The 72,089-nt window shown below is 36.9% G+C and overlaps 1 long non-coding RNA gene across 1 annotated transcript; it reads left to right on the top strand.

Annotated features, from left to right (window-relative positions):
• The first annotated feature begins 39,244 nt into the window (after window positions 1–39,244).
• On the top strand, window positions 39,245–59,990 carry LOC141553212 (uncharacterized). The gene is made up of 3 exons (XR_012485319.1): window positions 39,245–39,557; window positions 39,867–40,083; window positions 59,846–59,990. It is a non-coding gene; the product is annotated as an uncharacterized LOC141553212 (long non-coding RNA).
• Window positions 59,991–72,089: the final 12,099 nt, after the last annotated feature.

Below are 72,089 nucleotides of genomic sequence, written 5' to 3'. Positions count from 1 at the left end.
CTTGAACAACAAAAAAAGAAAAGAAAGAAGAGAGGAATGAAGGGAGAAGAGAAAGAGAGAGAAAGGAGGGAAGGAAGGAAGGAGGAAGGAAAGAGAGAAGGAAGGAAGGAAGGAAGGAAGGAAGGAAGGAAGGAAGGAAGGAAGGAAGGAAGGAAGGAAGGAAGGAAGGAAGGAAGGAAGGAAGGAAGGAAGGAAGGAAGGAAGGAAGGAAAGAGAGAAGGAAGGAAGGAAGGAAGGAAGGAAAGAGAGAAGGAAGGAAGGAAGGAAGGAAGGAAGGAAGGAAGGAAGGAAGGAAGGAAGGAAGGAAGGAAGGAAGGAAGGAAGGAAGGAAGGAAGGAAGGAAGGAAGGAAGGAAGGAAATGGTATGATTCAGTCTGTATTCAGATACTATCAGTTCTTTCTCTGGAAGTGGATAAGCATTTTTCATCATGAGTCCTTTAGGATTGTCTTAGATCATTGTATTGCTAAGATTATCCTAGTTATTCACAATTCTTCATCATGCAATATTGCTGTTATTGTGTACAAAGTTCTGTTGTTTCTGCTCAATTCACTTTGTTCATATATACTTTTCCAGGATTTTCTGAAATCATTCTGTTCATCATGTCTTATAGCACAATAATATTCAATTATATCATATACCACAACTTATTCAGCTGTTCCTCAATTGATGGGCATCCCCTCAATTACCAATTCTTAACTATTACAAAAAGAGCTACTATAAATATTTTTGTATAACAAGATCCTTTCCACCCTTTTTTGAAATTTCTTTGTAGTGAAGACCTAGCAGTGATATTGATGAGTCATGTAGCTTTATAGCCCTTTGGGTATAGATCCAAATTGTTCTCCAGAATGATTGGATCAGTTCAGTACTCTACCAGCAATGCATTAATGTCCTAGTTTTTCCACATTCCCAATAACATTTATCATTGTTCTTTTCTGTAACATTAGCCAGTCTGAGAGGTAATACCTCAAAAATATTTTAATTTGCTTCTGTCTAATCAATAGTGATTTAGGACATTTTTATATGACTATAAATAGTTTTGATTTTTTTATCTGAAATTATCTGTTCATATACTTTATCAATTGAGAAATGATTTGCATTCTTGTAAATCTAAATTATATATTTGAGAAATAATGCTTTCATCAGAGATACTCTGAATTTTTCCAATTTTTTTGTTTTTCCTCTATTTTCATTGTATTGATTTTGTTTATGCAAAATCTTTAATATTTTATATAATTAAATTTTTACATTTCATAATGCTCTCTATATCATGATAGTTTGGTCCTAAATGTTTTCCTTATTCACATAATTGACAAATTCTGTGAATTGATTAAAGAATAGATAAAATATCCTATGCAGTCCTAATTTACTTATGGTATCACCCTTTATGTGCAAATCGTGTACTCATTTTGACTTTATCTTAGTATGTGGTATGAAATTTTAGTCTATATTTGATTTCTGCCATATTGTTTTCCAATTTTCCCAACAATTTTTGTCAAATAATGAGCTCTTTTCCCCCCCCAAAAGCTTGGATTTTAGGGTTTAATAAAATATTGGATTAATATGGTCATTTTTGTTTATTTAAATGATTCCACTGATTCACCACTCTATTTCTTTGACAAACAAATTTCTTAGTTTTGATAATTACCACTTTATAATATAGTTTAAGATGCAGTACAAAAATAATAAATTCTTATAAAATAATTTTAAGGAAAATGTAAATAAAAATAAAGTTATTCCCATAATGTATGGGACAGTGAATCCAAATTAAAATCAGAGACTTTTAGAGTAAGAAAAAGTAAAAAAGGAGTTTATTATGATGTCTTGAGAAAGGGCATCTTCCAGTGGCAGAGTATCAGTTAAAGGAGTACAAAGCAAAAACTGCTAAACACAAGAGTAAATAGTTCCCTGAAACAGAGGTGCCCCACTCTTTTCTGCCATTATTTGGGGGAGTCTGGGCTTATAGTCTAAAAGTGGAAATCTATCCCAGAAACAAAATAATAAATTGCTTTTAAAAGAAGTACTTAAATGCTAATTAAGAGTTGGGGGAAACAGAGAGGAATGTTCATTCAAGACAATCCAACACCTGCAGCTTTTTAGCTATAGCTCAACTTATCGCTAAAGTCTCAAGTCATAATTAGGGCATAAGTTAAGGCCATATTCCCATGAAATGGTTTTTCCTTAATTCATCCCATACACATAATAAGGAAGGTGTGTTTTATACATTGCATAAGTTCACTTTAATAGTATCATCACCAAGCCAAGACAGAGGAGTAAAGGCAGAGACTCACCCAAGCTCTCTCCCAAACCTTTCTAAATTCCTTTAAATAATGACCCTAAACAAATTCTAAAGCATCAGAACCCACAAAAGATGGCATGCAACTATTTTCCAGAATATTTTCTAGAATAACTTAAGACTCAGCAGGAAAAATCTGTTCCATCAGGGTGAGAATAGAGCACAGTCTGGCATAGACCTCAACAATGAAGCCCCCCAAACTAGTAAAAATCCTTGGGGTCTCTGAATCCAGACCTCTCAGCCCACAATCACCAAAGACAACTTAGAAGATTAGAAGAAAAGATTTGTTGCCCTAAATTGAGGGTGGAGCACAGTCCAGCACAGACCATACCAACACAACCCCAGCCCCAGCACATCAGAAATAACCCTGGGAGCCTCTGAATCAGCAGGGGCTGCTTCCAGAGATCTTCCCATACAGATGGTAAGGAGTTCAAACAGCTGGTCAGAAGGACTTTTTGCTAGCACTGAGGCAGTTTTCTATTAATTAGCCCATACTCAGATCCAGGATACAGTCCTGGCTCATAGTCTGCAAGGAGGAACACTAGTACACTAGAACTTATAGCCACAGTGAAGTGGGAACCCTCCTCACAATTCCAGGGTAGAAAAGAGTATACGTGGTTACTCATAGACCAGAGCACAAGCCAAGAGAATAGTAAAAAAAAAATCCTCTTTTTAGATCATACCCCTTTGGAAAAACTAAAAACCTACAAGTCCCTAGAAGGATCTTTGAAAACAGTTGCATAAAATTCCTAAAGCCTGGGACATTGCATCCTTCACCCTGGAAACAGAGCCCTACTTTAACAAAGACTTAGTTAGTCTAAATAATAGGCTGAAAAAATGAGTAAATAACAGAAAACTATTCTGACCATAGAGAGTTACTATGATGACAAATAACACACTTAGAAGAAGATAACAAAGTCAAAATCCCTATATCTGAAGCCTCCAAGAAAAATAAGAATTGGTCTCAGACCATGGAAGAGCTCAGGAGGAAATTTGAACATCAAATAAGATAGAGGAAAAACTGGGGGAAAAAATGAGAATGATGCAAAAGGAAATGCCAAAAGCCAATGAGAAGAAGAATGGCCTAAAAAGAAAAATTGACCAAATGGAAAAGGAAATTGACCAAATATAAAAGCTCACCAAAGAATATAATCCTTAAAAATTAGAATTAAGCAAATAGAAGTTAATGACTTTATGAGAAATCAAGAAACAATAAAACAAACCCTCCAAAATTAAAACATAGAAAACAATGTGAAATATTTCATTGGAAAAACAATTGACCTGGAAAAGAGAGATCCAGGAGATATAATTTTAAAATTATTGGACTACCTGAAGGCCATGATCAAAAAAAGAGTTAGACATCATTTTTCAAGAAATTATCAAGGAAAACTGTCCTAATATTCTAAAATCAGATGGCATAATAGAAATTGAAAGAATTCACTGATCACCTCCTGAAAGAGATCCCCAAATGAATATTCCCAGGAATATTATAGCCAAATTCCAGATCTCCCACATATTGCAGAAGATATTGCAAGTATTTAGAAAGAAACAATCGGAGTAGAGTGGAGCCACAGTCAGAATAACACAGTAAATCTTGTGTTATTGTAGCTTCTTGTATGAGTATTTATGTAGCTTGTAGCTTCTGTATTAAAGGATCAGAGTGCTAGGTATATGATATTCTGGAGAGCAAAAAAGCTAGAATTACAACTAAGAATCACTTACTCAGAAAAACTAGTATAATCCTTCAGGGGAAAGTGGATATTCAATGAAATAGAGGAGTGTCAAGTATTCATGGTGAAAATACCAAAGCTGAATAGAAAATTTGACTTTCAAATACAAGACATAAGAGAAGCATAAAAAGGTATCTAGGAGAGGGACATTATAAGAGACTTAATAAGGATAATCTGTTTACAATTCTACATGGGAAGATGATACTTGTGAGTCATAAGAACTTTCTCATTTTTAGGGCAATTAGAAGGATTATACATGGACAGAAGGCACAGGTGTGAGTTGAATATGAAGGGATAATATATAAAAATTAAGGTTGAGAGAAGACTGTAGTGGGAAAAAGGAAAAGGAAAAGTAGAATGCCATAAATTATCTGCCATTAAAAAAAAAAAAAAAACTTTTACAAAGGAAGGGAAGAGGAGAAAGGGAGAGGAAGTGAATTAACCTTATTCTCATCAGAATTGGTTCAATGAATAACATATTAAATTGGATATAGAAATCTCTTACCCTGGGGCAAGTCACTTAACCGCAGCCTCAGGAAAAAAAGAATAAAATTAAATTTAAAAAAAAAAACCCACAAAATCTCTTACCCTAGTAGCTCTTTTTATGGTGTCAAAGAATTGGAAAATGAGTAGATGCCCATCAATTGAAGCATGGCTGAATAAGTTATAGTACATGTATGTAATGGAATATTATTGTTCTATAAAAAATGATGAACAAGCTGATTTTAGAAAGGCCTGGAAAGATTTACAGGAACTGATGCTAAGTGAAACAAATAGAACCAGGAAAACAGTGAACACAGTAATAGCAAGATTGTACAATAATCAACTATGAAAGACTTAGTACTTCTCAGCAGCTCAGTGATCCAAGGAAATCCAAATAAACTTTGGATAGAAAATGCCATCTGCATCCAGAGAGAGCACTATACAGAATGAATGTAAATCAATACATGCCATTTCACTTTTCTTTTCTTTTGCTTCTGTTTTTCCCCCTCATGGTTTTTCCCTTTGTTTCTGATTTTTTTTCTCCCAATATGATTCATAAATAAATGTGTATTTTTAAAAATTAATGCACATATATAACCAGAAAAAATTTTTTTAAAAAATCTCTTATCCTTCAGGAAAGTAGAAGGAGGTGAGAAGCACTGGGGAAACAAAGAAATAAAAATACAGTCCTTATTCTCAAAGATTTCACAATCTAATAGGAGTGACAACACACAAATAATCATGAATATGCAGCATAAATACAAGGTAATTTCAGAAGGAATGCAAGTTGTATATTGCACATATTTACAGACTTTTTAAATGTATCAGTTACACTAATTTTATTCTTTTTGAATTAAAATACTTTTAAAAATATGAGATAGTTCTCTGGGAAGGTTTAGGGGAGGAACATGGCAGGGAAGAGTTATGATAACATAAGAAAAAATTAAAAACATCAATAAGACATAAAATTTAAGTTACATTATATTTATGCAGGAGTTCAGAAAAGCTAACTTAAAAATTAATGTTTGAAAAAGTGTTGAGCCATACAGTTTCATACTGTTGTAACAGAAAATAGTATGAAGCTGCATAGCTCAATGCATTTTTAAATTTTTTTTTCTCAATTACATATAAAAATAATTTTTAACATTCATTTTTTTTTTTAAATTTTGAGTTTCAAATTCTCTCTCCTCCTACAATTCCTTCATGGAATTTCTCTTTGTATCTCTTGCTGCTGGACTTAATTGGTGATGTATAAAAATGCTGATGATTTATGTGGATTTATTTTGTATCCTGCAACTTTGCTAAAGTTGTGAATTGTTTCTAGTAATTTTTTATTTGATTCTGTAGGGTTCTTTAAGTACACCATCATATCCTCTGTGAAGAGTGATAATTTGGTTTACTCATTACATACTCTAATTCCTTTAATCTCTTTTTGCTTGATGTTGGTTTTAAATAACTGCTACTGATCATTTTACTGACCATTTATTCCTAAACTTTCTAGTGTTTTTAATAATAATGGGTGTTAGATTTTGTCAAATACTTTTTCTGCATCTATTAAGATAATCATATGATTTTTGTTAGTTTGGTTATTAATATAGTCAATTATGCTTGGAGTTTTCCTAATATTGAACCAGCCTTGAATTCCTGGTATAAATCCTACTTGGTCATGGTGTATTATCCTGGGGATGACTTGCTGTAATTTATTTGCTAATAATTTATTTAAGATTTTTGCACCAAGATTCATTAAGGAAATTGGTCCATATTTTCTTTCTCTTTTTTGACCCTACCTGGTTTTGGTACAGCACTATATCTGTGTCATAAAAGGAATTTTGTAGGATTCCTTCACTCTGTACTTTTTCAAATAGTTTGCATAATATTAAAATTAATCATTCTTTAAATGTTTGGTAGAATTCACATATAAATCCATCTGGCCCTGAAATTTTTTTCTTAGGGAGCTAATTAATAGCTTGTTCAATTTCTTTTTTTAAAAGTAATTTATTTATATAAGTAATTTATTTCCTCTTCTGTTAATCTGGGCAATACTTGCTCCATTTCACTTAGATTATCAAATTTATTGACATATAGTTGGGCAAAATAATTCCTAATTATTGCTATAATTTCCTCTTCATTGGTTGAAATTCTCCCTTTTCATTTTCTTCTTTCATTTTTTAAATCAAATTAACTAAAGTTTTATCTGTTTTGTTGGCTTTTTCATAAAAACCAATTCTTAGTTTTGTTTATTAATTCAATAGTTTTCTTACTTTCATTTACTTGTCATTTTCTTGAATGAAATTATTGATTGTGTTTATTATTTGTTGTTTCACCCATTCATTCTTTAGGATTCATTCTTTAGTTTCCAATTAATTTTTGGTCTATTTTCCCCTGGTCTTTTATTGCATCATGATCTGGAAAAAATGCATTTACAATTTCTGCCTTTCTGCATTTGATTTTGAGGTTTTTATGTCCTAATACATGGTCAGTTTTTGTATAGGTTCCAGATCATGATGCACTAAGAAATTAAGGGATTTTTCCAGGATAATCTAGTCCATATGGGTTAGATTTTGGCTTGAATCCATGATTTCCTGAACTGAGCTTTCTAGTCAACAAGCTACATTGGCTCTCCATTCTATGTGCCCATATGTGCCTCCACAGTGATTGACACAAGTATGGGGGAAGGGCTTGGAAGTCTAGCAGACAGATTTTTCTCAACTCTATTCTTCACACACCTTCATTAAAGTAGGTATTCAATACATGGTAAAATAGGCATGGGAGCCTATAGTTACTTGTAACATGCTGTTGTCTCCAGAAGCTGCCAATCGCTCTCTGGGAGGAGATCTGCTGTGTCAACTCAAATCTCTCGGACAGTTTCTTCTTCCTGTAGAGATCCGACTTCCCTTCTTGCAGAGAGCAGCCTCAAGTCTTGTCCAGACAAAACTCTCTCTTTCCTCCAGAGCTGCCCTCTTTTATCCTCCCAGAGAATGGGCGTGGGATAATGCAAGGGCTTCTGGGAAAAATTACTTCAACCAATGAACTTGCTCCTCCTAAGCATGCAAGCTCCTCCCCAGGAATTCACAAGTCAAACTCCCAGTAAAGGCCGGAACTCAGAAAATTGTTAAGTACCGACTTAGCACTTAGTAAGAACCTAATGTCTCATTATCTCATTAGCACTTAGTAAGAACCTAACACTTTTCTAGAATTCTATTTACCTCCTTAACTTCTTTCTTATTTATTTTGTGGTTTGATTTATCTAGTTCTGAGAGAGCAAGGTTGAGATTCCCCCACTAGTATAGTTTTGCTGTCTAATTCTTCTTGAGGCTCTCTTAATTTCTCCTCTAGGAATTTGGATACTATATCACTTGGTACATATATGTTTAGTATTGATACTATCTCATCATCTATGGTACCTTTTAGTAGGATGTAGTTTTCTTCCTTATCTCTTTTAATTAGATCTATTTTTGCTTTTGTTTGATTTTAGATCAGGATCACTACCCCTGCTTTTTTTTTTTTTTTTTTACTTTAGTTAAGGCGTAATAGATTCTGCTCCAATCTTTTACTTTTACTCTGAATGTATCACTCTGCTTTAAATGTGTTTCTTGTAAACAACAAATTTTAGGATTCTGGTTTTTAATTCAGTCTGCTATCTGCTTCTGTTTTATGGGAGAGTTCATCCCATTCACATTCACACCTAAAATTACTAAGTCTGTATTTCCTGACATCTTGTTTTCCCCCAGTAAATTTTTCTTTCCTTTCCCCCTTTCCCTCCTCTTCTTCCAGTAGAATCATTTTTCCTTCTCTAGTTTTTTTTATATCACCATAATAAAATCAAACTATACCTGTACTCTTTAAGTATACACATAACAGAGATACAGATCTCAAGAGTTAAACATATCTTCCCATATAGGGATATCAGCTTTTTAACTTTTAAAAGAAAGGTTTTTTTCCCCTTTTTACCATTTTATGGTTCTCTTGAGTACTGTATTTGAAGATCTTTTTTTTTTTTTTTTTTAATTTACCTCTGGTCTTTTTATCAGAAATAAATTAAATTTATCTATTTCATTGAATGTCTATCTTTTTCCCTGAAAGATAATGCTCAGTTTTGCTGGATAGTTAATTCTTGGATGCAATTCAAGTTCCTTTGCCTTTTGGAATATCAGATTTCATGCCCTTCAATCCTTTAAAGTGGAAGCTGCTAGGCCCTGGGTAATCCTGATTGTGACTTCTCAATATTTGAATTGTTTCCTTCTGGCTGCTTGTAATATTTTCTCCTTGATTTGATAATTCTGAAATTTAGCTACAATGTTTCTTGGAGTTTTCATTTTGGGGTTTCTTTCAGGAGGTAATCAGTGAATTCTTTCAATAGCTATTTTACTTTCTGATTCTAGACATTAGAGAAGTTTTCCTTGATTTTCTGAAAGATGATGTCTAGGCTCTTTTTTTATCTGATTTCAGGAAGTCCAAGAATTCTTGTATCTATTCTTTTCCAGGTCAATTATTTTTCTAATGAGGCAGTTTATATTTTCTTCCATTTGGGGAGGGTGATTTTGTTTGATTGATTCTTAAAGTCTCATTGAGTCACTTACTTCCATTTGTTCAATTATAATTTTTAGTGAAGTATTTTCTTCAATTAGCTTTTTTATCTCCTTTTGTATTGGGCCAATTGAACTTTTAAATGAGGCCTTTTGTTTATTGCATTTTTTTCCATTTCACAAATTCTGTTTTTCAATTAATTGGTTTCTTTTTCATATCTATTTTGTAAAGAGTTTTTTTTTCCATTTTATCAAATCTATTTTTATGGAGATTTCTTCAGATAATTTCTGTGTTTCCTTTTCTAAATTCTCTTGCAAAGTTCTCATTCCCCCCATTTTTCTTCTAACTTTCTTTTAAGATCCTTTTTGAATTCTTCCAAGAGAGCTTTGTGAGATGGAGGAAGCAACTCATATCACCCTTTGAGACTTCATCAGGAGATGATTTGCCTTTAGGATCCTCAAGGTTTGAGATATGTTCTTCTCTTTCTCCATAAAAGCTATCTATGGTTACAGTTCTTTTTGCTTTTTTGCTTATTTTTTTAAAGGCTGAGGTCTGCTCTTTGGGCAAAGGGGAGGTTATCCCAAGTTTCCTCTACAGGCAACAGCCTCTTTAGGTCTTGGGGCCAGTGCTGCTGACTGACTTCTGGAGCTGGATAGGCTTGGCCAGGTCCCACGTTTTTCTGGGGTTCAGAGGCTCACTCTTACATTTTTCTGTCTCCTTCTAGAGACAAAGATCCTGTACTACAGCTCCAAAGACTTACGGTTACTCATAAAATGTATGAACAAGAGAGAAAAAAACAATTCAGTAAGCCCAATATGGTGATTATAACAAATCACATCTAATAGTACATGCTATAGTTCCTACCAGCCTTTGTATACCTCACACCATCTCTTCCTCCTCTTCTCCATACTCTTTAATCTAGTGACACTCACCTCCTTGCTGTTACTCACATAAGATACTCCCTCTTTAAACTTTAGGCATCTCTGCCTGTCCACATTGCCTGAAATTCTCTGCCTCCTCTAGTCCCAACTAAAATTTAACTTTTTACAGGGAGTCTCTTCCAATCTTCCTTTATCCTAGACTTCCCTTCTATAGGCTGTCTCTAGTTTATCCTCTTTATAGCTTATTTGTACATAGTTGTCTCCCCCATTAGAATGAGTTCCTTGAGAGTAGGAATTATCTTTTGCCTTTCTTTGTATCACCAGTGCTTAATACCATGCCAAGCACATAGTAAGCACTTACTAAATGTTTGTCAATTGGCTAACTGGCACACCAACTGACATCTTATTCAGGTAGAGAATGTATGGAGGTTGAAATGATTTTTCTAAAACAGGAGAGTCCAACTCAGGGAAGTCAAAGAACTGGTCAAACTTGAGTTCCTGAACTGATGAGTTAGAATTCTCCCTTTCCTCCTGCCCATGAATATTCAATATATTCAATATCTCTCTTCATGAGTTACCCATTCCAACACTGATAATATTATCTCCTAAGGTTACCCCAGGAAAATATGTTCTCTTCTTGCTGAAGCATCAAGAATGATATCTCTTCAAGTATTTTTTAAAAGCCATCAAAACTTTGTTGGATGATTGACCTCTGGTGGACCAAAGCACAGCCCCCACCAGCTCTTCTTTCACTGAAAAGAGGTGTGATTTGTGTGGTGGTGGGAGGGAAAGGGCTTATGAGGAAGGTAGTCAAAGGGAGAGGAATGAACAATGGGAGAGGGAAGAGTAACCAAAGTGGTGTGTTAACACAGAGGAAAATGACTAATAGAGGAGAGGCTGTTTGCAACAGAAGTGCTCTGTTAGAAGGGTGATCAGTGCATGCAAAGGGAGAGTCCCATGGACAGTGACTAATAGAAGTCATCCATGAGAAAAGAATGAATGAAGACAGGAGGAGGCCTTTGATGGATTTTCTAGATCCCCAAGGCCCTCTACTCTTCTGGTACCTCCCAGCTTGTGCCTAAGAGAGAAATAAGGGATAGAGGAAGAGTGACCCCTTTCTCAGAAAAGAAAGATGTATGGTCAGGACATTCTGGATAGAAGTGAAACCTCTTTACATTGAATGTAGGCTGTGGAACAGGAGAATAGAAATAAAACTGGAGGTCAGGAAATCCCCCAGTGGCCCAGAAGGGAGTCTGGGATTGAAACATCTCCATTCTTCAAAGTTCAACTTTCCTTTCTGAGTGTATGAATTTTTTATTCTAAACTTAACAGACATAAAATAATAGAACCGTTTCCTATATGTAGAAGAATAGAAAAAGAGCATTATACATGAAACTGTGAATATCTATTAGGTAAAGTTTGTTTTTCATTTAAAGTAAACAATAAATAAATGCATGCATAAATATAGCTATGCTTAACTGTAGCCTGCTTGAGGAATATGGAAGGAGGAGAGAAAAAGGAAAAAAAGAATAAAGTAAAAAGCGCATAGCAGAGAGCAAAAGAAAACTCACAAAGAAGCAAAGAAAAGATGGGCAATTATGAATACAATATTTTTATTATTATATGTGCTTTCCTGAAATGAAAATTTATTGTTACATGTTTTGAATCCTCTGATATTCTGCTGAGCATATGACAAGTTTTTTTTTCTATTTTGTATTTGTTTTAAATAAGTAAATACATTAAAAATAAAGTATACAATGAATTCAACATGTAATAAACTTTTAAAGATGTTCTGCTTGTTTATGATTCCTTCTGTTGTCTTATTTACATTAAAAAAAGTTTTCAATGGTTCTTTTTTCTTTCTTTTCTTCTACTTTTCTTAGCGCATGCTTTGGAGTTACTCTCCCAACCACTCCCTTTACTAGCAGAGTGGATCCCCACAGTATATCTCCCCTCCTGGTTCTAGAGGTACTCTAGTAGAGTGACTTTTCTAGTGCAGTAGCTCACAAGCCCTTATTCAGATGCTTTTGCCCCAACAATTACCTATTGATATTTAAACAACTTTTAGAAAGATATATTTACTAGTATAATAAGAACATTTGATATAAAACATCTCTCAGCAGGGTGTTGGAGCCTTTTTTTTTTTTTTAACGTATGGAAAAGTATCATTCTTGAGCAACAATAGATCATACTCTCCTGGGCAAACCTTAAGCAGACTCAGATATGGAGTGAGCAATGCGGAGTGGATGATTTATGAGTGGTTGTTTTAGATGGTTTCTGAGGTTCCTGCCAACTTAAACCCAAACCCAGGTCTTCTGATTCCAAATTCAATATTTTTTCTAGGATAACACAAAATCTCTAATAAATCCTTACTCTAAAGTTATTGGAAATGGTGACTCCTTCTTCCCTGACCCCTATAATTCTTGCCTGGACCACGATTCCACTAGTTTAAGTAGAAACACTCCCTTCTTCTTTTCCCTTTCCCACCTATATCTATGTTCTGTGTCTGGGGAAACATCTTATCTACCCCCTCTCCTCCATCCCCATCATGGCTAGCATTCTCTCACAGACTTTCTTTAATGAAATGCTGCCTAAGCTCTTTGCTTCCCATTACCCAATTTTGCCAAAAAGACTTTAAGGGCTTCTGCTGACAAAATATCCAGGGCTTTCCTTCTTGGGCCTTGTTGCTCAGGCTCTCTCATGTTTCCTGCCTCCCAAGGGGTGACCTAGCACGTAGGTTCTATATTAGCTACTGGATATGTCCAAACAAGTTGCTCACAGTCTAGTTTAGGAATTTGGACACATAAGCATGAAAAGGCAAATAACAATTCAAGGAGATATAAAGGAGAAACTGGTTTAGATCCTGGAACTTCTACTTGTTACCTCTGTGTCCTTGGCAAAAATAATATTTTTCTCCGGGATTTCAGTTTTCTTATTTTCTGAGATCCAATGGCCCAGATAAAGAGGGAAATATAACTCACTCAAACACCATATAGAATTGTTAAGGGGGGGGGGAATTAGAGTCTCTGGTGTGAAGGCTGCCAAGCTCTTTGCAGAGCTATTCATTCACCTTTGGTGTCCACCCAATTCTCACCTGTGGTTTTAAGAAGCAGTATCTATACCCTGATAAAATCATCTCAGCAGATGGACTAAAACAGGAAAAGTGCCTGAATCTCCCCACATTTCTATAGTGCAGTTTATAGAGATAGAGGTAGAGATATATAGTTAAGCTATACTAGCAATTAAAAATGTTATTGTTCTCTTTCTATATTTACATCACCTAAATTTCTCTTTGTATCTCTATTCCCCCCATCCCTAATCCTGTCCCCAGCCATCCCATATAACAAATATAATAGATGAATTCCTCCCTGGACACTTCATTTGAGAAAATGCCCATGGCTCCCAAGTTCACTCCTCTCTCTGTTCAGCTCTGGATTTCTGCACACTCTCCCAACTCTCCTCTGCTCCCTTTTAAGTGTTATTTTCCTCTTTAGAAAATAAGTTCTTTGAGTGCAGCGACTTTCTGCTTTTCATACATTCACTTGCATATTATGGTATCACTTCCCTGATGTCATGGTCCTCTTCCAGAAAAAAAGAACAAACAACAAAAACAACATCATTTGTATTTGTATTACCAGCCCTAAGCACAGTACCTGGCACAAAGTAAGTGCTTAATACATATGCTCTCCTTTCTCTCTGCCTCTCTCTGTCTCTCTCCTCCCTCTTTCAGTCTCTGTCTCTTTCTCTCTATCTCTTTCTCTTTCTGTGTGCTCTCTCTGTGCATGTTTCTCTCTCCTCCTTCTATCCTTTCCCTCTCTCTGTCTCTCTCCTCCCTCTGTCTTTCAGTCTGTCTATCTTTTTCACCCTCCTTTCCTCTCTTCCTCTCTTCCTCTCTCTGTCTCTGATTGTTTCTGTGTGTGTGTCTTTATCTCTCTCTTCCTCTCTTCCTCTCCCTCTCTCCTCCCTCTGTGTCTTTCTCATGCTCTCTTAGAATCTTCTTTCTTTCTGTCTGTCTCTCCTCCTCTTCCTCTATTCTCTCTCTCTCTCTCTCTCTCTCTCTCTCTCTCTCTCTCTCTCTCTCTCTCTCTCTCTCTCATCTCTGTGTTTCTCCCATTCTCCCTTTTTCTCTCAGGCATCTCTCTCTCATTCTCCTTTGTCTCTGTTTTCCCTCCCCACTTCTTCTTTCTTTCCAAGCAAATGCCCTCCAAAGCCTAAACAATTATGTTTAAAAGTTCAAATTACAAAAAATGGGCTTTGAAACATAATTCTTTCCTAAATTGGGTATTGTTGCAAATAAGTAAGGACTCAGCAGGAAGAATACAGACAAAATTAATCAACAAAAGAGGAACAGATTTTTGGAAGAAAGACAATAAGTCGTCCTGACCCAAACTCAAGGCTGAGCTGACCTTAGCAAAGCAATAAAAGCAAATAAATAGCAAAGCAATAAAAGATGATCTGGATGAAAGAGTCCGAAAAAACAGCTAAAGGTCTTAGTCAATTGCCCAAAGCAGGTCTGAAAATATCCTGCTACAGTTCCTGGAAAGAACCTTGGATGAAAAATTGGGTGAACCTGAGTTCAGATCCTAGATTGTCCCTTTTCAGCTGTGTGACACTGAACATGTCATCACACTCCTTATAATTCAATTTCTTCATCTGTAAAATGAGGATACTGATTCTTGCCTTGTCATAATTACTTCATAATGTTCTTGTGAGGAACAAACAAGATACTGTATTTAAAGTTCTCTATAAATCTTAAAGCACAAAGTAAATGCCAGATGTAATTATTGTTTATCCCTTTATTAATTTATTCAATACATAGTTATTAGGCACTGGGGATATTAAAAAAAATCCCACAAAAGTCACAAAAATTTTGATATATGGGAAAATGAGATAATTGCAAAGGAGAGGTCCAATAAAGTGTTAGGAAAAATTTAAGGGGGGAAAGATGGTTTTTTGCTGGAGAATAAGGGCAGGAGTGGTGGCCTGATACTAGGGATCAGGAAGAGCTAAGTAGGCAAGTTCATTTGAGGTGAAGAGACATAGTCCTATGAGAATGGAGAGAGCATGTAGAAAGGACAGACAGAGACAGACAGAGCAGACAATTGGACAAGGAAGCTCCATTAGAAGATGGGGAGAAGTGGTGGCCATTACCAAAAGAGTCTCACTGAGATGGTTGTATCCCACAATTCCAGAGACCCTGAGGTGAGGTGCAAGGATAATTGTCATCTTAGAGAGAAAATGGGGTCACCTACATACCAACCTTCTAAGTCAAAGTGCCTCCTGACTCAGGCTAATTATTGTTCTGGGGTAAAAGAAGACTTCATGGAAGAATTGGCACCTCAGTGGGATCTTGGGGAAATTCAAGATGGAGTTGAACAGCAGTTCATGCCAAGCAAGGGGAGTTATGGGAGCAAAGACATCAACACTGAGAGAACAGGAAGAAAGGGGGTGAGGAGGGAATTGTGCTAATAAAATGGTATACAGATGGAGAGAGCCATCTGCACTCAGAGACTGAATTGTGGGACTGAGTGTGGATCATAACAGAGTATTTTTACCTTTTTGTTGTTTTCTTCTTTTTTTCTTTCTCATTTTTTCCTTTTTGATCTGATTTTCTTGAGCAGCATGATAATTATAGAAATAAGTATGGAAGAATTGCACATGTTTAACATATATTGGATTGCTGAAGGGGGTGAGGGGAAGGGAGAGAGAAAAATTTGGAACACAAGATTTTGCAAGAGAGGATGTTGAAAATTATCTTTGCGTGTATCTTGAAAATCAAAAGCTATTATTAAAAAAAATAAAATGGCATATAGTGTCATGGAGAATAATACAAGGGAGGGATGAAGGTAAGTTCCTCGGAAGGCATGCAATATCATAACAATCTATGATTTCATCCACGTATTGAGCTCCTGGTAAGAAAATTCTTTTAGTGCAATTGAAACTTGCTGAGGCAGAAAGCTGAAGATGCATTCATCTCTATCTACAATCTCTTCCCATTACTTGCTAGTTTACTGACGGACTGCTCTGATTAATAAGTTCATGACTCCTTTCCTTTCCCCAGTGTTAAGTGTCTGAGGTCACATTTGAACTCAGGTTCTTCAGACTTCAAGGCTAGTGCTCCATCCACTGTGCCACCTAGTTGCCTAAAACTTTGAGAGATGATGTGACTTACCTGGGGTCAGATAGCCAGTATATATCAGAGGAGGGATTCTTGACTTTGAAGTCAGTTCTTTACCCAAGATAACAGAGTTGCCTCTCAGTACAATTATCCTTTTTATAAATGAGAGAATAAAGGGGGAGGGGGAGAGCAGTTCAGCAAAAATAATTGACAAATCAACTGAATCTGTTGGTATATGCAATGTTGCACCACCATAGTCCTCAGCACAAGTGCTGTGATTCTATGGCTCCTGAATAAATGAAAAAGGAAGATATATTTTCATTTTTATTCTACAGCATTCAATTGAAGATCTTTTTTGGTTATTATTGTTATTTTTTCCATTTTCGTTGTTGTAAGTATTGTATATATAATTTTCCTGGTATTGTTTACTTCACCTTGAATCAGTTCATTTAAGTCTTCCCAGGCTTTTCTGTAATTTTTCTTATTCCTCCTTTCTTAGAGTGAAAAAAATATTTTATGAATTATTTCATTCATTCAGAGAATCCTGAAGTCACTTGTAGCTTGTATAGTAATGGCTACCTGAGGGCCAGCAGAATATTTGACCTTTCTTAGGAAGAACATCAGGAATTAGAATCTGAGAAAGGAATCCCTTTGGGTGATTTCTCCATCCTATTCAGATGAGATGATTCTTATCTAACTAAATTCCTCCTAGGGCCTGGAATAATAGTCACAAAGAAAAGGTCATAAACCTTCAGGTGGTACAAGGAATGATCAGCCATATCTTTGAAAATTGATATATATGATTGAAAAAATAGATATTTTTTACTTGCCTTCAAAAACCTGGGTTTAAGTCCTGACTGACACTGACCAGCTGCTTGTTCTCAGGGGAGTTATTTCTCCTCTCTATCCTTCATCTATAAAAAAGGAATGATGCTCCTAGTGCTCTCTGTTCACAGAGGGTTCTTGTGAAGAAAACTCTTTGACAGCCTTAAAGCAAGACATAAAAATGTGAGTTGTCCTTATTGTCCTGTGGCAGGCAGCCAGCTGCTGTGTTTATTCATCCAGTGCCTTAGTTTGTAAATCACATTCTTAAGAGAGCAGCCAACAGTCAGATATTGTCCATCTCTTTGCCAGCAGAAGTTTAGGGAGTGGGAAGAGAAATAGCAGTGAGAGCAGAGGGGAAAGGCTTTGAGTCTAAAACAAATGGGAAGGGAGTAGACAACTCCAAGATGAATACTAGCAGCTCACATTGATATTATGCTTCAGAGTTTCCAAAGCAATGATCCAGGGAAAGGAGATAGTTGAGATTCAAAGTCCAGCAAGAGGAAGGGAAGAGGAGATTCAGAGAGCTGGAGAGAAGAAGATATTTGCTCAAATAGCTAGATGTAAGCCCAAATGGGCAGGAGAAGGAAAGGAGGCATATTCTTGCCCTTTCATGCCTTATGGTCTAGGGAAATCTATTGTTAGCAATGGTTTAGGTTTGAAGGATAGTACTAAGAGTACGAATTTGTTTCTTCTTCTGTTTGTTGAAGGCTGTTGAAGGTGATTTCTTCCCATTTTATAGAGGGAGATGTTGGAGACCAAAGAGATAATTCAAAGTCACATAGTTTGTAGCAGAACTAAGATTCTTACCTCCTAATGAGTTCTTTCCCATTGCCTACACTATAGACCCACATCGTGCTTGACCTTACACAAATAGGGTTGTCTCCAGTCTCAGAACCCAAATGGGATCCTAATGAGAAGGCAGGAGGATGGGTGGGACCATATACAGGTAGAATAATCTGACATTATTCCTCCAGTCTTCCTACTTGATCTAGTCTCTTATACCTGTATCCAAGACCCATCCAGATTCCAGAAAAGAGCAAGCATTTAGGACAGAAAGCTGATTCTGTGCATCTAGAATTCCCATTCTCCTCCATTGTCATGAGTCTGTCCAACTATGCCATTCTTAAACCCTTTAGAAGCACCAGCCAAAGAAAGCCTAGAGAAGAGAGCTCAGATGCCTAGCCATGGCCAGGGCTCATGGGCAGCTACCCTTTTCTGAAGAACCAGAGTCAGTCTGAGTGCTAAGAGTTGCTGCAGCAGCAGAGAGATGACCAAGAGGCTGAAGATCTGGCAAAGAAACCAGCAAGTGGAAAAGGGAACAATGACCACAGGAACCAGCCTCAAGAAGCTTGTTTTCATCAGAATTCTTGGCCAGCAGGCCTTGTGCATGACCCAAATGAGTGTATGAAGCAGGATGGTGACATCCAGTAGCGCCTCAGCCACACTGATAATCAACCATTGTTCTGGGACTTTTTTATCTGTGTGAGGCATTGGAGGCTGCCATACTGATCTACAAAAGAAAGGAAGACGGGTAAAAAGGAGACCCAACCCTTCAGGATCTACATGGTTCCCAGTATTCCGTGCCCATGTCCTGGCCCCACCATTTTGTCCATTTTCTAGCTAGCTAATGTTGAGGGAATCAAGGTCTCAGAGTATCCAAAATGCAGCAGATGCTGCAAGTGATGAAGGAATACTCTCATGGTAAGGCAGATCAGATGGGAAGGACCTGGCAAAGAAGCACCCTAAGTGCCCAGCATAGGAAGCCATCCTTGTTCAAGCAAGTCTAGATTATTAGCACAGCCATGTGCAGAAAGGGACAGATAAGAAATGAATGAGTTAAATTCAATATACCTTATTAAGTACCTACCTGTGTGCCAGGCTCTGTGCTGAGTGATGAGAATACAAAAAAAGGAAAAAGGTTGTTTCTGCTCTCAAGGAGCTCACAGCTAATTAATGGGGGAGACAATATGTAAAAGCTGTGAACAAATAAGGTATATGTTTATATATGGATATGGATAAGTTCATATATATATATATAGGATAGAAAGAAGGTAAGGTTGAGTAATGTTGATTATCTCTACCTCTGTCTCTATAATTATATATAGGATAGAGAGAAATTTAGATTGAATAGAGTTAAGTATCTCTATTTCTGTCTCTATAATTATATATAGGATAGAAAGTAAGATTGAGTAGTGCTGATTATTTCTATCTCTGTCTCTATAATTATATATAGGATAGAAAGAAATTAAGATTGTGTAGTATTGATTATCTCTATTTTTGTTTCTATAATTATATATAGGATAGAGAGAAAGTAAGATTGCGTAGTATTGATTATCTCTATTTCTGTCTATAATTATATATAGGATAGAGAGAAAGTAAGATTGCATAGTATTGATTATCTCTATTTCTGTCTATAATTATATATAGGATAGAGAGAAAATAAGACTGGGTAGTGTTGAGGTGGCCTAGATCACTACTGCATTTCTAAGGACTCTCAATGGGAAATAGCTTGGTGATGAGGAAGGATGTGTGCCAGCTAAAGGATGGCTAAACAGGCAGAACTCTCTGCTGGACCATCACATCGAGGGCAATAAAGTTATCATAACCTAGATCTTTCCTATGCAATTGATTCAGAATAATTTTCTTGCCTCAGTAGAGAGAGGTATTTGAATCAGAGTAAAATTGTATAAACTGGTAATGTTCAAGCCTAGAAGGGAAAGATATCCAAGTAGAGGGAAAAGAGCATCCAAAAGAGCAAAGGGAGAGACGAGGTATTTGAACCAGCCAGAGATGGAAAAAGTTCCCAAGCTGGTCTGGAATAGTTGGCTTTACCAAACAGAAAGACACAAAGGAAATGGTGGCCTAATGACAGAAGAGCCAGCTCTCAATGGCCAGCAAGGAGGTAGGTGAGAGCTGTTTGTTTCTTCCCCTTTGTGGGACTGGACAGAAAGGGGTGGAATGATTTTGTCATTTGTTTTTAGAAGATTTTCACTTCCTGAGGGCTGCAACTTGGGGTTCTAATTATGGGTGGCTCAAAGCCAAGCAGGGATCCCCAGGCTTAGCACAAGAGCAAGGCAGACCCTCACCGACCTCCAAGAATACAGAAGCCCAATTTCTGCTCTTTATGGCGTTGAAAGGGACGACTTTTTTTGTTTGTTTGTTTTTGTTTTTTGTTTTTTTATGACTGAATCACAAATCTATTTGTTTGTTTATTTATTTATTTTTAGAGCTTCTTATTTTTAAAATATGTGCACGGATAATTTTTCAACATTGACCCTCACATAGCCTTGTGTTTCAGATTTTCCCCTCCTTCCCCCCACTGCCTCCCCTAGAATGGCAAGCAATATAATAGATGTTATACATGTTCAAATATATGTTAAATCCAATATGTATAAACACATTTATACAATTCTCTTGTTGCACAAAGAAATCAGATCAAAAAGGAAAGAAAATGAGTAAGAAAACAAAATGAAAGCAAACAAAATCAAAAAGAGTGAAAATGCTCTGTTGTGATCCACCTTCAGTTGCCACAGACCTCTTTCTGGATGTAGATGGCTCTCTTCATCACAAGATCATTGGAAACAGGCCTGAATCATCTCATTGTTGGAAAGGGTCACATTCATCAGATTTGATCTTCATATAATTTTGTTGTTGCTCTGTACAGTGATTTCCTGGTTCTGCTCATTTCACTCAGCATCACTTCATGTAAATCTCTCCAGGCCTTTCTGAAATCATCCTCCTGATCATTTCTTACAGAACAATAATATTCCATAACCTTCATATACCATAACTGATTCAGCCATTCTCCAACTGATGGGCATCCACTCAGTTTCCAGTTTCTGACCACAAATATTTTTGTACATGTGGGTCCCTTTCCCTCCTTTAAGATCTTTTTAGTCTACAGGCCCAATAGAAACACAGCTGGATCAAAAGGTATGCAGAGTTTGATAACTTTTTGAGCACAGTTCCAAATTGCTCATTCACAGATCCACCAACAATGTATCAGTGTCCCAATTTTCCCACATCAAGGGGATAATTTTTAATAAATGAATTCAAGATTTTGAGCTGGATCATACTTTAGAAGTTATCTAGCTCAAAGCTTCTTAAATTGTGGGGAACCAAATGTGGGGATCACAAAATTGAGATTTACTTTCAATAAATGTTTGATTTTTATATTTATTTTATATATCCATATGCCCAGGGTTGTAAAAAAGTTTCTCAGGCAAAAAGGGGTCATGAGTGGAAAAAGTTAAAGAAATGCTGATCTACCTTTATTTTACAGATGAAGTGTCCGGTAAAGTTAAGCAACATTTTTTTAACTAAACATAACAATTTATTTTAAAATAAATAACATAATACACATTTGTTAAATAAGCATTTATTAAACACCTACTATGTGACAGACATTGCACTAAGTGCTACAGATACAAAAAGAAACAAAAGACAATCTCTTGACCTCAAGAAGCTTTTATCTAATGGGGGAGACAACATGCATACAAACATAGATAAAACATGCTATGTACAGGAAAAGTAGGAGATAATTCATTTAACCTTGTTCCCTTGGTTTCCTCATCTGTAAAATAATCTGGAGTTGGAAATGACAAACCATTCCTGTATCTTTGCTAAGAAAACACGAAATGGGGTTATGAAGTCAGCCGTGACTGAAATGAGTGAACAACAAGGAGATAATTAACAGAAGGAAGGCACTGGAATTAGGAGGGGCTCAGGAAGATTTCCAGACACAAGATCTGAACTAAATAACTCTGATTTGGACCCAGCACTTTTCTGTCACAACAAGATGGAACATGCTCTGAAAGAGACAAATTGTCCTTCAATAGTTGGTAGTTTTGTTCACAGCTTGATTTAATTTTCCTCGGGTTTCCTGTCCCCTTGGCTCAATCTAATGCCATGTTTTTGGTCCTGGACTCATCCCAGCTACCCACACATAAGATCATAGATTTGGAACCAGAAGGAATTTTCAAGGTCATTTAGTTCAACCCCTTCCTTTTACAGATGAAGAAACCAGGGTTAAGAGAGGTTAAGGCCTGGTCCACAGCTTGGTCTGAGGTAGGATTTGAACTCGAGTAAACCCTGTTTTATCCACTAAGCCACTTAGCTGTCTCTCCAACCAACTTCATTTCCACTGTCTCTCTCATCTCTCTGATTTGACTCTTGACCTAGTAGGCTGACCACTGTCACTTTATTATCTTTAAATTCCCACACTCCCCTGTACCCTGGCAGTTAATGCCTGTTGCCTGATCAAGGACGACTTTCTGGCCCCCACACCCAGCTTGGGTCCATCTGACAAGAGCACTGAAGTATGGTCTGGGGGAAGCCAGAGTCACTTTGCTATCACCTCCCTATGGGTTCCTTCTCCAAAGCCTGGTGCAGGAGAAAGAGGACCAAGTTTGAAGTTAGAACACTTTTGTTCAAATCTTGACTCTATCCTTTTTGAACCAAATTTGAACTTGGATCAAATCCCTTTGTCTCCCTGAGCTTCAGTTTTCTCATCAGTAAAATGGAGATAATAAAACTTGCCCCATTTACTTCCTAAGATTGATATTGAAGAATCCACTTTTAAAACTTCTCCTTAGAGACCTTATACCAAAGAAGAACTAGAGAACATTACGAAATGTAAAATGAACAACTTTGATTACATTAAATTTAAAATGTTTTGCATAAACAAAAGCAAAAGAAACAAGATTAAAAGGGAAGTACAAAGCTAGAAGACATTTTTTTACAGACAGTGTTTCTAATAAAAGTCTTATTTCTAAAATATATAAAGAACTGTATTAAATTTATAAGAATACAAATCATTCCTCAATTGGTCAAAATTTTGACCCCCAAAGTGGTCAAAAGATATGAAAATTTTTAGATGATAAAATTAAAGCCATCTATATATAGTCATATGAAAAATTGCTCTAAATCACTCTTCCCCCTCCTTAGGCTGGGGTTAAGTGACTTGCCCAAGGTCACACAGCTAGAAAGTGTTACATGTCTGAGACCAGATTTGAACTCGGGTCCTCCTGAATTCAGGGCTGGTGCTCTATCCACTGTGCCACCTAACTGCCCCTAAATCACTTGATTAGAGAAATGTAAATCAAAACAATGCTGAGGTGCCACCTCACACCTTCAGATTGGCCAAGATGACAGGAAAAGATAATAATAAATTTTGGAGGAGATGTGGGAAAACTGGGACACTAATGCATTGTTGGTGGAATTGTGACATGATCCAACCATTCTGGGAAATAATTTGGAATTATGCCCCAAGGGCTATAAAACTGCCTACCCTTTGACTCAGCAGTGCCAATACTGGGTCTGTATCCCAAGGAAATTATAAAGTAGGGGAAAGGACCCACATGTGCAAAAATGTTTGTAGCAGCTCGTTTTGTGGTGGCAAAGAATTGGAAAATTAATAGATGCCTATCAATTGGAGAATGGTTGGATAAGTTATAGTATATGAAGGTAATGGAATATTATTGTTCCATTAAAAATGATGAAGAAGCTGATTTTAGAAAGGCCTGGAAAGATTTGATGCTAAGTGAAACAAGCAGAACCAGAAACATATTATATATAGTAACAGCAAGATTGTATGATAATCAACTATGAAAAGCTTGGTTGTTGTCAGTGATTCAATAATCCAAAGCGATCTCAAAGAACTTTGGATAAAAAGCACCATCTGCATCCAGAAAGAGAACCATGGAGATTGAATATAAATCAATACATGCTATGTTCATTGCTTTTTTCTCTTTTTTTTCCTCTCCTATGGCTTTTTCCCTTTTGTTTGGATTTTTCTCTTGCAACTTGATTCACAAATAAATATGTATTTAAAAAGTTAATGTATATGTATAACCAGAAAAATGTTTAAAACATTTTTAAAATGTTTTTAAGCATAAAAAATCAACCTCCCCTTAAAAAACTTCATTGCTTTTAGGATAAGAAATTCAGTCCTTAATCCCCCATTTTGGCTGCAGGCTGCCTCTTCAGCATATTTTCTTTTCTATTATTCATACACTCTCTGTATTAACCAAATCAGTCTATTAGCTGCTCTCCAAATTTAACATGACACCCCATTGTCCTATGCATTCCCATAAGTCACCCCTCATTTTTAGAACAATTAATTCTACCTTAAGGTCTACCTCTAAAAATCATCATCTTTCTTCTAGGCTCAACTTAAATGTCACCTTGTCTGTAAAGTATCCTAAAATCCCCATCTCTCCCACTCCAGACAGTATTTTTTTTCTCCTCAAATTTTCCTTGAGCATTTTTATTTTTTGGAGATAAGGACTCCATCTCACATAGACTAGAAGATCAATGATCTGTGAAAACCGCCACAGATGTTCTTGGGAGTTTTGATTAGCTCCATTTCTGACCTGAGCTACTCAATCTCAACTCCCTCTTCAGTCCTGGGCTCACCCAGCTACTGTCAGAGAGTGGGCACTCAATTGACCCATCAGTCTCAACCTCTCTAGAAATAGGAATTACAGGCATGTGCTGCCCCAGAGTCAGTAAGTCAATGAACATTAATTAAGCACCTACTGTATGTCTAGTATTGCACTAAGTGGGAGGGATATGAATAAAATCCAAAAACCTTGGCCAATGGACTTGTATTCAAGAAGTTCACAACCTAATGGGGGAGACAATATTCAAATAATTGTTGTTTAGTTTTTCCAATTGTTCCTGACTCTTCATGACACCATTGGAAATTTTCTGGGCAAAGTTATTTAAGTAACTTCTCTAGTTTATTTTACAGATTAGGAAACTGAGGCAAACAGGGTTAAGTAATTTGCCCAGGGTCACACAGTTACTACATATCTGAGACTGTATTTGAAGTCCTCTTGATTCCAAGAATGGTGCCCTATCAATTGTGCCACCTTATTGCTATATATAAAAGATAGATAAGGAATAATCAACAGAAGAAAGGCACAAGAATTAAAGCAGAATTGAGAAAGACTTTCTATAGAAGAAAAGGTTTTAATTGGGACTTGAAGAAAGTAAGGAAACTCAAGAGGCAAAGGAAGAGAGAGAAAGAGAGAGACAGAGAAAGAGAGATGGAGAGAGAGAAGGGACAGGAGGGGAGAAAGAAGAGATAGAGAGAGAAACATAGAGAAAAACAGACAGACAGAGAGACAAGAGAGAAAGACAGAGACAGAGAAAGAAGTATACCCTCTATCCCCTGCCAGAGCAGAACACCTTTCCACTCCACTCCTGAGAGAAAAGCAAAAGGTGCCCACAAACACCACAGTCTAAGGAAAACCAACCAATGGGAGCCCAGCTTGAGTCCCAACCACCATAATATTCAGCAGTGGTTATCAAAGGGGCCTCTAAGCCTTTAATATGTGATGATCACTACTTAGAGAACCTTGTATATTCATCTAATGAGACATTCCATCTCCTAACTCAGAACATTTTCAGTGGTTGTCCCCTTTGCCTAAAATGTTCTCTCTCCCCATATTTATATCAAAGACTGTCCGCCATATATGGTAGGGAGGGAAGAATAAACATCTATCTCTGGCTTCTTTCCCATCCCCCACCACCTTCTGTAACAGAGTCCATTTTCTTCCAGGAGAGGAAGCAGGTGCTTGGGGCCAGAAGCTTGGTCACTGTTATCCTTAAAGAGAAAAGGTACTGGGTTAGAACTGTAGCTCTCTATTTCTTGAATATTATTCATCTATGAGATGTGATTTTCAGGATCAAGATATTTTCTGATCCCTGATTCTTAATGGGAGAAGCAGCAGGATCCCAGTTTTATATCCAAAGCTTAACTCCCTTCCCATCAATACCAGGTCCACAATGAGCAGACATAACAAAGAAACTCATTTACTCAAATCAATACAATACAGGAATCAGAGAAAGTATGCACAGGAGAATATAAAGCAGACGGTGCAATGAAGGATGAAGGAGTTCTTTTACTGGGTCTGAGGTAACTCAGCTCAGCCAAGAGAAATAGTCCCAGATCTCACCCACAGAAAAGTTTCCTAGATCTCCAGTGTAGTAAGTTGGGCATAGGGACATGATGGGGACTGTCTGCTCTTTCCACAACTTCCAAGAGTATTTTTGTTCAGTAATCTTCAGTAGGGCTGACCTTGGCCATCTTTTCCTCCAACTTTCTTTTGAAGCTAGCAGCCCAAAGCAAACTTTGGGGCTCAGATGACATTCTTTCCTTGGACTGAAGCTCTGTGAGGTCCTTTGCAAAGATCAAAGGATGCAAATTCAAAACCTGTAAAGATACAGTTTAAAACACAAGTATCATCTATAATACAACAGGGATGACTGTCCTGGTATTGGAGGTAATTCACCTTGGGTATCATTGAAATGGAAATAAAACAAAAGGTCTACATGCAGTAGACTATGGCAGTATGTAGAGTGTCACAGGGGATGATGGTACCCTGAGAGTGCACCTAACTGCCCACAGGTTAGATAACACATGCTCATCTAGTCCCCAGCCATCAATAAACATGGATTACCAAGCAAAACTCCCTAGCTACATTGATAATTCTATCAATAGGACGTACATAAGATACAACTTAATTATAAACATGAGCAAACACATAAGACAAATAAATAGACATTGCTATAGCATGAACATGACACAAAAGAGTCAAATGAACATAACAGGGAAGTAAGAAATAAAGATAGTTGTTCAATTGGTTTTTTAGTCCTTTCTGACTTGGGGTTTTCTTGGCAAAGATACTGGAATGGTTTGCTATTTTCTTCCTCAATTCATTTTACAGATGAGAAAACTGAGGCAAACAGGATTTGTGACTTGCCTAAAGTCACACAACTGCTAAGTGTCTGAAGCCAGATTTGAACGCCAGGAGAGGAGGCTTCCAAACTCTAAGCCCAGCACTCTGTGCATTATGGCTCCCCCTAGCGGCCCACATGGGCACTCACCCACGCAGTAAAGATAAGGTATTACATGGTACATTTCACACGGTCAGTCTCGAGTATTGTTGCCTACCTGTAACAGGTCTAGTTCTCCTGCCATTGGTTGTTCTCTCAGTTCCTATACCTGGGCTACCATCAGGATCATTATAGACGTGTGTGTCTGTAGCAGGCTTGCAGCCCTGCCATGGATGTTCAAGTTCTGTGAGTTGAATCTGTCCCTTGGAGTCTTTGTAGTGGTTTTGAGCAAGGAAAAATTTGCCTCTGGGTTGAGTTCTCCTGCCCTGTAATGATGTTCATTCAGTCTCTTTTACTGAATGAATCCGGGGACAGAGCTCTGGGCTTGGGATCAGGGAGAACTGAAACCCAGCCTCAGACACTTACTAGCTGCATGAGTAACTTAGTATCCATCCGTTTGACACAGTTTCCTCAAAAATGGATATACTGGGGCTTTTAGGTGGCGCAGTGTATAAAGCACCAGCCTTGAAGTCAGGAGGACCTGAATTCAAATGTGGCCTCAGACACTTAACACTGTCTAGCTGAGTGACCCTGGGCAAGTCACTTAATCCCAATTGCCTCAGCAAAAAATAAAAAATACATCTACCAAGCAGAGCTGTTGTACTTAGACATCTTAAATGAACACATCCAAAATTGATGTCATTCCTTTCTGCCAATCCTTTTCCTCTTCCTAATTTCCCTATTACTGCTGAGGACCCTACCATCTTCCCAATCACCCAGATTTGCAACTTCAGTCTCATCCTCAGCCCCATGCCTCATATCTACTCTGCTCCCAAGTCCTATCAATTCTGCCTTCAAATTTTGTCTTTATCCACTTCACTCCTCTGACTTTGTCACCATGTTGGTGCAGGAGGAGGTCCTCATCCTCTCATTCTGCCATAGCATGGAGGCTGGTCTCCTCACTCCCTTTGGTAGCAAAGAGTTCTTCCTAAAATGCAGGTATGAGCAACATGTCCCTTCTTCCATAAACTTCAATAGCTTCCTATTACTCTGGGATCAAATATAAAATCCTCCTTTTTGACTTTTAAAAGTCTCCATCATCCCTTTCCTGTTTTCTTATATCTTTCTCCCCTTTGTGAAATCTATTTTTAGTGACCATGGACTCTTTGCTGTTCATTGCACAAAATGCTCCATCTCCTAACTCTAAAGCTCCTTCTGGCTACACATTTATGCTCCTAACAAAGGCAGTCTGGCTCTGCTTCAGCAGTTTTCCCCATCTGACAACTATTTCTGCAAGTTCCCCTGATGGATGGCAGAGGGCACCAAAGAGGTATCTTCTCTACTCCTAGCCACCAAAAAGATCTCAAGCAGGAAAGAGAGTCCAGAATAAAAGGTCAAATGTCATACTGGACAGGAGGCAGCTATGCTATTGACCAAAGGAGCCCTAGACTTTGCAGTTAGAAGGGGTACAGGAGGCCCTAAGTACTCTTGTGAGCCAGGACAAACACTCAGCCACTTTGCACTTCATATTCCCCAATCACAGTCTCAAAATTGAATCAAATTTATTTCCTCCCCTTTACTTGATAATGGAAAGTTAGTTAATGGAAAGCTAGTTAAAGTTAATGGAAAGAGGTACTGAGGAGGATTAAGGAGCAATGATGGATCTCTTACTTGCCACCTATGGGACTCTGGGCAATCACTTTCCTTCTCTGGGCCTCAGCTTCTCCATCTGTAAAGTAAAAAACTAGGTAACCTTTGAGGTTCTTTCCAGCATTAACGTTTCATGTTTCTATAAGAAATGATGAACAAGCTTATTTCAGAAAAGCCTGGAAAGATTTATATGAACTGCTGCTGAGTAAAGCAAGCAGAACTATGGAAATACTGTACATAGCAATGGCAAGGTTGTATGTTGATTAACTTTGTCAGACTTAGCTCTTCTCAGCAATTCCACAATCCAAGACAATTCCAAAATTTGTAATATGCCATTTGCATCCAGACAGAAAACCATGGAGACTGAGTATGATTCAAAGCATACTATTTTCATGGTTTTTTTTCTTTCTTGTGGTTTTTATTTTTTGTTCTGATTTCTCTTTCCCAACATGACACATATGGAAATATGTTAAAAATGAATCTACACATGTAACCTATATCATATTGCTTGATCTCTTGGGAAAGGGTGGAGGTAGAGAGAGAGAGAGAATTGGAACTCAAAATATTACAAAAATGAATGTTGAAAGCCATACTTACAGGTTATTGGAAAAATTATGCAATATTAAAATAAAATGTTGATGTTTGTATACATGGTGAAATAGATGACATAGATGAAAAACTTGCAGATGTTTCAGCTACTGAATGGATGAGGAAAGACAAGGTGAACAGGGCAGGGAAACTGGCCACCATCAAGGTTCAAGATGAGCAAGAGGGTGACAGAATGGTGGTGGATCTTCATCAAGATGGTCCATATTAAATTTGTATAGAAGAATTACACGTTTAACATACATTGGATTACTTGCCATCTAAGGGAAGGTGTTGGAGGAAGGGAAGGGAAAAAAACTTGGAACACAAGGTTTTATAAGGGTGAATGTTGAAAATTATCTATGCATATGTTTTAAAAATAGAAAACTTTAATGCAAAAAGAAATGGTCTGGCAATATGAACCATCTTTTTTGGGTTTTATTAGTATTTTCTTTTTAAATTATTAAAGTTTTTATTTTCAAAAGATATACATAGATAATTTTCAATATTCACCCTTGCAAAACTTTTTATTCTGAATTTTTCTTCTTACTTTCTTGCCCTACCCTTCCCCTAAACTTGCCAGCCCATTTTTGAGAATCTCAACCCGGAACAAATGGGCAGGCACCAGAACTACTGGTTCAGTCTAACCAGTTCTGCCACCAAAGTATCTGTGAAGTTGGTCCCATTATCTAAGGAGTTGGCCAAATGATCTTTAAAACTGAGTGGCTGAAGAGCCATTCTCCACATGCCATGTTAAGTGGTCCCATGGCAAGAAGAGAGGGTCTCCTTGGAGGAGGGTAGCCTGTGGATGTCTTGGAGACTTGGAAGTGGAAAGAAATCTCCTCTCTGGGATAGGTGCTAGAGCTGACTCCTCCTCTTCCTTCTCTACAGCTTCTCCCAGTTTCTGTTTCAAGACACACTCCAGAGTAGGAAATGAGGAAATCAAATTATCACTTTTCGCAGATGACATGATGGTATACTTAGAGAACCCCAAAGACTCTGCTAAAAAGCTATTAGAAATAATTCAGAATTTTAGCAAAGTTGCAGGATACAAAATAAATCCACATAAATCCTCAGCATTTTTATACATTACCAACACAATCCAACAGCAAGAGATACAAAGAGAAATTCCATTCAAAATAACGGTCAATAGTATAAAATATTTGGGAATATATCTACCAAAGGAGAGTCAGGAATTATATGAGCAAAATTACAAAACACTTGCCACAAAAATAAAGTCAGATTTAAATAATTGGAAAGACATTCAGTGCTCTTGGATAGGCCAAGCGAATATAATTAAGATGACAATACTCCCTAAACTAATCTATTTATTTAGTGCAATACCAATCAGACTTCCAAGAAACTATTTTAATAACCTAGAAAAAATAACAGAATTCATATGGAACAACAAAAGGTCGAGAATTTCAAGGGAAGTAATGAAAAAAAAATTAAGTGAAGGTGGTCTAGCTATACCTGATCTAGAACTGTATTATAAAGCAACAGTCACCAAAACCATTTGGTATTGGCTAAGAAATAGACTAGTTGATCAGTGGCATAGGTTAGGTTCACAGGGCAAGATAGTGAATAAAAATAGCAATCTAGTGTTTGTCAAACCCAAAGATCCCAAATTTGGGGATAAGAATTCATTATTTGACAAAAACTGCTGGGAAAACTGGAAATTAGTATGGCAGAAACTAGGCATAGACCCACATTTAACACCACATACTAAGATTAGATCAAAATGGGTCCAAGATTTAGGCATAAAGAACGAAATCATAAATAAATTGGAGGAACAGGGGATGGTTTACCTCTCAGACTTGTGGAGGAGGAAGGAGTTTGTGTCCAAGGGAGAACTAGAGACCATTATTGATCACAAAATAGAAAATTTTGACTACACCAAATTAAAAAGTTTCTGCACAAACAAAACTAATGCAAACAAGATTAGAAGGGAAGTAACAAATTGGGAAAACATTTTTACAGTTAAAGGTTCTGATAAAGGCCTCATCTCCAAAATATACAGAGAATTGACTTTAATTTATAAGAAATCAAGCCATTCTCCAATTGATAAATGGTCAAAGGATATGAACAGACAATTTTCAGATGATGAAATTAAAACTATTTCCACTCATGTGAAAGAGTGTTCCAAATCACTACTGATCAGAGAAATGCAAATTAAGACAACTCTGAGATACCACTACACACCTGTCAGATTGGCTAAGATGACAGGAACAAATAATGATGAATGTTGGAGGGGCTGTGGGAAAACTGGGACACTGATGCATTGTTGGTGGAGTTGTGAAAGAATCCAACCATTCTGGAGAGCAATCTGGAATTATGCCCAAAAAGTTATCAAAATGTGCATACCCTTTAACCCAGCCATACTACTACTGGGCTTATATCCCAAGGAAATACTAAAGAGCGGAAAGAGACATATATGTGCCAAAATGTTTGTGGCAGCCCTTTTCATAGAGGCTAGAAGCTGGAAGATGAATGGATGTCCATCAATTGGAGAATGGTTGGGTAAATTATGGTATATGAACGTTATGGAATATTATTGTTCTGTAAGAAATGACCAACAGGAGAAATACAGAGAGGCTTGGAGAGACTTACATTAACTGATGCTGAGTGAAACGAGCAGAACCAGAAGATCATTATACACTTCAACAATGATACTGTATGAAGATGTATTCTGATGGAAGTGGATATCTTCAACATAGAGAAGAGCTAATCCAATTCCAATTGATCAATGATGGACAGAATCAGCTACATCCAGAAAAGGAACACTGGGAAATGAGTATAAACTGTTATTTTTACCTTCTGAATCCAATTCTTCCTGTGCAACAAGAAATTTGGTTCTACACACATATATTGTATCTAGAATATATTGTAATATATTTAACATGTATAAGACTGCCTGCCATCTGGGGGAGGGGGTTGGGGGAGGAAGGGAAAAAAATCTGAACAGAAGTAAGTGCAAGGGATAATGTTGTAAAAAATTACCCATGCATATGTACTGTCAAAAAAAAAAAGTTATAATTATAAAAATAATAATAATAAATAAATAAATAAATAAACTTTGGTATCCAATTTAAAAAAAAAAAAAAAAAAAAAAGACACTTCCCCAGTGGAATTGAAAGTTTTCATCATTATCTGGAGAGATTATCTTCCCCTACCCCTGGGCAGCAGCTCTCTAATTACTCTTCTATCTGTCTTGGATACTATGCTGACTTCTATTGAGGTCTTCTGTCTCTTCTCCTGACTATCCCAGTCCTCTCTAGCTGCCCTGAACAGCTTAGATATTATCAGTAGAGACTTTGGGTTCCCCTTCCTGACCTGGCCAGGAAATTCAGATCTTCTGGCAGAACCCACAGCTCTACCACAGGGGCAGATTAGAAATTCCCTCTTCTAGGCTCCCAGTCATAGTATCATAGATTTTAGGCTAGAAGAGATTGGGAAAATTGAATGACTGACATCTAGGGTCACCTAAGTAGTAAGTGGCAAAGCTAGAATTTGAACCCAGATTCTCTTCAATATTTTCTGGTTTATCCTGCTTCCTTTCAAGACTTAGTCCAGGAATGCTTGCTGCTCTACTGCAGCCAATCAGTACTAACCCTGACCACTATTGCTGTTTCTGGGGCAGAGGGTTCCCCTAGAGAGTAATACAGAGATATGCATGCCAGTATGATAAATGTGGAAATACATTTAGAAGAACTGCATATGTTTAGCCTATACTGGATTGCTTGCTGTCTAGGGAAAGAGGAACATGGGAAGTGAGGAGAAAAATATGGAACACAAGGTTTTGAAAAGATGAATGTTGAAAACTGCATATATTTTGAAAAGTTTAAAAAAAAGCTATTATTTAAAAAAGAGAGAGAGAGAGATGCACAAGCTGTATCTCTCATTGTCTGCTCTCCAGGAAGAGGTTCTAAACCCTTCTTGTGTCCTAAGGATTCCTTCTCAGAACAATGTTATTCAATACATAAAATAAGAAACAAAGGATTACACAGGAAAGAAATCTTATTAAAACACAGTAATCAAATAAAAAAAATTCATGAAACCCAGGGTAACAACCCTGCTAGTCCCCTTCTTGGCTCCAATTTCAGCCCCCTCTCCCCCTAGGATCAGACTCATATGTTTATGCTTATGTTTATGATGCTTTAAGACCGAGCTTTCTCAGCAGAGCTTCTTAAATTTTTTCACTTGAGACCCCTCAGGTATGTGGGTATAGAAAATAGGCATGCAAGTCAAACATTTACTGAGAATAAATTATAATTCCATGACCCCCACACTCAGTTATGGTTGCCACCCACAGTTTAAAAAGCTTTGTTTTTTACATAACCTCAACAAAACTATAATCAAAGCTGGGAGAGACCTTAGAACATAGAATGTCAGAGCTGTGAGGGACCTTAGAACATACTAAAGAACTTGTATAGGCCATACACATTTCTCTTCTGAACAGATAAAATTCAACTTTCAGAGGTCCACATGAAAATAAAGTACATAATTCATGTTTGTTTCCAATCCAGACATGCCCTAAGAATATCTGAAGTTGATTATTTCTCTCCTAAAAGTATTCATTCTCCACCTGCTCACATCTGACCCCAATTGTTGTTATTCAATGTTTTTGGTCTTGTCCAACTCTTCATGACCCCATTAGGGTCTTTCTTTTCAGAAATCAATATCAGCACATTAGTGATCTGCCACTTCCTTTTCCACCTCATTTTGCAGATTAAGGAAAGTAAATTAAGTAGGGTTAAATGACTTGCCAGGATCATACAACTAATAAGTTGTATGGGGCTAGATTTGAACTCGGGAAGATGAGAGTTCCTAACTTGAGCACTATTACTCTATCCACTCCACCATCTAACTTCCCCAAGTAGCAAGTACCTAATAAACATTAAAAAGACATACAATACAGGAAAGACAGCAGCAACCAAACTCGGCTGACAAAGAAATAGTTGTATTTCCTTAGTCTTTGTCCCAGGAAATTGGTCCTAGTTGGATCTTGTTGGAAAGCAAATAAGAGATACAGGGGGCAAGTAGAGCTGCAATCAGAATTCCACCCAGCTCTGACATTCTATGTTCTAAGGTCCCTTAGGTTGACTGAAGAAAAGATCCCAGGCAAAGAGAAGGAGAAGGAAATCCTTCTCTCATTGTTTCTATTCATAATGCCTTCATTAGGGATGAATTCTGATCATCACCCTCTGGAAAACTTGTTGTAAAGTACACTTTGCAAAGTTTGGAATAAAGATAAAACCTGTCTGTCCTATTCTGACCAGTTTTAAAATACAGTCTGTTCTAGCTATAAAACCAATTAAAGGAGACTATCCCCATTCATGTGGTAGTAAAATGTGCTTCCACATTAGGCTATTTGGGCATGTACAGGATAAGCCCTTTCCATTCATATTTTTAATGTCTTATGGCAAAAACAAACAAAAAATTTGATTACATTCATAATTTGTTTAGTCATTCCCTAATTTCTAGACACACGTATTGTTTCCAGTTTCTTTCTATAATAAAAAAAAACCTGCTACAAATATACACATTGATCCCTAATTCCCCTATTTCTGAACCCTTTGGGTTATTTTTCCAATCATGGTTTTTATAGGTCATAGGACATTCAAAATTTAGTGACTCCTTGGATATAGTTCCAAATTGTTTTCCAGAATGCTTGAATTAATTCACAGCCCTATCAATAATTCTCTTGAGTACTTATTCTCCCATATTTGTTCTTTTGTCATCTTTTCCAATCCAAGGGGTGTGATGTAAAACTTAAATGTGGTTTTAATTTACATTTCTTATTATTAGTGATGTGGAGCATTTTTTTCATATGGTTGTTGATAGCTTTCATTTCTTCTTTTGAAAACCACTTATTCATGTCCTTCAACAACTAATCTCTATGGGAATCATTCCTGATTCCTTTTCGTAAGACATTCAGTTTCTTTTATCAACATATTTCACTATGCTTAGTACAGAGTAGAACTAGAAGAGACCTTGCTGTCTAACCTCTCCACCCTCTACTTAGGAAATGGCCCTAAGAGGATATTCATTTTGTCCAAAATTCACACCATGACCTATTTATGGGTCCCAGACCTAAAGCTCGTGATCCCAAGCTTAGGACTTGCACTGTTCTCTGATTGTAGGCCAGTTGGATCTGCATACACAGAATCACCCATGAGTTTTGCATCTACTTACAGAACTCTAGCAGACCTCAGATTGTGTTGTTCAGTCCTCTGATCTATGAGACAGCTGTCTGTATTTACCCTATTGGTAGAGTTCATAACTATGGATTCATAGCTATGCTGTAGGTATTCTGTTATGTATTATTTATTTCTTTTCTTAATTCTATAGAAAAAAGTTAAATACTGAATACAATATCCAAGCATGACTGTCTATTTCCTTAAGGGGAATGAAAGGGAGAATGAGTCTATTCTACTGAGATTACATGCTTGGGCATGAATGAAATATATAAAATGTGGGGAAGATGGCGGGATTTTGGAAGGTGGAGGTTCAAAGTTAATTTTATTTGGGTAAATCAACACTAAAAACACTTCTTAAACTAACAGGATGGTACTGTTATCCAGGGACAACCACAGCAACAGGACAAAAGGTCACTTGCTCTATGAGAACTATAAAACACATAGCATTTCACTGAATGTTGGAGGGGATGTGGGAAAACTGGGACACTGATACATTGTTGGTGGAATTGTGAATGCATCCAACCATTCTGGAGAGCAATTTGGAACTATGCTCAAAAAGTTATCAAACTTGCTGAGTGAAATGAATAGAACCAGAAGATCACTGTACACTTCAATGTTGTATGAAGATGTATTCTGATGGAAGTGGATATCTTCAACATAAAGAAGATCCAACTCACTTCCAGTTGATCAATGATGGACAGAAACAACTACACCCAGAGAAGGAATACGGGGAATTGAATGTAAATTGTTAGCACTACTGTCTATCTACCCAGGTTACTTATACCTTCGGAATCTAATACTTAATGTGCAACAAGAAAATGGGATTTACACACATATATTGTATCTAGGTTATATTGTAACACATGTAAAATGTATGGGATTGCCTGTCATCTAGGGGAGGGAGTAGAGGGAGGGAGGGGATAATTTGGAAAAATGAATATAAGGGATAATGTTATATAAAAAAATTACTCATGCATATATACTGTCAAAAAAATTTTATAATTAAAAAATAAAAAAATAAAAATAAAAAGTTATCAAACTGTGCATACCCTTTGATCCAGCAGTGTTACTACTGGGTTTTTATCCCAAAGAAATCTTAAAGAAGGGAAAGGTTTGTGGCAACCCTTTTTGTAGTGACTAGAAACTGGAAATTGGGATGGATGCCCATCAACTGGAGAATGTCTGAATAAGTTGTGGTATATGAATATTATGGAATATTATTGTTCTGTAAGAAATGACCAGAAAGATGACTTCAGAAAGGTCTGGAGAGACTTACAGGAACTGAGGCTGAGTGAAATGAGCAGAACCAGGAAATCATTATGATGAGGTATATACCCAATGATGAAGTTTATACCTCATTAAAATTAGGATTAAAATTGAGGTCTAGTGGCAGGATTAGGGTACAGGGAGTCAAATGGAACTCCCCTGCAACCCCTTTTGGATTTGGTGCAAGGATACAAAGTTAAATGAGGCCTAGCAGCGGTGAGAGTCCCCTGTAAATGAATTTACAGGCCTAAAAACCTAGATTGATAAAAAGAGGTTTATTGCAGGGTTTGGAAGCAAGTTTAAAGTCTAGTTAGTAAAAGGTATTAGATAGAGGAAGAAATACACCAAAGCAGCGGGATGGAGAGTCCATGATGCTGGCATCTTTCAACTCTCCGCCAAGGGATGATTTCACCTTGGCTCTTTTATTTGCTTCAAGGAGCCTAGGGCATTGGGCAAATTCTTGGCGGGATTTTCAGATAAGGAAGAAACTGTTTTGGGGAAACCTGAGCAGATAGTTGGGGGTTGAGAAAATCCAAGCCAGCTCAGATCTGGTGGGGGCTGGGTACAGCCCAAACCGGCTCAGATACGGATCTCTCCCCATGGAAAACAAAAGTGTGGTTTTGACCAGATCTTGTAAGTCAAAGGTCAGTCCCAAAGGAAGTTGTAAATCAGACAAGGAATCTTAAAGGGGCTATCGCCCCCATCAATTATACACTTCAACAACAATACTGTATGAGGATGTATTCTGATGGAATATCTTCTGCAATGAGATGAACCAAATCAGTTCCAATTGATCAGTAATGAAGAGAACCAACTACACCCAGTGAAAGAATTATGGGAAATGAGTTTGAACCAAATATTGCATTTTCACTCCTGTTTTTGTCCGCTTGTATTTTTTATTTCCTTCTCAGGTTATTTTTACCTTATTTCTAAGTCCGAATTTTCTTGTGCAGCAAAATAACTGTATGGACGTGTATACATATATTGTGTTTAACATATACTTTAATATATTTAACATGTATTGTTCTACCTGCCATCTGGGGAAGGGGGTGGGGGAAAGGAAGGGAAAAGTTGGAACAGAACATTTTGCAAGCGTCAATGCTGAAAAATTACTCATATATATGTCTTGTAAATAAAAAGCTACAATAAAAAAATGTTTAAATCATAGTATTTCTTTAGCGCTGATTCTCAGTGAAATGAAATGCCTAATTTCTAGGTAGGTATGAGACTTCCCAAGGCTTGATCCTTTTTAGCAAATAAAATCAGGTTAGTGGCTAGTTATTCCATTTGACGATTAGGCTAAAATAAAGCTGGGAATTCTCAGGTTACATCTGGAAAAAAACCTGAAAAGATGAAGAGAAGAAACTTCTATTTTTTGCATTCTTTCACTTAGGTGTTACAGTGAATAGTACACCAGGCCAGCAATCAGGAAAATCTGAATTCAAATTAGCTTCAGACACCAGCTGTGTCTGTGTTCAGTAACCCCAGGTTTCAGAAAGTGAATTTGGTGGGGTGAATGCTTTGTATCAAATACTTTAAGTTTCAACTGCTTGATGAAATCCAAATGGATTTACATTTTTTTATACAGGAGTTGTAGGAAGACAGGGTATTTCAGATAGAGGAATCCTGATCTTGTTCAACCCAACTCCCAAACACCCCAGTGAGACTTAGAAATCCACCATTCTAAAAAGAAATAAAAAGAATATCTAATAGTATCCAATATAGTTTAATATTAAGCTATGGTATATCAATACCATATCAATATTAAGATATAGTATATCAGATACCATAGTAAGCACAAAATAAAATAGATAAAAAGAAAGACAATTATTTTCCCTCAAGGCACTAATGGTCTGATTGGAAAAACAACATACAAAAGTAGCCAGGAAAGGGCTGGGGGATAAGAGATGGGACTCCAAGGGGTACCCAGCCCTGGGAGTATCTTGTTCTGTGGAGTTTAAAGTAGTTGTTGTTTCAGTCATTCAGTCCTATGTAACTCTCTGTGACCTCATGGACCATAACAGGCCAGGTCTTTTAATTCTCCACTATCTCCTATCCAAGCTCCACAACACTATCTACCTATCTTATCCTCTGCCATCCACCTTTTCCTTTTGCCTTCAATCTTTCCCAACATGAGGGTCTTTTCCAAAGAATCCTGTTTTTACATTATGTGGCCAAAACTTTAAGCTTCAGTTTCAGTAATTATCCTTCCGATGAATAATCTGGATTTGATCTTCTTGCTGCCCAAGGAACTGTCAAAAGACTTCTTCAGCACCACAATTTGAAAGCTTCTGTGAAATTCGGCAGTGCTCAGCTTTTCATGCAGTTCAACTTTCACAGCTATATATTGCTACTGGAAAAACCATGGCTTTGACTATGTGGATCTTAGTTGGTGTCAAGATATTTGGAGACATCCTGTTCCCCAGAGCTAAAGTCCAGCAAGCAGTCTGTGCTCTGAGCTTGAAACAGAACATCCTTTGTGCTCTAGATAATCTCACCCTTTGGCAAAGTGTGGCCAGCACTAGATGTTCACTGGGGGATTTATGATTTTGCACATTCACACTTCCTGCCAAGTAAACCAAGCCAGGTTTTGCAATTTGTTCCTCCCATGCTAACTCTGGTTCTGTACTCCACTGATTGATCATAAAGCTCAATGACTCTTAAGATTTGAAATGATCACATAGGATCCATTATCTGTGCATAAATCTTCTGTGGGAACTGCTACTCAAGACCTAAGAATGATTGTGTCTTGGTCCAGCCCACTTGTGGTTTTTCATGCATGTAAGCTCTGCCTTTGCCCCAGCATGTGAAGCTCTCCTTCTTAGGAGGTAGGGTTTCCATTTGAAACCATTTTCCTCATTCTGAAATTAATTAATCTTTTGTTTGATCCCTGACTCTCCTGTCTGTAGCCTATTCTCTTTGGCTCTGGTCATTCAGAGTTTAGAGACCTGTCTTGGCTGATTGACATTAATTGGTGTCAGAAATGGGATTGGATGGAAAGGGACCATGTGGACTTTCTGGTCCCAGTAGGAGTGGGTTAGACACCACTAGAGATTTCTCTGAAGTCACAACCCCCCACTGGGGAGTGTTCTCCCCTTTGTTCTGCTCCAGTTTCCTGGGCTCACCCTTTGATTGAGTTTAACCTTCCTCTGGTAAGGGTATCCTATGCACCTCTGTATTGCTGCTGTAGTCTCTAGGTTGTTATTTTTTTCTGCACAACTCTGATTAATTGGTCCTTCTGTGTGCTTCAAGTTAATGGGGTAAAATCAGATTTTCAGGCTTCATCTTCTATTTGGAGGTATCTTGTCATTTTCTCTGTGTTGGTATCTCAGCTGTGGGCATTGATAACAAAACCATTATAGCCCATGTCTCTCTGTTAGCTCCTCTCATCTCAGATCAGATTAAGAAAAGAGAATGCTGGAGAATTGTAGGAAAACTTGAATTACATTCTGTTCCACCAGGTGGAAGGTGGGGCAGCACCCGGAGAGGATCCCCATACTGCCAATGGTCCCAGTGGTCCTGTGCTCCATCCTGCAATCTACCCTCAAGGCAAGCCCAGGAACATCACCCAGATGCAGCACATTCCTATCCAGCAGCTTCCTGGGACAGTCTGGCTGTCCCTGACAGTACCTTGCATGACAATATGGAGTCAGAGGAGCCAGCCAGTCTCTACCCATGGTGAGCCCATCTTTTTCTGTTCATTGCAAGAATTTATTAGCTGTAACATTTAAGGCAAGTTATCTTCTGTCTGCTAGCCCCAATTTTCTGATCTGTAAAGAGAAAAATAATGGCACCCATCTCCCCGGCTTGTTGTGAGATCAAAATGACATGATTGTAAAGTGCTTAACAAATGATTATCATATGCTGAGCATTACATTATTCTTTAATTGAATTTAGTTGTTCCATACTTGATAATGCTAGAATGGTTTTTAAATACCAAAGATAATAAGATCAATGATTTTTATATGTGATAATTTGGAAATGCAATTGATATCATCTGAAGTTTATCATTTGTGTTATTATATTTCTAAATTATATTTTGAACTGGGCTTTTAAAAGTATGTGATTGAAAATTGGATATTTGAAAACTGTTAAATATTGAAGTATATTAAATAATGAGTTATATTCTGTTATAAATCAGGTAATAATAATACCACTAATAATATTTACCATAATAAATTTTCATTTGAAAATCTTAGCTATTATGAAAATGTATCAGGTAGTTTAAAGACAGAGCATCAATATATTAATGATGAATCAACTTTCAGATATTTGTTATTATGTCTGAAGCCCCAGTATATAAGTAGTTTTAATATATAAGTAAAGAATTGACAAAAATGTTTACTGTTAGGGGCACATCAGGAAAGATATTCAAGCTCTAAGTTGTGGCTAGTGAAATTTTGCTATTTAAGGTAAAATTCCCAGGAATGTAACTTACTATTGTTTTAAGTCTGGATTGTCATCAGGCCAATAGTAGAAAATGTACTTTGATCTAGTTGGTGATCAAAGTGGATGCCTGTGCCTGGGAAAAGTTTTGGGAATGACCTCAGACATGGCCTAGGTAGGATCCTCCTGACTCTATTTCCTCATTGTGTTATTTCTGTTCTGAAAAGGAAAATTCCCACCTGGTTAATTCTGATTCTTGCTTTTAACACTTTATGACTACATGCCTAACTGTCAGATATGACTCATACCTGGAACCAAGCAAAGGTAATGGAGTTTTTTCCCCCTCTTATGGTACATAACATTGTTATAACCATGTCCCTTTTTTGCCTTTTATAGCTAATTTCTATTATCAAAAATTTTTGTAAGTACAACACTAAATCTATTAAAAAAATAGATTGAAACTGAAACATCTCTGAGTTACTTTAATGTGTTGTAAGCATGAACATGGTACAATTTCAACCTGTATTTCTGATTAAATTATAATTTAGGAATGATATTCTCCTAAGGGGGAAATGATTAGATAAGGTAATAAGACACAAATATAAACTTTTTCTAATTAAATAGAATAGTAAATTTTGAAAAAAGCAACAGAGCTAGATCATTTGCTCTAAGAACTATTTATACTTGTATTTGATTGACTTCCAAATTTATTGGAAATTCAGGCTTAACATATTTTTTGGTAATAAGTTTTAAGATTTTAATAATTAAGAATTAATTTGGTTTAATTTGTACTGAAAATAGTAAATAATGTGGAATTATTTTCCCATTTTTAAAGTAGTTGATCATTTTAAAAGGCAGAAAATTTCATTTTACACTTGAATTCTCATAAACTTTTAAAAGTTTCTTATATTAAGTACAAGATTTAGCTAAGGAGATAAGCAGAAAATACATGTAAACTGAAATTCTCTGGTTTCAAAATTGGAGAGCAAGAATTATTTAGGAACCTCTAGATTTAGAACCAGAGAAACCCCTTTTAGAGCTGCCTGAGAATAAAACCTATTGCCCAAGAAAAGATACTTTGGCACCAGATAACTATGTGAGATATGGGACTAGGCTTTCTTCATTCTCTATTCCCCTAATCAATTATTCCCACTTGTTTTCTTTAGGTTCAGTTTCCCCAGGCCAGAAGGTTCCCTTTCAGCCTATGTTTTGGTTTTGGCACCCTTACCCCACCCTTACCCCACTTCCATCCCTGCAGGCTAAAAGAATTTTCAGTTAGCTCTGTGCTTCTGTGCTTCTGTTAGATGGGACTTGATGTTAATGCTTAATTTTTTTTTTGTTTACCTTGGTGACCTTGGTTCCTCCTTAGAACAAGTTCATTGTGAGCCCTCTGTATAGTTTTTGTTGGATACCTGACAATGCAATTTGAACTATCAGAACTGCATAAAATAACCAACTTTGTTACACTGCTTGAATTTAGCCCTATGTGGATGGGAAAATGGACCATCCTTATGTGCTATTTAAGGACAGTATGCAAACCAGAAACTCAGATCCAAAACTTGATGAAAGGAGTTTTTTCACATTTATACATCCCTACCAACCCAAATGTCATACTTAAAACTGGCTCCATACTGATCGATCAATTACTGTTTTTAAGAGCCTCTACCAGGTTCTTCTCATTACTCCCCCAGCTGCCAAACTTGTGGGTGTGTAGTTATGTGCCCATTCACCAAGGCCCTGATTAAGTGTTGACATTTTCTCTCTCTGCATTCTTCACTCTTCTTCTTTTCTTTTTACAAACAAAGAATAGCAAGTCATGATATCTAGGATAGATTCCCCCCAAGGAATTAGCCCCCTGAGCAACATCTCATCCTAACCCAACTGGCCCTTTGGATTATATCTGTCTTTTCTTAATTTGGCGTTTGAGAAGGAATTCTTTCAGATCTTCTCCCTTTGACCAAAGAGGGAAATTTCCAGATATTTGGAGATAGTCTGTTTCCCAGAGCTAAGGAGTAACCATTAGGCTATGCCCTGAGCTCAGCATTATAACAATCTTTGCACCCTGGAAGATCTCACCTGGCAAAGTTGATTGCTTTGACCAGCACCAGGTATTCACTGGGGAATTTACGATTTTACATGCTCACTATTTCTGCCAAATGAACCAAATCAGATACTTACATTCCAGTTCCCACTGTGCTAACTCTGATTTTGTACCCCACCAAAAAATCATAAAGTTCAATGACCCCTAAGACTTAAAATAGACTGGGTACCACAGGATCCAGGAATGCCTGCAATGTGCATATATGAGCCTGCTGTGGGAGCTTCTACTCAAGATCTCAGAATAATTGTGTCTTGGTCCAGCCATTTGTGGTTTTGCCCTAGTGGGTTAAGTCCTTTTTCTCAGGGCAGTGGGGTGAGGTGGGGTTCCATTTGCAAGCATTTTTCCTCATTCTGAAATTAATTAATTTTCTATTTGATTCCTGACTCTCCTGTCTCTAGACTGTTCTGTTTGGCTCTGGCTATTCACAAATTAGAGGCTGGCTCTGATCCAGTTGACAGTGGCAAAGTGACAATCTGTTTTTTAGTATGTTGTTCAGATTTGCCATAGCTTTTCTTCCAAGGGGCAAGTGTCTTTTAATTTTGTGGCTATAGCCACTATCTTCAATGATCTCTAAGTCCAAGAATATAAAATCTGACACTGTTTCCATTTCTTCTCTATCTGTTAAGAAGGGATAGAATCAGTTGCCCAAAACTTAGGGTTTTGGTTTGTTTGTTTCGTTTTGTTTTTGGTATTAAGCTCCAAGTCAGCTTTTACACTCTCTCCTTTCCTGTCATCAAGTTAACTACACAGGGCAGCAGATGCAAAGTAGAAAGAACTGAAAGTCCAGTTTCTGTCCTCTTGAAAGGAAGATATCAGGAGGAGTAGAGTTCTTCAACTTCCATCCTTCCAATGAGAGGGGAGAGGAAGCTGAGGGAAATGGTGGCAATCAAGTTAGCCGCAAGATATTGAGTTTAGAAATGATGAACTTATCCTGGAAGGAAAAGAGTTTATCAGTACTAATTCTGAAACAAATCAGCAAGCATTAAAACTATTTGCTACTGGTGGGTGAGTGGGACAGAGTTAGGTACACAACATACATGGAAACAGTGTTTGATAAACCCAAAGAACTTATTTATCGAAGAAAATAAATCACTCCTTGACATTGACGGGACCTTTGGACGGTTCTGCAGATTGCAGAGATTAAGTTTAGATCAATTCAAACACACTCCAAGATAAACATCCAATAAATAAATACATGACCTAAACATAACAGGTTGCTTCATCAAAAATTAAAGAATGAAGTAATTACTTTTAGGATTTAAGAATTGAGAAAGAGTATATGACTAAACAAGAGATAGAGGGGTTCACATAAGATAAATTGAAACATTTTGAGTAGGTAAAATTAAAAGTTTTCACGCAAGCAAATCTAGTGTGGTTGAAATTAGAAGGGAAATGAAATTGGCTGCCTTTACTATTCAGTTCCTCTTTCCACCACTTGGCACTGATACCTCCAGCCACTGACTTTTAGACGTCTCATATGAGAGCTTTCAGTGGACAATAATAAAAACAGACTCACAATAAGAGCTATTATTTCCTGGAGGGCACTGTAATAGCTCCCTAAGGTACATGTTAGTAGTATCCCACCTGAAAGGAGTCACTGAGAATACCAAAAGCCTAAAGGTTTTAATGAATTTCTTTGAAGGTTTTTGTTTTCACTTTGACAAAATAGCTGACTTTTAGGTCACCTTTTCCAGGACAAGAATCAAACATCTCTTTGGTCTCAATATTTCAGGTATCTGGGTAAACTAAGAGGGTATGCTTCTTATTTCCTCCCTTATTTTATCAGGGAGCAAGCAACACTTCCTTTCATAAAAGCTGTTTGTTCAGCTGTGCCCTCTGAAGCAATGAGCCCTTTAAACATCCTGCTGGGGCTGAGAACCACCTGCCACTTTCCCAAACTCAAGGTTTTAGGGGCCTCACATCCCAGAGATTATTGTTATTCGTTCTCAGAAAGGACATAATAACAGGGAGATGATGCCATGTCATGCAAGTGAATTGGATTTTAAGGGAGAGCTGTGCAAAGTCACCAGCCTTACTTTCTCCTCCAGAGGCATCTGGGACCAGGGGTAAAATATGTATCAGGACAACTAGAGATGGCCCCAGATATAGTAGGGGACCTTGGCCTTTTTAAGGTAAGGGTCTCAGTTTGACACCAAAAGCAAATGAAAGAAGCATTTCTTTGATGGCCCTTCCATAATAGTTGCCTTTTTGTAAGTGAAGTTAACCACAGTTTCCTCCTGTTTTGAGTGCTTTATTTCTTTGGATATTAAGTTGATCACTTATAATTGTCAGCCCATCTAAAACCAAGGTTTGAAATGAAAGGCATCTTATGGTTCACTTGTCAGATTACTTAGTCCCATGTGTTTAAATTTTTGACATTTCAAACTATTGAAATTTGGCTTCTGAAAATTAATTTTGTGTTAGACTGACTTTATTTTTAAAATATTTTACACATACACACACACACATACACCTACACACACGATTATAGCTGTTCTGAGGATGCTTTTAATATACCTATGTGCATTCAGTCCTCTGAAGTTCCTAAGGTCCTTCTGCAGTCAAGGTAGAGGAATAAGATAGATAGAGGCTGAGACAATTTTGCCCCCTTTTCCAAGTGATTTTCCCTCAGGGATTTGGATAAAACTGTTTTCTACATTCAAATGTTTGGTTCAGAATTGACTAACTGTTCCATAAAAGATCCATAAAAGATACTTCAGTTTAATGCCATTAATTAATCTAAGGCAGTTAGGTGACACAGTGAATGGAGTGCTGAGTCTGGAAAGATCTGAATTCAAATATAACAGTCTTTTACCCCGGTTCCAAAAATGGGGCTGTGTTGCTTGTCCTCACTTACAGGTAACAGCAACCATCCCTCACTGGATCCAGGAGTCAGAGCTTGGCAACCTTGGAGCCAGAACTCTAGGTCAGATGGTGTAGTCAGGGAAGTCTTGAAAAAGCTGGGGGTCCTAAGACTCTAGCTTGCAGAATGCAGGACTGGGAACTGGGCTTGTATGCTATAGGAACTGAACTGAACTCTGAAACTAATACTTTTCTCTTTCCCACTAGTACAAGATGCATATGGAGAGGCTTTGAAATTCCCATATGTTGGGGAAAAAATTTGTTTGTTTGCTATTATATTCTTCAAAATTAAGACACCCTTGTAAAAGTTAAACTGACTGTTAGTGGCCAAATAGAACTGGGATGCAGAGAACCCTACTCCCCAAATATATTTGAGGGAGTTAATAAAGTTCGGAACTATTTACAGAAAACTAAACACAGCCTAGATTCCCTTAAAAGTCCTGATTAAAGGCACCAGGTTCTGGGAGAGTGGTTCAGAATGAGTAAAACTCACAAAGATGGTGTCACAAGCCACATAGCTACATAGTCCTAAAAAGAAAGGGTTTATCGAAATGATTAAGCTGTGGGCTGTGAGTTAAGGGGGCCATTTAAAGTCAGAGTTGAAAAATAAGGACAGGGTCTAGAAAATTAAGGAGGAATAAAAAAGGGTTCTAGTTAAGAACAAACTCATGTGCACATTTTGTCTATATCAGCAGTTGTATGATAGGATACCAGGAAGCGAGCTATGCTAATACAAAATAATGGAGGTGCTTTGGTCCCAAAGGTTTTTTGTAGGACAAGAATGTTTCCAGTGCACCTGGTCAGGGAAAAAAAGTCCTTTATCTTCAGGATTTTGTGAGTTGAGCAAGCCTTAGACTCCTGACTAGATAAAACTGCCCCAGGAATTTGGCCTCCTTTTATGTGTGAGATAAAGTTATCAATGGGAACTAGATGGACTTTTTACATAAGACTGCAAAAGATTAGTACCAGAGAACCCTGAGGAACTGAAAAAAAAATCTAACTCACCTGACTTTCAATCAGTGAGGGCCAAAGTAGCTACTGGTACATAAATTAATCTCCTATTTCTACTTACTTCACTTTGCATCAGTTCACAAAGGTCTTCTTGGTTTCTTCTGATATTGTCCATTTCATAATTTCTTGTGGCATAATAATATTCTATTGCATTAATATACCCACAATTTTTAGCCACTCCCCAATAGGAGGACACTTGTTCTAAATTTCAAATTTTTGGCTACCAAGAAAAGAGTTGATATAAATATTTTTATACATTTAAGTCCTTTTCCCTTTTAATTTCTTTGGGAATATAGGCTTAGCCATGGTCAACTTGGAATAATGGCTTTGCAATTTGGCAACTTTCTGTGCAGAGTTCCAAATTGATTTCCAGAATTGGTGATATAGGTGGATCAATTCACAGCTGGCCCCTCCAACATTTGTCATTTTCTTCTTTGTCATCTTTGCCAGTCTGAAAAATATACGGTGGAACCAAAATTGTTTGAATTTGCATTTCTCTAATTTTTAATGATTAAGAATATTTTTCACATAATTGTTGCTAGCTTGGATTTCTTCTATTGAAAAGTACCTATTTATATCCTTTGATCATTTATCTGTTGGAGAATGGCTATTAGTTTTATAAATTTGAATCACTTCCTTATATATCTTGTAAATGAAATAGTAATTAAAAAAAAAAAACTTGCTGCAAAGATTTCTTTCCTACTTACCTGCTTCCTTTAAAAACTTTTTAATGTTAACATTGTGCAAAAAGCTTTAAATGTTAAAAAAAAAAAAATCAAAATTGTTATCCTTTGACCTACCACTACCACTCTAGGCATGAATACCAAAAGAGATTTGTTTTAAAAAGGAAAAGATCCTATATGTACAAAAATATTTGTAGTAGCTCTCTTCTCAGCACAAAAAAAAAAAAAAATTGGAACTTGCGGGGATGCCCATAAATTGGGGATAACTGAATAAATTGTGGTATGTGATTGTCACAGAATATTATTGTTCATTGGAAAATGATGAACAGTATGGTCTCAGAAAAAAAAAATACCTTGAAAGTCCTCCATGAACTCAAGCAAAGGGAAATGTACTGTATACAAATAGTAATGTTCTGGGATGAGCAGCTATAAATGACTTTGCTCTTCTCAGCACTACAATGATCCATGACTATTATGAAGGACTTATGATGGAAAACCCTATCTATTCCCAGAGAAGAAACAAATGTGTCTAAATAAAGACTGAAGCATTCTCTCTTTCTCTCTTTTTTAACTTTATTTTTCTTGAGGGTTTTTTAAATTAAGTTGAGAGATCTTTGTTTTCTTTCACAACATGACTTGTGGAAATGTTTTGCATTTAAAAAATAAAATAAATGAAAATTACTTGTATGATTCTAACATGTTTAGTCATGAGTAAGAGATCACTGGGAGAAGTAGCATAGAGAGAAATGAGAAGTCCTTGGGAAAAACCTAAAGTTAGTGAATGCTACCTGGATAAATATTCAGCAAAGGATACTAAGAAGAAGCTATCATACTAGAAGAAAGGAAACTAAGAGATAGTAGTCACATTAGAAACAAATCAAAGGAAAGTAGGAATTACTTTTCAGATCTATGCACTATCACCAGATTGGTGATATCTTCCTGACTGAGGGAGTCTTTGTCAGAGATTCATTTGGAATTGCCATATCATGTGAGGTATTGTAAATCTAAATTATACCAGGCTGCTGTTAAGTTTTCTCAACAGTTTTTGCCAAATAGTGACTCCTTACTGAGATCTTTGGGTTTTCTGCTCCTGAATATTTTATACCTAATTTCTCTCTCTCTCTCTCTCTCTCTCTCTCTCTCTCTCTCTCTCTCTCTCTCTCTCTCTCTCTCTCTCTCTCTCTCTCTCTCTCTCTCTCTCCCTCTCTCTCCTGAAATTTTTAGTCATTTCAATTTATTTTTAGTTGACTCTACATTTCTCCAAGTACACATGCTATTTATTAACTGTCAAAAATAAGCTTTTATTTCCTCTTTGCTTATGTTTATTCCCACAGTTTCTTTTTCTTATCTTATTGTTAGAGCTAGCATTTATAGAACTACATCAAACAGTAGTGGTGATAATGGGCATCCATTATATAATACTATTTGCTCTTGGATTTAGTTAGATATTATTTACAATATGTAGAGTTTTTAATAAAAAAGGATTTTAAATTTTTGTTTAAAAGTTTTTTCATAATCTATTGATATGCTTTTTATTGTTATTTATGTTATTAACATAGCTCATTAAATTTATGGGCTTTCTTATGCTAAACCAATCTGGTATTCCAAGTTTAAACCTAACCTAGTCATAGTGTATAATCTTTCTGATACATCTTGTAGTCCACTTGCTAATTTTTTATTAAAATTTTTATATCATTGTTCATTAGGAATATTGGTCAATAGTGGGGGTTTTTTTTGTCTGCCTTTAGATTTAAGCCATAGTTATATCATAAAAAGATTAGAAAAGTGTCTTCTTCTTCTGATTCTTTTTTTATTACAACCAATTTATGTAGTATTGGAATTAACTATTTTTTGAATGTTTAATATAATTCATTACTGATTCCATCTGTAACTATAGCTTTTTTACTATGATTTTATTTATGACTTCAAATTTTTTTATTCTGATACTAGATTACTTAAATGTCTATTTCTTCTTTGGTAAGTGGAATATTTTACATTTTTATTGTATTCATCTGTTTCATCTAAATTATCTGTTTTCTTTGCACATAATTGAGCAAAATAGTTTTTTTATAATTTCCTTTACTTTTCTCCAACTGTTGCTAAGTACTCCTTTTAAATTTTTTAAATAAATAATTTGGTTTTCCTCCCTCTTTTTAAAAAATTGGATTAGCTAAATGTTTGTAAATCTTATTAGTTTTTTTTTTTCAACAAAACAGTTCCTGGTTTTAATTTTAATGATGTTTAATTTCAATAATGTTCCTGCTTTTAATTTTATTAATTTCTTCTTTAATTTTCATAATTTCTACTTTATTCTTTAGTTGGAGAATTTTGATTTGCGGTTGAAGTTTTTTTTAATTACATATCCAATTTATTTCTTTTTTTCTCTCTCTTCTATTGATGAAAGTGTTTAGAAATATTTAATTTCCTCCCAAAACTGTTTTAGTTGTATCTCATAACTTTTAGAATATTGTCTCATTGTCATTCTGACTGATGCTTTCTCTATAATTGTTTTTTTGGCCCAATATTTCTTTAGAATTATGTTATTGGGGGAAAAAGAGAAAAGAGTATTATGTTGTTGAGTTTTCAATTATTTTTCATCTTCTCTTTAAAGACCTTTTATTGATTCTAATTTTATTGCATTATGGTCAGTAAACAATGCCTTGAGTATTTCAACTTTTTTTCCATTTTTTTAAATCAGCTATTTATGAAGATTCCCATAGTCAACTTTTAAGAAAATGTCATCTATAGTTATGATTTAATATCCACCACAGAGCTATCAGCTCTAATTTTCCTAGAGTTCTAGTCATGTCCCTAACAGCTTTCTTTTTCATCTTTTGTTTGAATTAATGTAAATTTCAAAGGCATACATCAAGGTCAATTTCTATTAAAGTTTTGCTATTTCTTTCTTATTTCATTCTCAGATAAAATCTCATTTGCTGAAGTCTTTCTTGATGTCTCTTAATGTCAGTGCCCTTTTCTTAATATTACCTCCAATTTATCCTCTATGTATGTACACCCACAAAGTTATATATGTATATATGTACACAAAAAACATACACATATATATACATTTATATTACTGTTGACATGCTGTCTCTTGTTAGACTGTTAACTGTTGCAGAATGGAACTGTTTTTGCCTTTTCTTTGTATCCTTAACATTTAGCACATTGACTAGCACACAGTAGATGAGTAATAAATGTTTATTGATTTGACTTAACTTTTTATTTAAATATTTAAATGCATATTACTAGGTGCATATGAATTAAATTTTCATATTGATTTCTTAGTTATTATGCCTTACAACATAATGTGATTTTTCTACTTATTTCTTTATCATATCTGCATTTATCTAAAAATCATGATTGTTAGTTTTGCTTTTTTGAGTTCAGCTAAAACATAATAAATTTTGCCCTAAATTTTCATTTTAACTCTGTGTGAATCTTTGTGTTTTTCTTGTAAAAGCAAAACAAAACACCATACTGTCAGATTATTCTTTCTAATTCATTCTGTTATCTATTTCCATTTCAGGAATAAGTTCATTCTATTCCTCATATTTATGATTGTTAACTGGGTATTTGTCTCCATCTTGTCCTCTTGTATTTTACTTTCTTTATAAATCATCAAGTGATAAAAGGGAATGAATTTTCCCAAATCTTATATTCATATAAGTGAAATAACCTCTTTCCTCTCTCTATTGTAGCTTTTCTTTCCTCCTTTTCCCATGCTTGGTCCAAGGTTTTTACTTTATTTCTTTCTTTATGATTCTCCTTCAACATTGGAATTTGTTTTGTTTATGACTACTTGTTCTATTCTGCCATCCTTCTTAGACCCTTTTCTACATCTTCTTTTTCTATCTCCCTTTCTCTTTTCCTTTTGAGTTTAATATACTTCTATACTGAAATCTGTGTGTGCAATTATGCTCAACCTTTAAAAAATTTTATTAAAGTTTTTTTTATTTTTAAAACATATGCATAGATAATTTTCAACATTCACCCTTGCAAAACCTTGTTTTCCAAATGTTTTCCTCCATTCACCCCATCCCCTCCCTTAGATGGCAAGTAATCCAATGTATGTTAAACATGTGCAATTCTTTTATACATATTTCCACAATTATGTTGCACAAGAATAATCAGATCAAAAAGGGAAAAAAGGAGAAAGAAAATTAAATGCAAGCAAGCAATAACAAAAAAAGTGAAAATACTATGTTATGATCCACACTCAGTCCCCACAGTCCTCTCTCTGTGTTGTGCTCAAATTTTTTAGCTGATTCAAATGAAAGTTTCTGTTTCTGTTTCTCTCCCTCCTTTCTCTGTGACTATATATATTCTTCATCTCCTATACCACTATTATGCAATAGTAATTTCTCTCCTCTTCTTCCTTATTTCCTCCACAATATACTCCCCAATTTTTATCTTCTCTGAAGACCATTAAAACAAACCAAAATCTCCCTCTCTCCTTTTAACCTTTCTCTATAACACTTAAAAATATCAGTGTTCTGAAAGGACACATTTTTTATCCCCATACTAACATAAACAGTTCATCCCCACATATTCTCTGACAATCAAACAAATGTACCCTTTCTATGTTTCTCTTGGCACTTGCATTTTCATTTCAAAATATCTCCTCAGCCTGAACTTTTCATCAGGAATTCTTGGAAATTCTTTATCTTGTTTAAAAAAAAAAAAACACTTGTTTTTCCTTTTAGGATTATATTTCATTTTATAAATGTATAGATTATTCTTTGTTATAAAACTTCATCTCTTGCCTTTTAGAATATCACATTTTTAAGCTCTCCTTTCTTTTATGGTGTTAACTTCTAAGTCTTATGTAATCCTTATTGTGGCTCCATAGTAATTTAAATTCCTTTTTGGTCATTTGCACAATTTTTTTCTTTGATCTACCACCTCTAGATTTGGGATATGCTGTTATTGGTCATTTTCATTCCTTCTTCCCAGAAGAAACATGTATATATTTTTTCTATTTTCACTTTTCTCTTTGGTTCTACCACTACTGCGAAGCTTCCATTTATAATATTGTAAAATATGATATCCAAACTTTTTTTCTGTTCCCAATTTATATACTATCCATTAATTCTTAGATTGTCTCTCTTTGATCTGTTTTCCAGGTCAGTGGTTTTTGATGCATCTTAGATCATCTGTTGAGTTTTTGATATTTCTTTTGGGTTTATCGAGTAATTATATTCATTTTGGTCCATTTTCATTTTCAGGACATTCAGTTCTTCAGTGAGATTTTTCTACTATCTGTTCTATAGTATCAATTAGCCTTGCCATTTTTTTCTCCCTAACTTTTCCATTCTGTATTTCTTATTTCATTACCTCTAGGTACTACTGTGGCCAAGACATTTTTTTTTCTCTGAAGCTTTTTTGTAGAATTACTATCCTCTTCAGGCTTTACCTCCAGGTGTCTCTATCAAGGTATTTCCTTATAAGATTCAGAATTTTTTTCAGTTTGTTCATGGAAGTGTCTGCACTAGATTCACACTCCACAATTAAAATCATATTGATTTCTTAGCTAATATGCCTTTAAATATAATATGATTTTCCTGCTTATGTCTTATCTATGAGAGAGTAGAATGAGTCCTGCTTGGTTCTAAGTATGGCAAGCCAGAATAGTTCCTTTCTTCAAAGAACTCAGAGGCTGCTTTAGTGTGGGGCTCTACCAGGGGCTTTCCTACATCCCAGGGCTCCAGGACCTTCCTTAGTAGTATTTGCCTGGTCTTCCCCTTTCTCCTTGTTGGGCTCCTGCCACAGTCTTCAGGGACAGCTCAGGCTAGATCTTGCTGGGGGTCTTCTCACTCAGCTCACCTGTCCCATTCTGAACTCGGTCTGGATCTACAGAAAACTGTTCTCTTTGCCAGATTAGACTGAGTTTGGGTGCTTTGGAAAATGAGCTGGCTTCGGGTTCTATTTGATTCAGACTCAGAGTGATGAGTAGTAAATTGAGGAGGAGTAAATTGTGGTCTAAACAAAGATGTGTCAGTTCCTTTCTCTCTCTCCTTCCTTCCCCAAAGTAACCAATGGAGGGTTTGGCAGCAAAGGAATTTGCTACTTAATGCTGTATGGAAACATAGTCTTTATTGATTAGAATGGAAACACCGGAGAGCCGGTGGGCAAAATGGCTGCATGGTACAAGGCCATTTGCAAAGAGAAGATCCCCCTTCTCTTTTATGCAGTGATGTAAGGAGGTTCCTGAGAGTGATGTAAATTAATATAAGGATTCTCTTGTTATCTTTTGGGGACAGACAGAAGTCTCTTCCCAAAAAGGAATTTCCTGATGCCATTTGGTCTATCTGAGTAGATTAGAATGGGGGCTGTAAAACCCTGGCCACCTCAGATAGCCCAAACTAGTTTGACCAGATCTTGTATCAAAGGTCCAAGTCCCAAAGGAAGTTGGAGATCAAACAAAGAATACCAAAGGGGCTACCGCCCTCAACAAGAGGAGTGCCTTGTTTCAAACCAAATAGCATAGTAGTTGTTCTTTCTGGAATTAGGTTCAGGGCTTGGGAAAAGTTCAGGTTTGGTGCTATATAACAGACTCAGCCAATCTTTTGCAGCTCTAATCATGTTTGGGGGAAGGTTTGTGTTGAGCTGGACACCAGCACTGCCAAATTCAGAGGGGGAATGCTGGACTTGCTCATCTGCCCTCTGTACTTAGCCCTCAATCTTCTCCTGGTTAGTTCTTCTAGGATTGCTGCAGGATTCTGAAGGCTGGGGGGAGGGAGGTGGTCTCTCGCAGTGGTCCTCAAACTTTTTAAATAGGGGGCCAGTCCACTGTCCCTCAGACTGTGGGAGGGCCAGACTAGAGTAAAAACAAAACCTCACACTCTGTCTCCGCCTCTCAGACCATTTGCCATAACCATAGGCCGGTGGGCCACATAAACATCCTCAGTGGGCCAAATATGGCCCGTAGAAACCCCTACATGGATTCCTGGTTTGGGTGGAAGAATCTAGAAAGGAGTCAGTCTTTTAGTAGAGAAGTGCATCTCTAAGTCTAAGGGAAACGTTTGTGGAAGAATTGTCATCTTCTGCACACCACAATCTTCTCACCTATTTCTATATATTACCAAGAAAGCCCAGTAGTAAGAAGAGCTAGAAAGAGAAGTTTAATTTATAATAACTAAAGAATGTATAAAATATCTGGTAGACTACCGACCAAATTACAAGCAGGAACTCTCTGAATACAACTCCAAAACACTATTTACAAACATATAAACAAACCTAAAAGTAAAAGGAGAAACATTAATTCCTCATGTAATATGATTTTTAAATGATAGTAATTAATAAATTAACTGATTTATTCAGTGACATACCAATCAAACTACCAATGGATAATATTATAGAACTATAAAAAATAACGAAATTCATCTGGAGAAACCAAAGGTCAAGAATCACAATGCTTTTTTTTAAAATGTCTAGAAATAATCAATCTCAAACTATACTATGAAGTAATAATCATCAAACCATTTACTAGTGATTAAAAAATAGACATGTTGATCTTGAAACAAATTAGGTTTACAATAATGCAAATCAAACCTGTTTGGTAGCCTAATGCTCAATAAATCCAAATATGACAGTTACTGAGGGGAAGGATTCATTACTTGACAAAAACTTCTGGGAAAATTGGATAGCATCCATATGGCAGAAAGTAGGTTTAGATCAGAGGCCATCTCCAGTCATCTTTTTATCTATCTTGTCACTGGAAAAGATGACTATGAAGGACAAAGTGAACCCTTCCTCACTTAAATACAATTCACAATCCTGGTGGCCTGGTCCTTTTCTAGAATTAAGAACAAAATAAACAAGGTTAATATCAATATTTTATTCCATATATCAAGATAACCTCCAAAGGAATGCATGATTAAATATTTTAAATTACTCCATAAACAAATTAGAAAAACAAAGAAGAAATTATCTTTCAGTAAGGAAGTAAGGGAAGAGTCCATGACCAAATAAAAGATGAAGAAGATCACAGAAAATATGTGGCTAACTTGGAGTATATAAAATTTAAAGGTTTTTGCACAAACATAGCCAATGAAACAGATTAAAAGAGAAACAGGCAAATGGAAGGGGAAAATAATCTTTGCATTAAGTTCCTTTGATAAAGGTCTCATTTCTAAGACATAAGAAACTGTTACACATTTATAAGAATAAGAGCCCCTTCTCAATTGATTAATGGTCAAAGGATATGAACAATCAGGGAAGAAATCCAAGCTCTCTCTTTTTATTTTTAACCATAAGAAAAAAGGATCCAAAAATCATTAATTAAAGAACTACTAACTAAAGAAACTCTGAAGTTCTACATCATATACACCAGATTGACTAAATTGACAAAAAAGGAAAAGCACACGTGTTGGAAGGGTTTTCAGTAGTGCTGATACATTGGTTGTAGAACTGTGAGTTGTTTCAACTATTCTGGAAAGTAATTTGGAAGTATACTTCAATACTTTTTGACCCTGCAACCTCACTACTTCCTCTATACCTCAAAGAGATTAAAGAAAGAGGTAAAAGTCCTATTTGTACAAAAATACCTATAGCAATTCTTTTTTAGGGACAAAGAACTGGAATCTAAGGAAATACCAATCAATTGGGAAATAAATTATGGTATATGAATCTAATGGGACACTATTGTAGTGTAAGAAATTATGAAAGGGACAGTTTTAGAGAAACCTGGGAAGAATTATATGAACTGGCAGTAAATTGAGAAGAACCAGGAGAAAAAAATTATTTAATAACAACATTATAAAAACAAATCACTTTGAAAAACTTAAGGTTGTTAAGAGACAGTGACCAACCACAATTCTAAATAAGTAAATAGTAACTACCTACTTGTTGACAAAGAGGTATGTGTACTAATATGCAGAATAAGACACACATGTTTGCTGTGGCCAATAATCCTCACTTATTCAATCTCAAAGGACATTACTGATGAGACTGAATTAATTCTCTTTAAATCTGATTAGACTCCACTCAATCTTCTATGCAGGTTTGGGTGAGGATGAACTCTCTGAATAGATCACCCAGAAATAAGTAATTTAGAAGTAAATGACAAAACCAAAGTTCATTAGAATTAATACAGCCCCTCATTAAAATAATTGCTTATTATAATTATTAATTAATTGTAATGATAATTACAATAATTTATTGTATATATTACAAATTCCTGGGTACAATAATTACAAAAACAATCATTAATTGTTAATCAATGAGAGTTTATTGCCACCTTCAGAACACCTCTTTTTCAAGGCATATAAGCCTTGAGCCTGCTGCTACAAGGGGTTTTTGGCATTCAGAACTGTCATTGATCTCTTTCATTAAAACTCTTGGTAAAAATTATTAGCAAGATGACTACGTACCCAACATGTCTCAGACTTTTTAAACTTTGCCACAACAAGCAACAAGTAATAATAACCACTGCAAGGTTATCACTTGAACACTCTACACAACCTCCCCTCAAAATCCACATCTTTGATGGATATGGAAATACATTTAGAAGAATTGCACATGTTTAGTTTATATCGGATTACTTGCTGTCTGGAGAGTTGGGGGGGGGGGGCTGTGGAGAGGGAGGGAGAAAAGTTTGGAACACAAGGTTTTGCAAAGGTGAATGCACGTATTTGGAAAAATTAAATACTATTAAAAACGTTTTTAAATTGTCTTTGGGCCATGTTGGAATCTAATCCCCTTTCCTGTCCCCTTTCCTATGTTGGCCATTCTCCAATGCAGAAACTCTCCTTGCTGCCAATCCCTTAGGCCAAAGATGATCCTGTGACCTCTGACTTCTCAGACTCAGAAGGTCACTTCCAAGTTTGGAAGTATCCATTTTAGAACTGCTGACTAGTCAACTAGTCAAAAACAAAGCCAAATAATCCTCCAGAGGTGGGGGGCTTGAGTTCCCTTCCTTAAGTCTCCCTAACCAAGTTACTATGTGAGAAGAGTCCTCAAGCTAAGGGGGTGAGAGGCACCCTCCAGGCAGAGCCTGAAATAGTCCTGCTGTGAATTCCGAGTGGGAAGAGTTGACTGAGTCAGTATTTCCTGTCACTTTTAGTATTAAACCAATTCCTTGGAGAATAGAGGATTTCTGCAGTGCTTCTCTCACTGGAGTAGTGCATTGAAGTAGAAATAATAATTGGACAAAAGACAGAAGATCTGGGTTCTAGTCTTGCTTTTAATTTTCTTGGGACAAATCAGCTTGGCTCTCTAGGGCTCAGTTTCATCATCTATAAAATGAGAGGGTTGAGGTCTCTTCCAGTTCTAACTTTCTTAGATTCCTGGAATTTCGAGTTATGCCTAAATTTACAAAGAACTAACTACACCCTGCCCCACAGGAAGAGCCTAGTAATAAATGTTTATTGTTTTTGTTGTAATTCTGGGAAAGTAGGAAGCCTTGCTTCTTAGAATCCTCCCAGATCCTGGCCCCATGGAACTCTGAGCTAATGCCAGATGCCTTCATCGAGTTCAGGGAATCATTGGCCTTTGAGGATGTGTTGGGATGCAGCTTGTCCTAGTAGAGCCAGAAACATTCCTTCCTGCTCACATCATCTTCCTTCAGAATTTTGGGAGATGGTTGGAGTGGACATGTAGCACAGAGTTAATACTTTTGGCTTCTTTCCAGGACATCTCCACTCTGTCATCACAGCGATCATCTCAATTCCCTCTGCCTTGGGATTCAGTCTTGCCTGGGGGCTGAGAGAAGGGAAAGGTGGCCATGTGAATACTAGAAAATATCCAGCTTCAGACACTTACTAACTTCTGTTTGTCTCAGTTTCCTCATCTGTAAAATGGAAATAATAATAGCATATAGCCCCCTAGAGGTGTCATGAGGATCAAATGAAGTAATAATTTTAAAGTGCTTACCATGATGTAACCACATAGTAAGTGCTAGATAAATGTTAACTATGATTATGATGATGATGATGATGATGACCACTGGCCTCTTCTGCATAACAGCTCTACCCTAGTTCTACTCTTAATATTAGCTAAGTGATCTTTGGACAAATAACTAAATTCTCCAGTTCTCAGTTTCTTATAGTTTCTATCTTTGATTTAAAGACAGATAAAATATTAGATCTTGTTCAACTTCCTCATTTTACAGATATGGAAACCGAGGCATGGAGAAGTTAAACTAATTGCCAAAAGTCACAGGAGTGCCTTGGGCAGAAGTTGAACTCAGGCCTCTAACTCCAAAAATGCAGTTCTTTTTCAGTTAAACCACTGCTTCTTTCATTCAGCTCATTTCCACAAACATTTGATAGTGCAAATCATTGTGCTGTGTTAGAAATACAGATCCAGAAGCAAGATCTTCCCCATGTCATCAAGGGGAGATAGAAAGAAGCAGGTGATTTGAAGAGGGAGGGAGCCAGGGGGGTATCCTGATAAATATATAACAACCTCTCCAGGTTGTTTAAAAAAAATTTCTAGGACATATTTTGAAGGTTATTCTGTAATTCTTAGCCATTTTTCCATCATTTTGGCAAGTCTGGGCAATCAAAACCACAATGACCAAGCCCTATATTGTAGTATTTTCTGATTTCCAATACTCATCCTGAACATTCTACTATTAGTTCTCATGAGCTGATTAGAGCTGCCTCCAATAAAGCAATTAGAAGCCACTATAGTAGATTGAATGGTGGGGGAAGGGAATGTCAGGATAGTGACATCATATCTCTTCTTTAGAAAGGTCAGTTGGATAGTGGAGTGGAAGATGGACCAGAGTGGGGAGAGTCTTGCAGCAGGCAGAACAAACAGCAGGTTTATGCAATAATAATACCAGTTCTTGTATCATATGCCTCAAATGTGGTTGCATACACTCATAGATGCATGTGGTTGTTTTTTAACATGCTTATTAGATTTCCGTGTCATGGTTTTTGCTTTGTATTTGCATGATGTACATTTTGCAACTCCATTGTTTATTAATCTTGTTTAATTTGTTATGGTCATCATGCTGTTTAGAAGGTCCACCCTTGTTATTTCTATGCTTATTTGATTTGATTTTATGCATGTTATTGTGGCATGTAATTCATTTTTATCTTTTTTTCTAGTAAACTTATTTATTTTCAATATACATTGCTTTATGAATAAGGTTGGGAGAGAAAAATCAGAGCAAAAGGGAAAAACCATGGGAGAGATCCCCCCCCCCAAAAAAAAAAAAAAAAAAGCCAGGGGCAGTTAGATATTGCAGTGGAGCACCAGCCCTGAAGTCAGGAGAACCTGAGTTCAAATCTGGCCTCAGACACTTAACACTTCCTGGCTGTATGACCCTGGGCAAGTCTCTTAACCCCAATTGCCTCAACAACAACCAAAAAATACCAGAAAACAGAAGTGAACATTGCATGTGTTGATTTACATTCAGTCTCCTTAATTCTGTTTCTGGATGCAGGTGGCATTTTCTGTCCCAAGTCTATTGGGATTGCTTTGGATCACTGAACCACTGAGAAGCATCAAGCTGATCATCGCACATTCTTGATATTATTGTGTATAATGTTCTGCTTGTTTTGTTCAGCATCAGTTCAAATAAATCTTTCCAGGCCTTTCTAAAATCAGCTTGTTCATCATTTTTTATACAACAATAATATTCCATTAGCTTCATATATCACAACTTATTCAGCTATTCCCCAATTGATGGGCATCTACTCATTTTCCAATTCTTTGCTTATGGTATGAAATAGAAGCAAACTGCCAAAGCATAGTGCTATGTCTTTTCGTGTATTATTGCTGTTTAGAAGGTCCATCCTTGTTATTTCTATGCTTATTTGCTTTTATTTTATGCATGTTATTGTGGTATGTAATTCATTTTTATCTTTTTTTCTAGTAAATTTATTTATTTTTAATATACATTGCTTTATGAATCATGTTGGGTTCTGAGGTGATTTTCTGGATATTAATTAATAATTCTTATTGTGATATTTGATGCTATGTTGGAGCCAAATCTATGATGCTTCAGTTGAACTCACAACAGTAGGAATAATTATAATCACAGACTTGACAACTATAACAATAGATTCAAAGAAAAGATAAAACAGGGAAATGACAATGAATTAATTTCAATGCTTTCCATATATCCATTAAATGGCGTGCCATCTCAGTATTTACAGAAAGTTAAATGAGTCATAGGCAGAAATATACAGTAAGCATAGAATAGTAGGGGAAGCTTAATGTATATCTTTCAGAAGGAGATAAATATAACAAAAATAAACAAGAAAGAAGTTAAGTCTGGGACCAGAATTGAACTCAAGTTATAAGTCTTCCTAGCTCAAAGCCAGGTAGTCGATTCACTGCACCACTTAACTACCTATTTGTCTTGTTTAGACCTAAATTCAAATCAGGAATGTCCAGAATCCAAATCAGGAGGGTAGAAGTCAGATTTTGCTCTGCATCAGAATATTGACTACTTGTAAGTACTCACCTGAACTTATATATGAATCAATGGAATGCATTTAATGTAATGTATACCCCCAAAAAAGCAGGACCTAAGAAAACACAAAATAGGAGCAATCATGTAATCCTCCACAGAACCTGATCCTAACACAAGACATCCAGGTAGTTTGTCATTTCCTTCTCCTGCTCATTTAACAGATGAGGACATTGAGGCAAATAGGATTAAGTGATTTGCCCAAGTTTACACAGCTAGTATTTGAAGACAGATTAGAACAGATTAGTGAAAATAAGTCTTCCTAACTCCAGGACCAGCATTCTCTCCACCTACCTGCCCTGAATAGGAGATTGGATTAAAATGGAAGCCAATGAGACAACAAGAAATATTAAAAACAAAGTCAAAGAATTGAAAAAATAGAAGAAAATGTAAATTGTCTCATTTAAAAAGAAAAAAAAACTAATCTGGAAAACAGATCAAAGAGAGATAATTTAAGAATTATCAGAATACTTGAAAGCCATGACTATACTTAAAGACATCCTAAAAACAAAAATCTGTCCAGGTGCCCAGATGTCTTAGAACCAGACTGCAAAGTGATAATAAAAAGAATTAATTGGTCACTTCTGGAAAGAAATCCTAAAATAAAAACTTTCAACAATATTATAGTCAAAATCCGGAGATCCTAGGTTAAATTTTAAAATTACAACAAATATCCCAAAAAGAAAGAATCCAAGTATCAAGAAACCACAATCAAGTGCAATATTTATCTGATACAACTATAAAGAACACAAAAGCTTGGGATATGATATTCCATAAGGCAAAAGATGTAAGTTTACAACCAAAAATAGCATATCCAGCAAAAAAGAGAGAATATGAGACCTTTTATCAAATAAATGACATCTAAGTTTTTATGAGAGACAAGCTGTTTAGATATTTTGAAATACAAAGGATTCAAGAGAAATAGAAAAAGTTAAATATGAGTGAGCAATCATATGCATGAGTGAGCAAGCTACCAATTAAGAATGAAATGCATACTTCCTGATATGGGAAAATGAGACATGTTTCCCTATCATCACCAGTTTTTATTGTTATAGAGGAAGTCTAATAAGACACAAAGCATAGAATGTTTGGGTTGAGTTTTTTGGTTTGTTTGTTTGTTTTTAATCTTTAAAAAAAAAAAAAAAAAAAGGAAAGGGGGGGAAGAATACATTAAGGGGAAAGTGAGATGAAAAATGGGGGAAATATCTCAAAAATCAGTGTATCAAGTACAAATACTCCACTGAGAAGGAAGAAGACGTCAGAGGAGCAGGCTAAACTTGAACTTCATGAACTGGTCAGAGGAAGAAAGAATCCCCACAAATCCACCGTTGTGTGCAAATATACATTTCACTCCACAGGGAAACAGGAAGGAAACAGGACAAGGAAGAATGCTAATAAGAGAAGGATGAGTCCTAAGCAAAACAAACTAACCACAGAGAATAGCTATTGAAGAGGAATTTAAAAGGACAGAAAGAAAGATTTCAGATCTGGGCTCTGAGCCAGGGAGAGAGAAGAGAGAAAATAGGAGAGAGAGAAAAGGCAGAAACTGCTAACAATAAAGCTAAGCAGTAGTCCTTTTCTCTCTCATCACCATCTTCTTTATAAAGAGGAGGTGGGAAACTGATCAATGAAATAACTAACCAAGACTCTGCTCACCTCTTAACAGAAAGGTGATGGACTAGGAGTGGAGGGGGGGGCAGATTAAGGCATCTTTTATGGACATGATCAATGCAGGAATCTGTTTTGCTTGATTATGAATATTTGTCAACAAGGTTTTTGTTAGGATTACTAGATGAGAACTCAGGTTGTCTGGACAATTACAAGGTGAGAACTCAGGTTGACTTGACAGTTCTCTGGCTCAGACCTGTAAAGGGAGTTTACACCTTAGGAATCCTAGAAGGAGCAAGCTCATTGGTTGAAGTGGTTCTTCCCAGAAGCCCTTGCATTATCCCACACCCATTCTCTGGGAGGATAAAAGAGGACACCACTCCAGAGATAGGAGAAGTCTTTGCATTACATCAGGCCTGACGGGGCTCTCTGCAGGATGGGAAGTCACTTCTCTGGACAAGAGTTAACAGCAACTGCCTGGAGACAACGGTTCACTACAGGAAGAAGAATCTGTCTGAGAGATTTGAGTAGACACAGCAGATCTCTTCCCAGAGAGCGATCTGGCAGCGTCTGGAGACAACTGCTCGCAACATTTGGCGTCCACATGTGGGGCCAGGACCTTTCCTTATTCTGACAAGGACTTATTCTGAGCCCTTCAGAGGAGCTAGACTGGACCATAGCAATTTGGCGCCCGAACAGGGACTGACACAATCCTGATTCCAGTGGAAAAGCTTCTGATCCAGATCTCAGTCTCTCTGACCCAGAACCGTGAGTAACAAGGAAACTTTGTTAAAGATTAAGTGAGTGTGCTAATAGATAAATAAGGAACTTAACTTGTTAAGGGCTAAACCAGCAATCTCTTATAGCTGAAATGGGGCAGATGTTAGCTAAATTCAATCCCTGGACCTCAGCCGACTCAACCCCAGCCCCACAAGCAACCTCAGCTCCACCCCCATTCAGGAGTGGTACTATAGAGAGTATAATCAAGATAATTGAGGAGCAGAGTTTACTTGTAACCTGGGTACAGATTGCTAAACTCTTGGCTGCATTAAGACACACATCCCCTTGGTTCTTAGAGGAAGAAAAGATAGGTGTAGATAAATGGAAGCTAGTGGGATTTGAAATGAAAGAATTTCATGCAAAAAATGGGCCTCATTCAATTTCTGCAGAGGTATTTTATATCTACAACATAGTTCAATTAGCCTTAAACTATCAAGCAAGTTGTAGGAGAAGGAAAAGTTTTAAAAATGAACAGAGGAGGAAGTGTGAAGAAAAAAGGAGAGATCAAGATTTTGCCCTAGAGCAAGAGGATTTAAATGAGGAATTAGGGTATGATTCTCTTGAAGAAGCTTCAACCCTACCTAGAGAGCAGATTATTGACAGGGCCACATCAACTCCACCTTCAGAGGTGGAGGAAGAAGAAGGAGGGGAAGAGGCAGAAACACAAACAGAATTGCCTGTGAAGCAGCCTAAGCCTATGACAAGATTAGAAAAAGCATTGGTTAAAGCTAAGAGAGAAGGACAGGATATAAGTGATTTTATACATGCATATCCTGTGATTGAAAATATTGATTCTGTAGGCCAAAAAAGGAGAAGATATGCACCTTTAGATTTGAATAAAATTAAAGATTTGAAAAAAGGTTGTACCCTTTATGGGGCTACATCAGCTTATGTTAAAATGTTACTAGATGGTTTGTCTTATGAAGTCCTAACCCCAAATGATTGGAAATCCATAGCAAGGATATGCCTGGAACCTGGAGAAAATTTATTATGGCTTGTGGAATTTCATGAATTATGTAAAATTCAAGTTAGATGCAATTTGGAAATAGGAGTTAACACACAATTCACTTTTGAGCACTTGGCTGGTGAAGGTCGGTATGGAGAGAATTCAGAACAGACTAATTATACCATGACAATATATGAACAAATTGCTAAGGCTGCAATAAAAGCTTGGGGTGTCCTCCCTGGACAGAAAGATCGCGGAGAGGCTTTCACTAAAATACAGCAAGGTCCCAATGAGCCTTTTGCAGATTTTGTGGGACGTTTGCAAACTGCTGTCAAAAGAACTATTGGAGAAAATGCAGCTACAGAAATAATGACCAGACATCTGGCTAAGGAAAATGCCAATGAGATTTGCAAAAGAATTATATGGGGATTAGACAAAGATGCTCCTTTAGAGGAGATCATAAGACACTGTGCTATAGTGGGAACAAATGCTTTTTACACCCGAACAATGATGAAAGTGGAAAGACAGGGTCCCTCCTGGCAAGGGACTTCTAGAGAAACTCGGCGATGTTTTCAATGTGGAAAAATTGGACATCTAAGAGCTTAGTGTAGGTATGGAGATACAGTGAGAAGACAGGGTGAAAGAAGACCTAAAACCCCATGTCCAAAATGTCACAAGGGCCTCCACTGGGCCTCTGAATGTAGATTGACCCAGGGAAATGACAGGTGGAGCCCAGCTTCAGCCCCCCAAGTGGGGCATGATGGCAGCCGAGGTTACATCCAGAGAATTTTAAGACATGATCAATCAGCCAAAAGGCAATCAGATGGAAGAAAGGGATTGAAATTAGGAAAAATAGAGTTGTGTGCAGTAGAGACTCCTGAGATACTCCCTGGAGAAGTGAAATCTGTTCCTGTTGAGCCTATGGATCCTTTGCCTCCAGGCACAGTAGGCTTGACCATTTCACCTTCTGAGAGTGCCTACAAAACAGTGTCCATCCATACACTGATGTGGGAAACTGGAGAACGTGTATCTAATATCCCAGTCACTAACATAGGCAGACAACATGTGATATATCAACCAGGAGAAGTAGTAGCATCAGGCTTATTGTTACGTACCCCTAATAAGCAACCTCATGATAGTCGCCTAGATTTTGACTCCAATGAACAAAATCCAGGAATATATTGGACAGCAGCTGTGACAGCTGACTGACCTATGCTTACTATTTATATAAACGGAATACCATTTGAAGGATTGGTAGACACGGGTGCAGATAGTACAGTTATTAGAGGTGCCAATTGGCCCAGTCACTGGCCAAAGATTAAAGCAGACACCTACATGTCTGGGGTGGGAGGATCAATAGCAGCAGAAGTTAGTGCTCGGCCTTTGAGATGGGTATTTGAAGGAGAAACAGGAGCTTTTACTCCTTTTGTGGTTGAAAAAATCCCCATCAATCTGTGGGGAAGAGACATTTTACAGCAGATAGGATTACAAATAAGCACTTCGGCTTTTTAGGCAGGGCTGCTGTTGAAGGCCTACCTGCACTTTCACCAGTTCCTATTCAGTGGAAGACTGATTCACCAGTGTGGGTAGAACAGTGGCCCTTAAGAAGTGATAAAATTCAGGCCTTATTAGACATAGTGCAAGAACAACTTGACCAAAGACACTTGCGGCCTTCTCTAAGTCCTTGGAATTCCCCAGTATTTGTGGTGAAAAAGAAATCTGGAAAATGGAGGATGTTAACTGATCTAAGAAGAGTAAATGAACAGATGGAAACTATGGGAACTCTTCAGCCTGGACTTCCATCTCCTACTCAGTTACCAAGAGAATGGCCTCTATGGGTTATAGACATTAAGGATTGTTTCTATTCTATCCCTCTAGATAAGGAGGATAAGAAAAGATTTGCTTTTTCAGTGCCTAGTGTTAATTTGGCTGAGCCTTATAAAAGATATGAATGGACAGTTTTGCCACAGGGAATGAAAAACAGCCCTACTATGTGCCAAATGTATGTTGCTGCTGCTCTTGCTCCAGTAAGAAAAGCCTTTCCAAAAGTAATATTGTTGCATTATATGGATGATATTTTGGGATGTGCACCTGAGGAACAAATGTTAGAAGCATGTCTACAAAAGACCATGGAAACATTAAAGTACTACAAACTGCATATAGCTACAGAAAAAGTTCAAAGACATGCTCCTTTTCAATATTTAGGATATGAAGTATATCCTAAGACACTCACAGTACAAAAGCTTTCTTTAAGAACAGAGAAGTTGAACACCTTAAATGACTTTCAAAAATTAATAGGAGATATCCAATGGATGCGTCCAGTGTTAGGTTTAACTACCAATCAACTACAACCTTTATATGACATTTTAAGGGGAGACAGTGCTTTAAATTCACCACGCCAGCTTACAAAAGAAGCACAAAAGGCTTTGAGAGAAGTTGAACTGGCTTTATCCAATGTGGTTGAAAGAGTCACTCAAAAACCCTTGGAAATATCAGTTTTTGCTACAAAAGAGGCACCCACAGCAGTCCTTCATCAAGGAGACAGAGTGATTGAGTGGGTGAATCTCCCAGCACAACCAGAACAAAGCCTTACACCTTACCCAGTGCTTGTGGCTAGGATTTTATTAAAGGCTATTAAGAGAGTAACACAATTATCTGGAATAAGTCCTGAAAAAATATTCACATTCTATACTAACGCACAAATTAATGTATGCTGTGAGGCCATCCCAGAATGGCAAATTTTATTGGCCACCACTCCAAATTTTGCACATGGATTTCCATTAAAGATAACCCGGCTACTACATAATTGGCGATGAATCTTTGAAGAAAAGGTTTCTAAGGTTCCTCTTAAAGGACCAACAATCTTTACAGACGCCTCCAAAGAAAATATTTGTGCTGTATACTCTCACGATTTAACCATAATGAGAGTAATAAGGACTCCTTTTCAATCCACTCAACAGAATGAATTATTTGCTATCATGCTAGCTCTTACTTATTACCCAGGAGACGTAAATATAATTACTGATTCAGCCTATTCAGTAGGTGTAGTACAAAGAATTGCCACAGCCCAAATAAAATTTGCAGCCTCTAATATTTATCAGCTCTTTAAGGAACTTCAAGAGCAAGTGAGAAAACATCCAGGCAAGATTTATATCTTGCATGTCCACTCACATAGTGGACTTCCAGGTCCTATTTTTGATGGAAATTCAAAGGCAGATAGCCTTTTAACCATGTTAGCCAGTAGTCCTTTATTTCAGGAAGCACAAGAATCTCATTCTAAATATCATCAGGCTGCTCGAGCTTTACGTTTACAATTTGGAATCACAAGAGAGGAAGCTAGGAGCATAGTAAAAAGCTGTACAGCTTGTCTTCCTTTCCATGCTCCTACACTCCCTCCAGGGAAGAATCCTCGTGGTTTGAGACCCAATGAAATCTGGCAAATGGATGTGACCCATTATAAATCTTTTGGTCGTCTATCTTTTATTCATGTCGTGGTAGACACCTTTTCAGGATTCACATTTGCAATGCCAGCAGCAAAAGAGACAGCCCAAGTGGTCACTGAATTCCTTATACAAGCATTTGCAATTATGGGTGTGCCACAAGCAATAAAAACAGACAATGGACCTGCATATACGTCCAAACATTTTACACACTTTTGTGCACAGTATAAGATTTTACATACCCTGGGCATACCCTTTAATCCTCAAGGGCAGGCAATAGTAGAGAGAAGAAACAGAGATATTAAGACATTCCTCCAAAAACAAAAGAAAGGGGGAGCCACAGGTAACCCTAGAGAACTTCTAAATTTAGTTCTCTATACCACTAATTTTCTAATTTTTGACAAAGATGCACTGGCTCCAGCAGACAGGTTTTATAACCCACCAGAAGGGCAGTGTCCAGTGCGAGCAGCTCCACTGTCCTTAGATAATCGCCATGTGATGTGGAGAGATCCAGAAAGTGGTGAATGGAAGGGACCAGATAGGTTAACTGCCTGGGGGAGAGGGTTTGCTTGTATTTCTTCAGCAGGAGAAGGAATCAGATGGGTGCCAACAAGCCGTATTCGCCTTGTCCATCAGAGAGAGACAGAAAAAGAGAAAGACCTCAAAATAAAGGAGAAAATCTAAGAAACATCTGACACTGAAAGAGCATGGATAATAAGAAGACTGTTAAAGAACTTTAAAAACCAGCAGGAATCATTGGACTTCCTAACACAAGATGAGACTAATGGACAATGGACTTATGGACATTTATAAATTCTCAATTTATGATTATTTGATCATGTTATTTGTTATATACTTCTAGCATGTATTATGTTACTATGTTACTATGTGCTTATGTAATCTATGTAATTATGTGTAATGCCTCCCATATTGATGGATTTATGTTTCAAGGTCATGACTATCCTATGTTCTAAATCAAAAGAAAGGGGGAGATGTTAGGATTACTAGGTGAGAACTCAGGTTGTCTGGACAATTACAAGGTGAGAACTCAGGTTGACTTGACAGTTCTCTGGCTCAGATCTGTAAAGGGAGTTTACACCTTAGGAATCCTAGAAGGAGCAAGCTCATTGGTTGAAGTGGTTCTTCCCAGAAGCCCTTGCAGTATCCCACGCCCATTCTCTGGGAGGATAAAAGAGATAGGAGAAGTCTCTGCATTACATCAGGCCTGACGGGGCTCTCTGCAGGAAGGGAAGTCACTTCTCTGGGCAAGAGTTAACAGCAACTGCCTGGAGACAACGGTTCACTACAGGAAGAAGAATCTGTCTGAGAGATTTGAGTAGACACAGCAGATCTCTTCCCAGAGAGCGATCTGGCAGCGTCTGGAGACAACTGCTTGCAACAGGTTTTACTTTTCTTTCTTTTAAAAAAATATTTTGTTTTTCCCCAGTTACATGTAAAAGCAATTTTTAATATTCGTTTTTAAAAATTTTGAGTTCCAGATTACCTCCTTTCCTCACTCCTCATACCCTTCCCCCAATTGAGAATGCAAGCAATTCAGTGTAGGTTATATGAAAAATATTTCCATAATAGTCATGCTGTAAGAGAAAAAATAGCCTTCCTCCGTCCAAAAAATAATAATAATAATAAAGTTTTTTTTTTAAAAAAGTATGCTTCAATTTTCATTCAGACACCATCGGTCCCTTCTCTGAGTATGGATAGTATTTTTCATCATAACTCCTTCAGAGATATCTTGGATTATTGTATGCCTGAGAATAGTTGTATTATTCATAGCTGATCATCTTAGAATATTGTTATTGTTTTGTACACAGTACAATTCACTTTGCACTAACTCATGGAAGGCTTTCCAGGATTTTCTGAAAGCATCCTGTTCATCATTCTATCATAACCACATGCCCCATTTTTTCAACTATTCCCCAATTGATGGACATCCTCTCAATTTTCAATCTTTTGCCTCCAGAAAAGAGCTGCTATAAATATTTTTATACATATAGGTCCTTTTCCTTTCTTTAAATCTCTTTTGGGATACAGACTTGGTAGAGATATTGCTAGGTCAAAGGTATACATGGTTTTATAGTCCTTTGGGCATTTTTCTTTCTTTTTCAGTGATGGGTATGTAGAGTTTGAGGGGAGTACTAGAAGGGAGAAAAGATGGATTTTCATTCATTGAAAAAACAAAATTGTTTAAAAAAGAATATAGGTTAAATGGAAGAATTAATTAGAAGGGGTAAGGGTAGGAGGATCTTTGAGACAAGTTCCTCTGATAAAGGTATGATTTCTAGGTTGTATAAGAAAATGACTCAAATTCTTAAGAATAAGAGTCATTAGGGGCACCTAGGTGGCGCAGTGGATAGAGCACCAGCCTTGAATTCAGGAGGACCGGAGTTCAAATATGGGCTCAGCTGTGTGACCCTGGACAAGTCACTTAACCCCAGCCTCAAAAAAAAAAAAAAAAAAGAAAAAGAAAAAAGAATAAGAGTCATTACCCAATTGATTTATGATCAAAGGATATAAAATAAACAATTTCCCATAGGAAAAAAAAAATCCAAGGCATTTTTATGTTAGGTTCTTACTAAGTGTTAAGTAGTTAACAATTCTCTAGTTCACACCTTAGGGTCTGGCCTTTAAGGGGAGTTTACCCCCTTTGAACTTCTGAGGAGGAGTTTACATATGAAAAGGAGTTTATACAACCTTTAAAAGGATCAAGTTCATCTCCCAAACCTGGGACAATGTATGTCTCCTGCCGATATAAATGCTTCCCATGGGTCTGGAAGCCCAACACCCCAACAACACTCCAAAATGTCCCCTAATTTCTTCCAATACCCTGAGATTTTTCACAGAGCAGTTTGACAGTATTACTCAAGTTAATCAAGGATGTTCCCTGAACCATCTAAGGGAAGCTACCGGGACTCTTCCTCAATCTCTGAATCATGTTGATATTTGTAGTTCCATTGAAACTGCAATATCTTGCCTCTGCATCTTTGCTTCTCAGAATCCTTCCAGGTTCGCTTCAGGGGTCAGCCTCCTCCATTAAACCTCCTTTAACCCCCCAACTCACAGTGTTCTCTTTAAGTAGCCTTGTATTATAATTTCTTATGTACATGTTTACCACTTCTTCAAATAGAATGTAATCTCTTTTGAGGAGAAACTTTTGAGGAGTTTTTTGTCTTCCTAATCCCAGCACTTAGTGGCAGAGTATTTCATATAGAAAGCTTTTAATGAATGTATTAAGCTGAATTTCATAATCCCAAATTTACTCTGGGCCAATCAGAAGGCTCTGGTTTGCATGGCTTGTTCCAGCTATTCTGCCCGTATTTTATGGTTATTTACACTGAAATAAATAACTTCCTCCTTTCCATCTTGCCCCTCCTTTATTTTGGAATGGAAAATAGGAAAAATAAAAGAAAGGTAAACATCTCCACAAAAACAAAACAAAACCACAAATAAAAATTCAACACAAGTCATCCCATAAGATCCCAAGGAGCAACTTCTTATTTTATCAACTTTTTTTTTTTTTTTTTTTCACAGCATGGACTTCAACTTTTTCCCTAATTCCGAAATTACAAATGTGTAGCATAAATGCCCTGGCCCACTCTGTCAAGGTCAAATCTGCTGTATTGCCCTGCAGAATTCTATGATCATCTAAGGGATTTGTGAGGATGTCAACAATAAATATTCACTAAGTGCCTATTATTTGCTGAACTCTGTTATGTTTTAGATGTCTCTTTGCTATTAACATTAGCTCAAACTCCCACTTATTGTCCCTCTCTTCCAAATTTAAGAGGTCTGTGACTGACTCCACTTCTACTTAACCACTTAACATTGGGTAGTTTTTAAAAGGAGCTATTTCCTTCTAAGATATAGCAAGAGCAAAATATAATTATTTTTCCTCCCCCATGTTTTGGGGGCACACTCTTCCCTATACCACCTCAGTCTCTAATAAAAATAGTTTAGTGCCTATATGGGAACTTGGTCCCACCAAGTTCATGTCCACAGTCAATATCACAGCCAATGAGCCTTTGTGTCATCTGCTATTGGGCTAGGATTTCACATTTTAGTCCCAAAAGTCAGTCCTTGCTTTTTTTTTTTTTTTTTTTTTAAGCACTATTACTTACCACTGCTAGATCTATATCCCAAAAACATCAAAAAATTGCAGCAGTTCTTTTCATGGTGGTTAAGAATTGGAAATCCAGCAGATGCCCATCAATTGGGGAATGACTAAACAAGCTGTGGTATATGATCATAATGGAATATTATTATGCTGTAAGAAATCACAAGCAAGATGATTTCAGAAAGACCTGGAAAGATTTACATGAATTTATGTATAGTGAAGTGAACAGAACCAGGAGAACACTGTAAACAGTAACAGCAACATTGTGTGATAAAGAATTGTGAATAACTTAGTTATTCTTAGCAATGC

The sequence above is a fragment of the Sminthopsis crassicaudata genome, chromosome 2 (genome assembly GCF_048593235.1).
Source record: "Sminthopsis crassicaudata isolate SCR6 chromosome 2, ASM4859323v1, whole genome shotgun sequence".
Classification (NCBI taxonomy): Eukaryota; Metazoa; Chordata; class Mammalia; order Dasyuromorphia; family Dasyuridae; genus Sminthopsis; species Sminthopsis crassicaudata.
Note: the sequence above shows the minus strand (reverse complement) of the source record. Positions and strands in the feature narration are given on the sequence as shown.